We start from the raw sequence: 72089 nt of genomic DNA on the forward strand, positions 1-72089 counted from the left end.
ACTTCTCCCCTCCCACTGGCTGGCATGTAGATATTATACCAGTAACTGGTACAGATCTTTTAGACTGCAAGATGCAAACCTAATGTTGAGGTTGGAACAGGATCAAGATAAAAATAGCCTGAGTCCCTAAAACATGGAAATGGCATGCTAACCTTTTTTTTTTTTTCTTAAGAGTAGATTATTAGAAATAAGTTTGTCATCTAAAAAATAAGTGTTTTCATCATTGTCACAGCAACTAATCTTGCATCATAACTAGTATAGTATTGTTAAGAAATTGGATATTATTAATACGGTGATGACATGTGATTCTTCTGTCCACAAAAAAGAAAAACACTTCGAAATTTCAGGGAAAAAATGTTCAAGAATCATGGTACGATGATAACACAAAATAAAATATGGATTGATTTTTAATAATATATGGAATGTAACGATGGAAGAGCAGGATCTGTCAAAATTATTCCTATTTGTATCAAAAAGCACAGGGGGTTGCATTATGTCTGCTTCTCTATAGGTCCAGTCACAGTAGTTATTTTAGTAATACAGAAGGTATTCATGATTTTACGGCCTCCTTGTTTTTAACATCTAGACTTAACCTATAAACACAGCATGGGGCCAGTGTGTTATATTTTTATACAAAAGACACCTTGCCAAGCTAAATTAAAAAAAAAGGCTAGAAGGATTTGGAAAGTAAAAAATCTAGAATTTGAAAAGTAAAAAAGGATACTAGATATTGAGAAAAGTTTAAGGGTGAAAATTTCTTCATCTTACTGAAAAAGAAGCCAAAATATACTGTTTGCAGTTAATTTAACAAGAGAAAGAGGTATACATATTTTATGTAAAAGATTAAAGTAATTAATAGAAGAAATTAAGAATAAACCTACAGAGATGTTTAAGAAGGGGAAGTAGGGTTTAATTATTATTCTCTTTTTTTTCAAGTAAGGCGTTAATTGAAACTAAATTGACAAATCAAGAAATGGAGTTTATTTATATAATATAATGCGATACAGGGAATCAACAGATGAAGTAATAAATTGAGAATGTTAAAATGTGTTGCTTCAGGGCAGTGTCACTGGGATGAAGGTGACACAGACTTTTGTAATATTTCTTGTTTGTTGTATGCAACTTTTTATGTTGCAATAAAATAGTTTGTGTGGCAGTCATCTCATGTTTTTAGTTGTTCTACTTAGTAAGAGATCTCTGCCAAAATCAAGTGCTGTATTTACCTGGGATCTGTTCCTGATTTTGAAAAATTATAGTAACTCCCTTTCAATTGTACAGCAAAAGGAACTAAACCACTCAGAGCTTCTCTTTAGACTTTAGATCTTTACATGGCAGGTACAGAATTTCTTAAATTTAAATGTTGAGATAAATAGCTCAACTCTGTAAAATAAGCAGCAATGCCCTTGATATGCTTTCAATTTTGTGAGTGATATTAATTAAATATTAATTGATACCTGTATAGTCATCAATGGTAAAGGACAAGATATGTCTCTGTAACCAATATATAGCATTTGTAAAATGGTTAAACTTGGACAACTATATAACACTTAAGGTAAACAGTGTCCATTCTTTCTATTTTCTAGGGGATATTTTTTAGTGAGGCCTGAACTACTGTTATGATACACTTTTAAAACTTTTATTGGGGCGCACGCATGGCTCGGTAGGTAAAGTGACCGACTCTTGACTTAGGTTCTAGCTATGATCTCACACATTGTGAACTCAAGCCCAGGGTGGGTCTCCACACCGGGCCTGCTTGGGATTCTCTCTCTACCCCTTCCCAGTTCATGCGGGAGCGAGCTCTCGTCCTCTCAAAATAAATAAACAAACTTAAAAAAATAAAAATAAAACTTTTTATATAATATAATGTTTCTGAGGAAAAGCACATGTATATTACATGTATTTCAGTCACTCTTTCAAAGGGGTGTAATAAGGCATTTGTTGAATCTGCCAATAGCTAAAGAGTTCCATATGGAGAGAGTAATTAGAATAAGATTGAGATCCCTAAAGTCACAAGTAATTTCAATATATTATGGAAAGGGTTAAAGAAGAGTGTGTTATATACAAATACCCTGAAAAAATGCCATGGCAAATTATCGTGTACTGTAAACACTGAGGACTACAGAGTTTTATGTTAAAAAGCAGGGGTTCATTTTTCTGGTGGGGGTGGGAGGGTGGAGACTGTGAATGAATTTTAATCTCTTCTATTTGTTAACCTTTTAGTATAATGATGTTTCATGGAGCAAAAAATGAGAAGACTTTTAATAACTTTCAAAACTTCTGCAAAGTAGGTATTTTTCACAGCTCTAAGACCAAAAGTTAGAAAGAAAAGAAAAAAGATAATGTGCATGTGATACCAAGGATGGGAAGCAGGTGGTAACCAGTGTGAGCAAAGATACAGAAAAAGAAAAACAACACTTATCACCTGTAACCCTTGAAATTTTTAGTAGGATTTTCATTTATTTGCTCTGATTTCATAAAAAGTTTATTTCCAATAAGCAGGTATGTTGAAGACACATAAAACAGATAATTTCTAAATGGTTTCTTGGTGGATTAGAAAAAGCAAAAAGCAAATCAACATTTGCATTTCAAGCTTATAGAGAGGTGGAGAAAAATGTAAGATATAAAAGCATAGATAAAATTTTTAGGAATGTTTTGCTTTTGACACTAAAAAATAGGAAAACATTAAAGAAAAATTTCTGTCTCTTTAACAGGCAATAATTTTCTCTCTTGTTTTGAGATATATTATGAAAATGTACTTTCTTTATGCTAAGCAAGCCCTAAGGCAGCTGTAAATCTTGGTGCCAAAAGACCTTTCGCCCTTAGCAAACTTATCTTCAAGTTCCATATCCAAAGGATGGCAACATGTATCAAAGCTTTCAGCAACTTAAATTCTCCTTTGGCTGAATCTAATTTTTTTTTAAGTTTATTTATTTATTTGAGAGAGAGAGAGAGACAGAGAGAGACAACATGAGTGAGTGCTAGTAGGGGAGGGGCAGAGAGATTGGGAGAAAGAGAGAATCCCAAGCAGGCTCTACACTGTTATCACAGAGCCCGACATGGGGCTCAATCTCATGAACTGGGAGATCATGGCCTGAGCTGACTGAGCCACCCACGTGCCCCAGAATCTAATTTTTTAATGCCATTTTTACCTATCGTACATTTTCTAATTTTCCTGTTTTTATAAACTTTTATTGAAACATAGCCACACCTATTTGTTTATGTATTATCCACGGCTGATTTTCTGCTAAAATGACAGTTAAGTAGTTGCCATAGAGATGTATGACTAGCAAAGCCTAAAATATTCCATACTTGGCCTTTTACAAAAAAGTTTACCAAATCCTGTTTTAATAATAAGTATTTTTCCACTTAAATAAATTACAGTTTAAAAGTTATAAGACATATAGCTATTCCTAATTCAATATAACAAACATTTATGAAAAGTGTATCTCTATAATTGTTATAATATGTGCCTCTCCATATGAAGGCATTGAACTAAAAATAAAGAAGGAAATATGGATAAACTATCTTTTCTTTTTCTAAATGTAGCCATATGTGCAATCTTGTTTATCATATTATTTAAAGCAACTTTGATATCATATTTTGTTAGTTATAAAAACTGTATCTTAAAATTTTGTGTTCAATTTAAGAATTCAAACGTGCTTTCATTTGCTTTTTATGAAAGCCATTATTTATCCTTGCTGAGGTGTTGAGAATTCTTAAATTTTTACAAAAGGAAGTATTTTGTTCTCTAAATTTTATACTCTTCCTTCGTATAAATAACTACACTGTAAGGTACTATCGGGTGATTTTACAATTTCATTTTTCATGCAAAACATTACTTTTTGTTAAGAGATCCATTAGACAATGCCACAATCTGCATGTTTTTTGTGTGTAGGAACCGATACATAGAACAATAGATGATATACAGTAGATATTCATTTTTGCATATTAAATATCTAGCATAAAACCTTAAAATATATTGATAATACATAAATTTTATTAAAATAGCTTAGTTAAAAATAAAAGTGATTTCTTCTGGAAAGTCATTTTCTTTTTATAATATTTTGAGGAAAACAACAGAAAAAAATCTAAAAATCAGAAAGATAGCCATAGGATCTAAGCTTATAAAATTTCTGTTGAAAAGTCTATAATACCATTTTACAAATATCTGTTTATAAATCATGACTTCTTTCAATCAATGAATGTTGTAAGATCTGATTCAACATTAAAATCAAACATTGCTTATGAAGTGGAGACATACTTCACTAGCCACAGTTACAAATAGCAAAGAAATTAGAATCTTGGTTTGGATGTGATTATCTATCTCTCAGTAGATTAGCTCTCACTAATACTCAAATGGTGGATAACTGTGTTAATCAAGTAGTTAAGAATAAAACAGCCCAAACCTGTGAGAACTGTGTGCCTATTAGGAGACTTTTTATTTTTAGAAAATTCCTTATTTTGTACGATGGTTCTCAAATCTGTATAATTTTTTGTTTTCCTTCTGGGGACATTTTTGACGGTCACAACTTAGGTCTGGGGGCAAGTGATCCTAGGATATAAAAAGTAGAGGCAGGGATATTGCTAAGCATCCTACAATGCACAGATGATCCCACAGTAAATATTACCCATCCTTCCAAATGAGAAACACTGTTTTAGAAAATTTAATAATGGATTTTCTTATACTGAGCAAGTTTCTCTCAAAGCTCTGTTTATTAAAGACTTCAATACGTTTTAGAGCATAGAGTAGTAGCTGACAAGTCTTCTATTGGTACTTTGGTTGTAAAATAGCATTGTAACATTTAATCAATCCAGAATTTGAGTACCAAATGGTGTCAAACTGGTGCCTAATTAGCTTTCAGCAATTAGCATCTTTCCTTGACCCACTATGTTTATTATTAAGAATGAAAACAATTCATATGTAAAACATGGTTAAACATAAATTCAAGCCAATTTTAGAGCTGTTAATATATACTAAAAATGTGGCAAACATTTCAGCTTCAAATCCATTAAATGTATAAAGATATAGAATCTTAAACTCTCTTCTCACAAAATTCAATTCATCTCAACGAATCTGTTTAATCTTTAAAGTGAAAAAATGTTTTGCTGTGATATCATGGAGAATATGTTATGTACATAAAATGTAATTAAGGACATTTTGTTGAATTAAAGGAAAGGACCAAGGATTTATGTAAACACATTGAATAAACACTTTAAAAGTTGAGGAATAATTATTTGATTTTTGTTGAAATGCTTAAAATTTTTGTCATGTATATTTTCAGTAAAATTTAATTGTGTTGGTTTATTTTTCTAAATGAACTTTGTGTTTGAAAAGAAACTCTCATCTCTTCCTTTTTAAATACATATGGTGTATTTAAATACCATAAAAGCAGAAATTTTCACAGAGGAAAATTTTAACATGCTTGAGTTTCACAGTTTCTTGATTTTGCAGATAGATGCTCTTATTGGTTTTGGACATTATTAGTCATCTCTTCAAATATTTCTTCTTTCTAATTCTCTCTGTTTTCTCCTTGTGGAAATCTATTTTACCCATTGTAAAATTTTCAAGATTTTGTATGCTTTTTATACTCTATTATTTTATTTTAAATATATATTCTTCTCCTTTTTTTCCAATTTGAAAATTTTCCAGTGACCTGTCCTCCATTTTGGTAATCCTTATTCTACAAGACCCAATCTGTTTTTTTCAACCACTCGTTTTAGCATTTTTGATTCTCATACACATTCTAATTATCTGCTGAAATCGATCATTCTTCCTCTTATTTGTTCACTTCTTCTGACTTCATTTGCAAATTAATCATATTTATTTCAATAACATTATCTGTTATTGATCTGCCACATCCCTTAAAGCTGCCTACAGCACTCGAATTATATTCTTTTCACTCCTAGGACAACCCCGATTCAATTCCTTGAACCTAATCAATGAAAATAATCCCCACCTTATCAATTCCATCAAACGTCTCTTAATTGGAAGCATTTTTGCAGGATACCTAATTTCCTATAATATCCCCCCAACAACTATCCCACAAATAACTATACCCCATTATCTGAAACTAACTGCCCTCGCCGTGACTACCACAGGCTTTATCATGGCATTAGAACTCAACCTCGCGGCTAAAAACTTAAAATTGAAATACCCCTCAAACCTTTTTAAGTTCTCTAACATCCTAGGGTACTTTCCAATCGTAATACACCGCCTCCCATCAACAATAAGCCTAACTGTAAGCCAAAAATCCGCATCGATACTATTAGATATAATCTGACTAGAAAATGTATTACCAAAATCCATCTCTTATTTCCAGATAAAAATGTCAACTGTCGTATCTAATCAGAAAGGGCTAGTTAAACTCTACTTTCTATCTTTCATAATCACCTTAACCCTTCGCTTACTTTTACTTAATTTCCACGAGTAACTTCTATAATCACTAATACACCAATAAGCAAGGACCAACCAGTGACAACCACTAGTCAAGTTCCATAACTATATAGTGCTGCAATTCCCATGGCCTCTTCACTAAAAAACCCTGAATCACCTGTATCATAAATCACCCAATCACCTGCACCATTAAACTTAAATACAATCTCAACCTCATCTTCTTTTAAAATATAGCAAGCAGTTAACAATTCTGCTAACACTCCCGTAATAAACATCCCTAGCACAGCTTTATTAGACGTCCACGCCTCAGGATAAGACTCAGTAGCCATAGCGGTAGTATATCCAAACACTACAAGTATACCCCCAAATAAATTTAAAAAAACCATTAAACCTAAAAATGATCCCCCCAAATTTAACACAATACCACAACCAATACCACCAGCCACAATCAAACCAAACCCACCATAAATAGGAGAAGGCTTTGAAGAAAAACTTACAAAGCTCACCACAAAAATTGTACTTAAAATAAATACAATGTATGTTATCATTATTCTCACATGGAATTTAACCATGACCAATGATATGAAAAACCATCGTTGTATTTCAACTACAAGAACTTAATGACCAACATTCGAAAATCACACCCCCTCATTAAAATCATCAATCACTCATTCATCGATTTGCCCGCTCCATCCAATATCTCAGCATGATGAAACTTCGGCTCCCTACTAGGAGTCTGTCTAATCCTACAAATTCTCACCGGCCTCTTCCTAGCCATACATTACACATCAGACACAATAACCGCCTTCTTATCAGTTACCCATATCTGCCGTGACGTTAACTATGGCTGAATTATCCGATGTATACATGCTAACGGAGCTTCCATATTCTTTATCTGCCTATACATGCACGTAGGATGAGGAATATACTACGGCTCCTACACTTTCTCAGAAACATGAAACATTGGAATCGTACTACTATTTGCAGTCATAGCCACAGCCTTCATAGGATACATCCTACCATGAGGTCAAATGAGCAACCGTAATTACCAACCTCCTGTCAGCAATCCCATACATCGGAACCAACCTAGTAGAATGAATCTGAGGCGGCTTCTCAGTAGACAAAGCCACCCTAACACGATTCTTCGCCTTCCACTTTATCCTTCCATTCATCGTCTCAGCCCTATCAGCAGTACACCTCCTATTTCTCCATGAAACAGGATCTAATAACCCCTCAGGAATAACATCCGACTCAGATAAAATTCCATTCCACCCATACTACACAATCAAAGACATCCTGGGCCTCCTAGTATTAATCTTAACACTCATCCTACTGGTCCTATTTTCGCCAGATCTGCTAGGAGACCCAGACAACTACATCCCTGCCAACCCCCTAAACATCCCTCCCCACATCAAACCCGAATGATACTTCCTATTCGCATATGCAATTCTCTGATCCATCCCCAACAAACTAGGAGGAGTCCTAGCCCTAGTCCTTTCCATCCTAGTCCTAGCAATTATTCCCATCCTCCACACCTCTAAACAACGAGGAATAATATTCCGACCACTAAGCCAATGCTTATTCTGATTCCTGGTAGCAGACCTCCTAACCCTAACATGAATTGGCGGCCAACCTGTAGAACACCCCTTTATCACTATCAGCCAACTAGCTTCCATCCTATACTTCTCAACCCTCCTAATTCTAATACCCATCTCAGGCATTATTGAAAACTGTCTCCTTAACTTCCTTATCTATATCATGTCTAGAGATGCTTCTTGTGTCTATATTTCTGTCTTACTCATTAGTAATATTTTCTTGCCTCATGTCTATAATATTCTGGACATAGTGTATAAAACAACTGTTTAAGATCTAGATGTTCTATCTTGCACAAGAGATGGTTCTCTTTTTACTCTGTGAAGCAGATGGAATGAATGACTGATCAACTTAATCCAATTGGGTGTTGGTCACAGGGACCTTTCAGTTCCAGTAGTCTGAGCCTACTTTTAATTTTTCCCATTCCTTGTACTTGACCCTCTCTGGCTTTTGGTTGGTGGATATGATTTTCTGAAAGAGAAGGGCAGGTTGACTTCTGCCTTTTATATGTTCTTGGTAACACTTAAGACTCCAAAATCATAGAGCTTCAAAACCTGGCAAATGATTTAAGCATAGAATTGTGGTATTTCTTAAATAAACACAAACTACAGAGATCTTAGAATTACAGTAAAAAGAGCTGTTTTTCCTTAAACATTTGTGAAAGTAAGTTGCAGATCTGATGCCTCAAATAGATTACTATAAACTTTGTGTTTTAAAGAACATGTGCTTATATAATGTAATCACCTGTTATGATATGATCATCAAAGACAAAAAACTAACATGAACACGTTATTGCTATATAATCCACAAGTTTCTATCTAGTTTGACAACTGTAACAATAATGTCTTATTAACAAAGTCAGTCTGTCATAAACTTCTTAAGCTTATCTTGATTTTCATGAATTTGACACAGTTTATGCCCCACCCCCTCTCTCTTTTTGTAGATTATCCCCTAAGTAGTGCTTCTTAGTGGGTAGTTTCAGGTTATGCATCTTTGCGTGAATATCCTAGAAGTGATGTTGAAATCTTTTGAATGCATTCTATCAGATGGCACACAATTTCAAATTGTTTCATTAGTTCACTTAGATCACTAGATTACAGTAATGTCTGCTAGGATTTTTAATTATACAGTCACTATTTTTTTCTTTTTAAAACTAATTATTTTTATATAGAAATATTTTGAAACTGCATAAATATAAGTTTTTGCTTATAAAAGTTTCCACACATTTATTTTTATTCATTGTATCTTCGTGGACACATTGTTTTCTATATTTTTCAATGAATTGTAATTTGTTGCCTCAATTATTTATCTTGAAACTCAGATTGTTCTTAATTTGACTAGTGTTAGCTTCTGTGTCCGTTCAATGTATTCTGCTATTTCTGTTTTTTTCTTTCTTTCTTTCTTTCTTTCTAGCATATCCTTGCTGTCTGGTACAAAATGATGTTTCCAATATCATCTTGTATTTTTCTGGTACAAGGCTTAGAATCAGTCATTCCTCCAAGGAGCCTTGCTGTTTGCCTTATAGAAGCCAAGATGTAGGCAGTAGCTAGACTCAAAACTGCTGGCCTCTTGCTGCTTTTAGGCATTCTCAAGAGACAAAGCCAGGGCCATATATATCTGTGCATATGTATATGAACACATAAACTTAAATCAGTGTGTGTGCCTGATTTGCAAGTCCACACTAAAACCTCAATTCTACTATAATTGTATATCATATGTAGTTACTCTAAAATTTCATGTATGCATCAAATTCTACAATAAGTTATCAAAGATTTCGATTACTTTTATTTAGATAGAAAAATAAAAATTATAACAAACACTGATTTAAAGCATACAAATTCATTGTGGAGGTACCTAACTATTCATATCTATAACCATTTCTTTAAATACTCTTAAATACATGTTTATAAATTTGAATATTGTTCATTTTATTGCAGATTTAATTTGTATATTCTTGCTGACAAAGAATCAGTAAAGGATATGATGCTTGACTTATTCTGTAATGGGTTAGTGTAACAAGCCTCAAAAATTAAATACATACAATGATAAAATTGCAGCATCCATTGTTTTTTAATGTCTTCATCATTGGAGGCTTCCTGCACTTTGCTTGCTTAAGAGAACATACACGATTTTATATAACGTTTGCTTCATTTTACAAAGATCTGATGTACAATGAAGGAACTAAGTATTATTTTCTCCTACTTCTTTCCTGTGATTCTTTAAGAACAAACCCAATGTTTCCAAACTACAATTATATTCTAATTTGATTTAAATAAAGCAATCTGAATGCTGTTTTCATTTCTTCCCTTAGGGACCAAAAAAAAAAAAAAAAATTAAAAAGAAGTGTTCAGTGATGGTATCATTCCCAGTGCTATTGTGTTCAGTGCCCAGGTTTAACATTCTTTGTCTCATTACAATTTTATACTCCATGGTATTTTCAAACACCAGAGAGAGTATTGATAATTATCTTAATATTTTAAGAGTCTACTCAAAATGGTCCTTTTAAGAAAGAAAGTACTAAGCCATAATAGAAAGCCAAATGCTAAAATAAACTTGAAATTGTTTAACCACTCTTGAAATCTTAAAAGCTTACACATAACAATGGTACATCTCATGATTTTTCTGAAGTTGTAGTATTGTTGATTCATATATACCTAATTTCCAAGTATAGGTTAAATTTGCACTTTCATTCCCGCACATTTAGGCATTTTTCAGAATTATTAAAAGATCTTACTGCTGTCAGAATAAACATGCCAAAGTATTTTATTTTAAACATTTATTTGTCTCTACATTTATTTCTTAATTCACCTCTTCATTATTTCATTCCATGCTATTTACTGGCTATTTATTTTGCCTTAGGCATTATACTTTTGCTGGGAATATGAAGGCGAATAGAAGTTATTTATTCCTGAAAGTACCTCAGTTCAGGCTATAAATAATTAACTAATTTTATACAAAGTCCCCTTTCTGATCATCATTATTCACCGAGCAGGTACATATTTCATGTTAGTTTCATATTATACCTTTCACATTAATTTCCAATATTTCTACACAATAAGACTCCAGTAATGTTGGGAAAAGATCCTACTGTTCCCTCTTTATAGCATGCTCATCCTTGCTCTTTGGATTTTGCTCATTTGTTTCTTGACCCATTTTTTCATCTCCACCTGCATAAATCTTACCATTTCTTCAACAAAGCCCTCCTCAAATTTCATTTACTTTGGGATCAATGGTGATCTCTCTCATTTCATCTCACTCTCAATAACTCATAATTTAGCAATCAGTTATTCTCTAATCAGATGGACAACTAACATGTAATAACTTTGTGATCTTGCATTATTCCTGGCTTTTCTACTTTATCATTTATTTTCTACTCTGAGTTCCATGACTTGGATTTTCAGAGAATTTATTCTACTTTGTGACCTTGCCTGATAGTTAAGAAAAAGAATGTAGGCTTTAATGGAGGTTTTATGAGGATTTAAACAGAAGCTGGAATAAAGTTCAATGAAGTCTATGTAAATGTAATTATTCTTTTGTCTCCTCTATCTATAGACAGCAACTTCTGCAAAGAAACTGGGACTATTTGAAAATATTTACACCAACCTTAAACAGACAGCGTGAAAAGGTAGAACATTTTCAGAACATTTCAGGTAGAAATGTGTCAGAACATTTATGATTTAAAGAATCATATAACACACTGCACTCTAATGATAAGAATTCTGAAATTTATGGCTTGAGACTCTGGTAAATAGAAATTACTCAAAAAACCAACTGGGGTATGGGGCACTTGGGTGTTTCGGTTGGTTGAGCATCTGACTTTGATTTTGGGTCAGGTTTTCATCTTACAATTAATGGGTTTGAGTCCCGCGTTGGGCTCTGTGCTGAAGGTGCGGAGTCTGCTTGGGATTCTCTCTCTCCCTCTCTCTCTGCCCCTCCCCTGCTCTCTCTCTCTCTCTCTCTTTCAAAATAAATAAACTTAAAAAAAAAATTTGGGTAAATGGAGGATGCAGTAAGGAATTGCATACAAAATAAATTTACTTTTTTACTCCATATTTGATGTTTGAAAGAACTAGAGAATACTAAGTCACATGAATAGAAACTGAACTCAGTGTGCATATGGATGCTCTTAAATAGGACAGGCAGTTATCAAACTATTAATTCATTAAGAATATATTGAAAATATTCCAGAAAGAGATATATTGTATTCAATAAAAATATTGCAAGCTGAAGTAGCAAAAATTGACAGTACAATGTAAATTATGTTTTTTTATGTTCCATATTCTATCATAGATTCTGCAATGTGTGTGTGTGGGTGTGTGGGTGTGTGTGTGTGTGTGTGACAGATTGAGAGAGAGAGAGAGACAGAGAGAGAGATGGTGTTTGTATAATTTATTTCCCAAATGATATTTGATATCTCCGAGCCAAATTTTAGGATAAATTTAACTTCTGTTATTTGTGTAGCAATTGAAATAGAATTATCATGATCGCCTAAAAATGTGAGCATTCATTTATTTCTCATTTTCTCCTCATCCACTTGGAACTTCAGTGCAAACTAGATGTCATTTTAAAATGCATAATGTAAAGTTAAATTGCCAACCAATTCAGTATGATATTTGAGTACATATAGGGAAAATGTAATTAAGAAATAAGAAATTTTAAAAATACGTTTCCTATACTTCCAGTATCTAAGCTTAATTTTATACTTTTAACATAATATCTTATTGATGTGGTGTACAACTGGTATAAATTTTTAGCATGCATCCACCAATTTTCTTAGTTAAAAATAATCAAATATACAAGTGAATATTTTTGTTTTCACTACTTAGTTTGCGTTACTATGGATAAAGAAGTTAAAATAATACAGTGCTTAATGTCATTAGTTAAATGTGCCATTTCAACTCAAACTTAGTTAATAATCTTTGATTATGTAACCTTTAAGTATTTTCTAATTTAATCCTGGAGTTTAATATTTCATTTAAATATGCTCATAGTGTTTATAAGTTTCTCAAGCCTGGATGGACCCAAATTACTTGTGTTTCTTGGTTATAATTTGTAAATAATTTAAAAACTGACAAATATTTTCTTTTTTTATACATATGTTTTAAAGTTTATTTATTTATTTTGAGAGAGAGAAGGAGTGAGAGCATGAGTGGGGAGGGGCAGAGAGAGGGGAAGAGAGAGAATCTGAAGCAGACTCCGTGCTGTCAGCATGGTGCTCAACATGGGGCTTGATCTCAGGAACTATTAGATCATGACCCAAGCTGAAACCAAGAGTTGATTGCTTAACCAACTAAGCCAACCAGGCGCCCCTAAAACTGACAAATATTTTCAAAGTTCATATGACTAGAAGAAATAAAATGTAAAGTAAAACAAGAAAAAAAATCAAAACAAAACACAAGTATATTACTATTAAGTATTTGTTAAGAACACATTATTCCTAGAAGTACATGTTAAACCTTGTTTTCCAAACAAATAAAAGGAGGTATAATTACTTGTTACAGATTAATTGTATCTTTTACTGTTCTCTACTATATCATTAGTGAATCTACCATTAAAATACAAATTATATAAATAATATATAAGTATATACTTCAAAAGTACTAATAAAGTATATAAAGTATATTTTTCTATATCTCAGTTCTCACAAAAACTGGAGTGTTCCAATTTTCATATGTAAATACACTCTGTGGAAGTTATAATTTCAATTGTTTAAAATGGCAGAGAGTTTAAAGAATAGTACAACTCTAACTTGAAACCATAAAAGTCCTACAAGAGAACAGAGGCAGTAACTTCTTTGACATTGGCCATGGCAACTTTTTTCTAGCTATGTCTCCAGAAGCAGGGAAACAAAAGCAAAAGTAAATTCTTCAGACTTCATTAAAATAAAACGCTCTGCACAGTGAAGGAAACAAATAACAAAACTAAAAGTCAACCTACGAATGGGAGAAGATATTTGCAGATGACATATCTGATAAAAGGTCAGTATCCAAAATATATAAAGAACTTATAAAATTTGGTGCATTTGGGCGGCCCAGTCAGTTATGTGTCTGACTCTTGACTTTGGGTCAGGTCATGATCTCATGGCTTGTGGGTTCAAGCCCCACATCGGGCTCTGTGCTGACAGCACGGAGCCTGCTTGGTATTCCCTCTTTTTTTCCCTCTATCTCTCCCTCTCCCCTGCTGGCTCTCTCTCTGTGTCTCTCAAAATAAATAAACTTAAAAAAAAAAGAACTCATAAAACTCAACACTGCAAAAACAAATAATACAATTAAAAAATGGGCAGAAGATACGAATAGACATTTTTCCAGAGAAGACATATAGATGGCCAACAGACACATGAAAAGATACTCAACATCACTGGTATCAGGGAAATACAAATCAAAACCACATTGAGATGCTACCTCACATGGGTCAGAGCGGCTAAAATTAACAACTCAGGAAACAAAAGATATTGGGGAGGATGTGGAGAAAGGGCAACCGTTTTGCACTGCTGATGGGAATGGAAACTGGTGCAGCCACTCCGGAAAATAGTATGGAGGTTCCTGAAAAAGTTAAAAATAGAACTACCCTATGACCCAGTATTTACTCAAAGAATTAAAAAGTACTAATTCAAAGTGATACATGCACTCCAACGTTTATAGCAGCATTGTCTACCAAATTATGGAAACAGCTCAAGTGTCTATTGATGAGTAAAGATGTGGGGTATATACAAAGGAGTATTACTCAGCTATTAAAAATAATGGAGTCATGGCATTTGCAACGATGTGGGTGGAGCTAGAGTGTATTATACTAAGTGAAATAAGTCAGACAAAGAAAGACAAAAACCATATGATTTTACTCATATGTGGAGTTTAAGAAACAAAGCAAATGACTGAAGGGGAACAAAAAGAAAGAGGGAGGCAAACCAAGAAACAGACTTAACCATAGAGAACAAACTGGTGGTTACCTTAAGGGAGGTGGGTGGATGAAAGTGTGAAATAGGTGATGGGGATTAAGGAGTGCACTTGCTGTGATGAGCATCTGATGATGTATGGAAGTGTTGAGTCACTGTATTGTACACCTGAAATAATATTGTACTGTATGTCAATTAACTGGAATTTAAAGAAAAAAAATTAAAAATAGGAATAGTATACCTCTAGTAATGCTTTTGCTTAGGTTAATTAATTGCTACTATTTTATCACATTTTCATCTCTCCATATCTGTGAAAATATCTTTCCTTTTTTTTTCTTAAGCTATTTAAAGGAAATTAGTTATACCTAATCCTTCATAACTAAACACTTTGATATACATTTCCTCAGAAAAACAACATTTTTTTATATAACCACATTAATATTAAGATATTTAACACGAATATAATAAAATCATCAATTATATAAACCTTATTTCAAATTTCCACAAAATGTCTTATTTGTAAATTTTCTCTGAGGCTGCAAATAATATTCTTGCATGACAATAGTTTGTTTTGCTGTTTTCTCTCTAAATCTAGAACAGTTGCACATTTCTGTATTTTTCATGACCTTGAATTTTTGAAGAGTCCAAACCAGTTTTCCTGTTCAGTTTTGCATTTATCTGATTGTTTCCTCATGTCTATATTTAACACAGATTTCTTGGCAAGTGCATTGCACAGTTGCATTGTAGAAAATGGATTCTTGAATTAGGGGTTAAATGGAGGACTGTAGTGTTGCCTACATGTTAAAGTTCAAGAAGAAAACCTTGGATTACTGTATCCCATTAAAGGCCTCAGGTTGCTCTCATCTGCTGCTGGGAATAAGCCCTCTATTTTATACCCAGGCTTGGGCCTGATAGCTCAAAGTAAGGGAGAATATGTCCAAAATCAACTATTTTACACTTCGTAAGTCTGCATGTACAGTTAGAAATTTAGAAAACCAAAAGAGATGGTGCTGATTCGTGGAAAAAAGAATTGAATTTATATAAAAACTAATTACACTTAAAATGTTTATATTGCTGATAATTATTTTGATAAATAACATTAATATTTCAGATTGTATATTTCTAAAAGTGGTACTATTTTAACTCAAGTATTATAAACCCTAAAGGGAAATGAAAATTGTGTAATTATTGTAAATATACCAACGAACATTTTGAAATCATGTTTTTATTTAGGTCACAATATCACAATTTCAATAAAAAATACATTGTTTTCATAGTGCTTACAAATAAAATAACTTTAGACTTTCCCATCTTATAGAGATATTTTCTTCTTTTTACCTCTAAGGAAATAGAACAGACTATTTAAGTCTATGATTTGTAAGTCAAAGAATTATGAATTAATTCAAAAATGACTTTGCCTGAAATACCTTTGAAATAATATTACTAAAATCAAATGGTATATGGTTTAGATGAGTTGAACAGATCAGATATAATACTGCTTTATACTTCTAATAATTCCAGTCTATATAGTTGCCAAGTTCATTGTGATAAAACTTTTAAAATCACCTACAGTAATAAATCTAATAGATTTTAGGCTTAACAGGATTATTTTTTAATATAATATAATTCCTAAAACTGGAATCTTTCCACTAAAATCTATTAGCCTGTCTTATCCTAATATAATGTTCATTTCAGTAACACTTTGAACTTCTGAATAGTATTTATTTCACTAGATGATTTAGCTTATTCTTTCTATAAACCATGTTTCCTTGACAAGTCTTCGACCATACTAATGCACACTCAAGTGTATGAGTCAATGACCTAAGTATGTGTTTGTGAATGTATGTATGCACCAATTTTCACCAAATAAATGTTACAATAAATTTTATGTTTTCCCATACACACACATAAACCTGGTATAAATATTTAGCTTTTGGTATATATTGTATTCATGCAAAGGAAACCCCCTCCCACTGCCTTCCCCAAATATGTTAGAATCCTCATCCACAGTACCTCAGAATATGATCTTATTTACAGATCAGGCACTTACAGATGTGGTCAAGTTAAAGTGAGTTCACTAGGGTGAGTTCTAACCCACTATGACTGATGTCCTTATAAAAAGGGGAGACATGGATCCAGACACACATGAATATTAGAGGGAAGATAATGTGAAGAAACACATGGGAAAGACCATCTAAAAGCCAAGAAGACAAGCTTGGAACAGATCCTCCCCCAGCCTTCACAAAGAACCAATTCTGCCATGACCTTGATTTTGGACTTCTAGCCATCAGAGTCATGAGACAGCAAGTTTCTGTTCTTTAAGCCACTCTTTTGTGGCTTAAAGACCTAGCAAACTAACACAGAAACTTAAAAAGAAAAAAAAAAGCATTAATTTTTCCTTTCCTTTACAGTTGGATTCTTTTCTAGACTTTCCTTTTTTAAAAAAAAAAAGATTTTATTTTTAAATAATCTCTACACTTAATATGGGGCTTGAACTCACAACCCCGAGATCAAGAGTCCCCTGCTCCACTGACTGAACCAGCCAGGTGCCCCTAGACTTCAACCTACAATGAACACACAATAGCTATTTTCTAATAATTATAGCATGTATACTAAATCAATTTATTTATACTGTTTTATTACTCAGCAAGAACTTAAAAATAAATTAGACATAAAACATATGCTTTATGTGTAAAAATGGCATGAATTGCTTTATTTGGGAGAGAAAATTATTCCCTGAGGACATTATTTGTACTTAGGGAAGAATAGAATTTCCTCAATTCTTTCTTTTTTTTTTTTCTAGAATGTGTACTTTTTCAAATATGTGCTGTTTGTTAAGTCACTACAAAAACACAGTTAAGATCAACTTGCTAAGTAAAAATTAATGCAAGGTGAAAAATTAAGGACTTAGTTTTTTTTCTTCAATACTTTCAGACAGATTTTTCAGGAATAATTGCCTCTATGATAAAAAATATTTATTTCATAAGTAAAAGGTGATTATTATTATTCTAGAATAAACAGTTTTTCTAAGATATGGCATATACCTACAATCTTGAGTATGTAATGACTCATATATTTATATATCTCTTACATCTTACTGAATGATAAATCCAGCATGGTATCTGAACAGAGGCAGAGTTCACAGGGTCTACATACTTAGAATATTTTTGTAGTTCTCCATTTTTATTTGAAACTATGTTATATATTATAGTTTTAAAATATATTAATATAAATATTAAAATATATAAATAAATTAATATGCTTTAAAAGTGAAATACCATAGTGCTTTTGACTGCTCATTCATTGCTGGCATACTAGCCTGCCATAGTTGAATTAAAGTAATAGAATATTAAAGAAAAAAAAATTCTCTAAATATAATTGCACCAAAGTGAAATTATATCTTCTCAATTCTTAACTCTCAAAAAATTGTTGTCATAAATGACACTTTTACTATGTAATTATATATTTTTTAAGTTTATTTATTTATTTTTAGTAATCTCTACACCCAACCTGGGGCTCGAACTCACAACCCTGAGGACAAAAACTCACAACCCTAAGACTGAGACAGCCAGAGGCCCCTATAATATTCTATTTTTGCTGTCTTCTTGATTTAATAGAATGTGCAAGCATTTTCATAGCATGCATTCAATAATTTTTTCATATTCTAGTAACATTCAAAATTAAACTGTGCACATATATTATGACATTAAAATTCCTCCAAAGTAGGAAAAAAAGAAGTTACTCATTAGCTTTCTATTGAGGAATTTCATTTCTCATGGCTATACCTGTTCTGGTCTTACTCATAACAGACAATTTCAGGCTTTTATTTCTTTTGTGTTAAAAAGGATAGGAGAACAAAATTTAATGTAATGACAAAATCTATTATTTAATATGCTATTAATTAATGTTATTTAATATTTAATTGGAACAGAAGACAACATGCTAACAAAAGAATTAGAAAATAAGGATGTGTTTAATTTTATTGATAAAATCATAGTTACAGGTAATGGAGAAAACAAAAGATTGTAAAGACTATTGAGTGCAAATAAGAAAGATAAAAAGGGGGAAGGGTTTAAGTAACAATTTGAAGCCACTCTCTTCTTATATATTCCCTTAGTGTATTGGCTGAAACGCATTTCCATTTGAATATACAGTAAATTTCCAGTAATCCAAAATGGAGAGGAATTAGTTTTCTCTTTTTAAATAAAAATTGTGATTATTTTAGGCTTTACCATCAGAAGAAGACATACCAAGAAGGAAAAGAAAGTTAAGAATCAGAGTCTCATATGTCAAAGGTCTGTGTGAGTAGTAGGTTTTGCTGGTAGTTGTAGAATATTCTAGGTAAGGAAGGAGAGCTGGTTGCAATCAGAAAGCATTTTAATGTAACCATTTTTGGTAGATGGTAGTAATTTATTGTTTTCATTTATGATTCTAAACAATATTTGCTTTCATACCAAAATTTTATTTTTATAGTTTTGAATCCTTTTTCCTTAAAGAAGGTCTCCTCAAAATATATAAGATTCAAACTTTACTAATCTGGATCTGGCCCAGATTATTATATCTTTATATTTTAAAACATTTTGAATGAAAAATATTTTAATACAAAAATTACTCAGCTAACAAACAAAATTTAATTCTCTATTATTACTCATTACATATTTTAAACTTTCCATTACACTCAGTTATCACTGTGAATATAAATGTCTATAGAAAAATACTAAAAATATAGTGTATGAACATATTGGGATCTGTGATAAACCCACATAGTTAAGAACTTAAAAAATACTTACACACAACAACAAAAAAATTAATTCAGCTTTTCATAGGTTGGCATAAAATAAAACTGTGAGATTATTAAATACTAAATTATAACTGAAGGAAATTTATATATAATGGGGAAGCAGTAATAAGGAAAATGACTCTAATCATAGGAATCCTATTTAAACAAAATTTCACTGTAGCTTGTCACTGAAAGTGACATAACTACATATTTTAATTGGTATTACTAGCCTAAAAGTAAAACAATAATGATAGGTGTACAGTGCTCAAAATCCATCACTTGGACCTACTGGAACACATGTAAAATAAGAGCATAATAAATTTATAATTTTCCCAGTATATCAGCGCGTCAGACTCCTTAATGAGCAAGGAATTTTTCCTCTACTTTTGCATTTTCTATATTTAGGGAAGTATAAATTGCATAGGTAAGCAGATGCTGTGGTATACCTAACATCCTATATTTAACTACAGGCACTTCAGTCAATTGTAATTTCTTTTTATTCATAGTGCATATGCCAAATATAAATGTGCAACTCAGAGATCTGGCCAGTTGTTGGATAATTAAATATTCATCAGTGTGTATCCATGCGTGTGTGTACACATGTATGTGTGTAAATATGTCCACATGTGCATTGTGTATACTTTTTCATGTAGGCAGACAGACACATAGTGCATTATGGAATTTCTAGCTAACATTTAAAGGGAGAGCAGAATTGTGAGCACGTTACATTGTGTTTATTTTTAGTTTTCATTTGCAGAGGCAAATTGCTTTGATTATAGCAGCAATAAATTTCAGTATTGCTCTGTTTTATAATTCTTGTATTTTTTATTCCAAAAGTTTTGGCTCAGCAAGAAACTATGTGCAGCACTAGAATACAAAAGAAATATACGTGATTTACTCATTACTTAGAGATAAATTATCATCATATATTTTTTATATGGCAGCCGTTCCTTCCTTCTATCTTACTGGTAGAGCTTGAATTTGTTCCAGCATCTGCATTACACACATGTGATTCATGAGTAAATCCTCGTAATTCAAGTCGATCTTGGTAGTCCTATTCCCTTGAAGGTAAGAGGTTGATGGTGCATTATCAATTTCTGTCCAATGATATGTAATGGAGGTCTTCTGGAGGGCAGTGTGTCTTCTAAAAGAGGTCTTCTAGCGCCTAGAAACACACAAGGAGCATGCTGTCTTTTATTTCACCCCCAATATTGCCAGGTCTTGATGTGGCACTTGTCAATCACAAGGGGAAATAACTTGAAGATCAAGCCAATACATTGAACATGAGACTCTAGGAAGATGAAAAACATTTCTGATGATGGCGTGATGTTGACAAGAAGCCTATATAATAAACTAAGAATGTAAATATCTTAGAACTTCTTGTTATATGTGATAGTGGGTGTTGTCATTGTTTAAACCATTTTAATTTGTACTTTCTGTTACATGCTGATGAATGTCTCCTATTAAAATATCTCTTAAATACTCCCAATTGTGTTTCTGTGCAGGTGCATATAGTTCATATAATATGCCACATATTTTCTGTTTGTCTCTGGAGATTCATTCTCTACGCTTCTCCATTTTTTTAAATGACATACTGAATTATCCAGAAGAAATATTATTCAAAATACAAAAATGAAAAATGTCTTTGTGAATCAGAATAAACTCATATATAGTTTGCTTTATGAATTTTCTGAAACTAAGAATGATTGAAGAATTATTGAAAAAACCGGTTAGTGGATCAAGATTTTTTGAGTAATCTATCTTGTACTTTCTCCTTAGCTCTAAAGCAAGATACTCCACAATCAAAATCATATAATAAATGCATCTTTCGGAAGAATTTAATAAGAATTTCCAGAAGTTTGATTTCTTTTCCATTTTTCATGTTACTACTGGGTTAATATTCCCTTAATCACTCTAAATACATTATATTTATCTTTTTAACAAAATTTATATTCTTTCCTTCTTGGATATAACCTCAAGCATGCAATTCTCAATCTATATTCCCAAAACTTCTACAATTTGACTTCACTTAACCTAGTAAATCTACTTATAAACTAGTAGACTTTTTAGAGAAAGAACCCTAGACGCTAACTAAAATAATGAAGGGATTACTTCTATAGCGCCCATTGTCTAAAAATCATTCACATTTGTTTAAATGTATTCAGTAATAGGATATTATTTTGTTATTATTATGCTGTTTCTAATGGTTGATTCTATGAGAGCTATTTATTACTTTGCTAGACACCAGATTACTTGTAATTCGCATCCAGTGGTTTTGACCTTGCCTTTGGCATCATTCACAATATTCCAATTTTTCTCTTAAATGACAGCCCTTCACATATTAACAGACAAGTTTTATATTTCTTCTTAACCTCCCCTGGAAACCATCAGTATCATAACTAAAAATTAATGTATGGAAACAACTGGCAAATACAATCTTAAAAATACTTTCCACAAACATCACCTCATTTCCTATCATTCCTCATATAACATAATTTCTAGGCCTATGTGACTACTCTGTGTACAAAATGTAGAGTTTACATTTTTGATTTAAGTTTTCAAATACAAAGTTGAAGGAAGTATAATATAGTTGACAAATGGCACAGCCTAGCAATACCATGTCTCAGACTTGCTTTCGTATCAATCAGGTGACTTTCATTTCTGTTCCTTCATTTCTTTATGCTCATGAAGTTTATATACTCTACTAAACTAAAATCACTTTTTTCCCCTTTTCAATTAAGTTAATCCCATATATCTTTAAACCCTGAACTTAAGTCAAATTTCATCTGTTGATATTTTTAAAAATTTTATCTATTTATTTTTGAGAGAGGGAGAACACGAGTGGGGGAGAGGCAGAGAGAGAGACTCCCAAGCAGACTCCCAATGCAGAGCTCGACTGAAGGAACTATGAGATCATGACCTGAGCTGAGATCAAGTGTTGGATGCCTAACCGACTGAGCCATCTAGGTGCCCCTCATCTGTTAATTCCTCTTTATGAATAACCAGGAAAATCACTCTTTTCTGAAGATTCATTGTTCTTAAGCCTTATTACAGAATGTTAATTATCTGTGTTCAATGTTTCTTTCTCCTTTCTTCTCTCTCTGTCTCTGTCTCTCTCTCTTTATCTCTACTTCTGCATCTATCTCTTCCCCTTTGTTGGATGAATTTTGATAAAAGAGAGCATCTTCATGCTTCTTTTACCACCTTCATTTTGGCTGGTACAGTCCTAAGCCTCCTGTGTATGCCCAACATCAGTAATTACAGCAATAACTAAAAACTATTTGCATTTGTAGATCAAAGACAGTGTGATTCAGAAACAAGAAACTTGGAAGAAAAAAATATTTTTTCAAGGTCTTAGTCTATTAGCGCTAAAAATCTGACATTTAAGGAATTCATTTATTAAACAAAAAAGAATTACCTAATGCTTTGTAGCAAAGTAATTAAACTCCAGGGTCTCTACAAACTGTAAGGTAAGACCTTTCTTCCTGACCTAAATGTAGGGCAATCGATAAACATGATGGCTAGGGACAAAGATCACTAGACTTAAGTACCCTTTCCCATTTATGCCGTCATTTATGCAAAGAAACCTACTCTAATTTGCTAGATGGACCCGGTTAACTCTGTCTTTAAGTATAGCTGAAGAGCCAATTTCCCTAACCATGGGGGAAAATCAATTTATATTCATAGAACAGGATCAGCTAATAAAGTATTTTATGCGTGGTAGATGTCATGAGTTAAGTACTGTATTGCATGTACCTCATTAAGTGCCACCACCTCAAATGTCATTTAGGTAAGTAGTGATATTGGAGATCTTCCAAAATGTAAAATAGCTGCGTGTGGCTTATAAACTGAGTCTAGTAACTGCTAGCATCTTTGCTGAATCTGCAAAAATGCTGATGCATTTGATCTAACTTTAAAGAAAAGATGTTCTATATCTGTGTTTTAGGTGTATTTTGACTATACAGTGTGATGAGTTAAATGGGTGCTCTTGCTTTGATTTTTGAAATTTACTCCATTGTTTGCAAAATGCATACGTATGCTATTTTCAGAATTTCAGTCTCTAAGTCACTGATGAAAGTTTCATCTTCCCAGGAAGAATGAGAAGTATATAACAAAACTTCTTAATCATCCATATATTTTATATATCAAACAGAAGCTGCATGTTATGAATATGTTGTCTATATTTATATATATACATAAAATCAAGATTATTGTGAAGACAGATAATAACTTGAAATATTAAACTGTCATCTTTTTCCAGACCACATAGCCTGAGGCCAAAAAATAGACAACTTAGCATAGTGGGACATATATTATGAGATCAAATAAATCAGCTCTGTTCACATAGCTGAACGCAAATCATTCAAGTTAAAACTGAGAGAAATAATAATCACTCTTTATAATTTCGACGTGCAAAAGAAATTCTACAGAATCAAAATGAAAGAACCGAAGGAAATAAGCATTGAATTTATGTCATAGCAGCTTGAAATTAAAATATAAAATGAGCTAGACTTCCTGGTTCCAGGGAGATAAATGAAAGACTTCTTAGGTATTCGTAGGGAGGAGGGGATGGGGTTTGACCCTGGAGGTTAGAGCCAGAGACAAGAAGACTACATATAAAATGCTATAAGCGCTTTGTATGGACAGTGCCCTAAAAAATAAGTAATGATCTACCATTAAACCCCTGTTAGCTGTGAAGTGTAAACCCTCCATCAATAGTTTCCAGTAATTTGATTTTAAAATTTCTACCATAATAATGTCTGTCAATGTCCCAGAACCTGGATGAAACTCATCTGAACTGTCATAAGTTCATATACATTTTAATAACCCAGTCACTCAAATACTCACACTTGCCAGATTAAATTCTTAAGTACTCAACACACAAAAGAGTGAAAGCAGTGTAGAAGGTAAAGCTTTGGCATTAAAGTTGAGTAGAATTGCATGATGGGAAATCCCTCCTCCCTCAACAAAACATTCCCCTAATATACTGACATTTGAAACCTTCAACCTTAAAATGTTTATTTTCCAGTCATTTAAAAATATTATTTTTGATATTGAATAAAATGATAAAACATTGGAAAAAGGAAGTCTTGTGTTCTTTTTATCAACATCATGTTGGAGAGTTCACAAGAAAATTAGCATATTACCAATAGATTTAGTTCAGAATAAATTTTGTGAGTTTATACTTTTAACCTCACCCCTGTTTCCAAATACACTGCAATGACAGAGAAAAAGAAAACATATCAGTCTGGAAATTAAAATTTAACTTCCTTTAAAAAACAGCAACAAAGAAACAGGGCACCTGGGTGGCTCAGTTGGCTAAGTACCTTAGGTCATGATCTCCTGGTTGCGAGACCAAGCCCTGCATGGGGCTCTGCACTGGCAGTGCACTGAATCCCTGCTTGGGATTCTCTCTCTCCTCTCTCTGACCTTCCTCTGCTCATGTGTGTGCGCTCTCTCTCTCTCTCTCTCAAAATAAAAAAAAATAAACATTTAAAAAATAAAAAATAAATTAAAAACCCCAAAGATTGAGTGGAAGCTTAAAGTAAGTGGCCTACTGGATTTGTGGCTCAGAGATTGTTCTAATTTTATTTGCTAGTCAATAAGAACTTAAATTGGTCTGGAAGTGTTGTTTTAAGAAACCATGCATTCTTAAATTAAGATAATAAAAACTAAATTCAGATCTAGATGTGCTGTAGGAATACCAATGGACATTAATAATATGAAAACATTAAAACTTGGTAATGATAAAAGGCTTTTTAAAATGAACCCAACATACAGCAGTAAGAAACGTACCATTCATAGCTCTCAGTAGAAGAATTACTAAAGGATGTATATTAGCAAGAAGGAACATAAGCCTAGAGGAAAGGATTACAAAGCAAGAAAATGATAAGTATAGAAATAGACAAATAAATTGATAACCTTGCTAGCTTTAATCTATGGATTGAAGAAATATTTGTGAGAAGAGATTTTAAGCATCCTTGGCCAAGGATACCTGATATTATTGGGTCAGAACAAATTTACCAGTATTAAAGCAGAAGTAGTTGTATAGTGTTGACTATCTGTACTCCAAAAAAGAAATTTAATTGTACACAAGAATTTGTGGGGTTCCTGCATCCTCCTATATCCCCTCCCCAAATAGACCAAAAGCTACATGCCCAACCTGCCAATAATGGAGGTCATATTAGTCCATAATAGTGGATAGACATCCATTTCACTAGAGAAGAATAGATTGGACTATCATAAAACTGTAAACTTTCATGTTATTTGTAATTTGGTTTTGGAGATTCTACCAGAATTATGGTAGATTATTTGCTTACTTTCCTTGACTCCCATCCCCTAAATTTATCTGTGCTTCACATTTGTGTTATAGTCTTATCTTTCTTCAAAGAACTTGTGAAGAACAGACATTAAAACCCACAGTTACATTTGTTGAGGAAATGTGGTTGAGGCCATTGTACATTATGCCATTCGTTATCACTGATGCGTAGGTCCACAAAAGAAAAAAAATATATCTGAAATTATTCCAGGAAAGCTTAGTTTCCTCAGATTAATGTTCTTAATCTATGAGCAATGACAATAATGTTACTGCTTTTCTTAACATTATTCATTTAGACTTGCAATGAGTTAAAATTCAAATATGCAGCCTCCACCTCTATCTCTTCAGGTGTGTAACTTTTCATCTGTGTCTGTTCTTCTCTTCATTCGTTTTTATCTTTTTCTATGTACACTTTTCAAATAACTTGTGGCATAAAATTGGTGTACTGACTAGTTAATTGACTTTTTAATTCACTTAATCAAGAGAGGAGGAGCTGATTGAAATCCCCATCTTGGGATGGGAGTCTTGAGGAGAGAGGCTTAAGAAGTTAGGCATTAGTTGGGGCGCCTGGGTGGCTCAGTCGGTTAAGTGTCTGACTTCAGCTCTGGTCATGATCTCACAGTATGTGAGTTTGAGCTCTGTGCTCAAAGTCAGAGCCTGGAGCCTGCTTTGGATTCAGTGTCTCTCTCTCTCTGCCCCTCTCTGCTCATGCTCTGTCTCTCTCTGTCTCGAAAATAAATAACATTAAAAGATGAAAAAAAAGTTAGGCAACACTTTCAGGTGGTAGATTTTTCAGGTGTGTAAAGTAAGTTATTACTGCAGCCACTTTTGTATGAATCAAACCAAGGAGAACAGTGATATAGGCAAAAGTCTGAGGCATCTCTTTTTAAGTATTGTCAGATACAATATCCAAACTGCAACTTACATAAATATTTTTAATGAGGGTTCAATCCTAACTTACTTCTATTTACTTAAGTTTGGAAATTGTGTACCAAATTTTATTCCTGTTTCTTCCTTTCTATCTCCTTGTTCTTTACTTTGTCTCATGTCTTGTTCTGCTTCAATGCTTTATCAGGTCTGCAAGTACAAAAACATTGTGCTTCCCCACCAGGTTATTGTAATAACCCCCTAACATGTCTTCTGCTGGTGATCTCTTCCAGGTAAACTTCACACTGTTTGTTGTTTCCATAATCATCTTAAAAGACAGCTCCAAATCATTAATATGTGACTCAATGAGTTTATAAAACTCATCAGAATTCTTTCCTCTTTTAGTCAAGGCTCTTCATCATAAGGTTGCAAGTGTCTTTATGAGAGCATCTCCTTTCTCTCTTCTCCCCAACACATGATCTTTCTCTTCCTGGTGTATGATCCTTCTTTCTGTTTCCCAAATAAATTAAACCTGCTCCTGACCTGTCTTAAAACCTTTCATATTCTCTTTCTTCCCCTGGAAGGCCTTTCATTCAAAGACCAGCATGGTTCAGTCTTTCACATGGCTTCAGATATGCCTTTAAATGGTTTGTTCTTTGAAAGGTCTTCCCTAATCAACTTATACAAACCAGCACACTGCTCTGATACTCTCAAGTTTTACTGCCAGACTTTGTTTTTATATAAAACACTCGTCATTAACTGATGACTTATATATTCTTGCATTTGTTTATATTTGTGTCCATCCACTGGAATTTTATTTTGGTTCCCCATTGTGTTATCTGCCCATTGAAGAGTGTGTGATCTTCATAGATGCCCAATAAATAGATGTTATTAATATGATCATTTCTAGTCTTATCTCTTTCTGTCTTGATTTATGCTATTTATTTTCAGAAAAAAATCACAGATCCTGACTGTTGTCCTTCAAACAATGCACTTTCTTACTTCTATATCTTTGTCATATATTTTATTTAGGGGTGTCTCCTCTGGGCATCATGTTATTTAAATTATTTTAATTCTTCAAGATACAGTTCTTGATGAGATTTTTCCAAATTCTTCCCGCCATTGTGACCACATGTTCTCATAATACTCAAAAGGTATAAATCCCTACATGACATATTGTATCACATGTTGTTTTATAATTATTTCTGATCTTTCTTTATGCCTTTTACTAGATTCTACATTTCTTAGAAACAATTCCAAGCACTAAATTTGTTTATAATTCTTGGAACTTGTAAGGCAATAATAACACTAAAATGGATCTAAAATATTTGGGCAGTAAGTTAGAAAGAATGTAGCTATTTAATTTTCAATGTTTTTAAAGCACTACTAGAATGTATTAAATTGATATCTCAATGTTAAACAAAAGATTTCTCAAGAGTTGACTATTCAACAATTTATAAAGTGCATATTAATTTGCACTGGATCACAACCAGGCATTGTGGAAAAAAAAGGTACATGCACACACTCTTAAACCCATAAGCAGAGTGGAAGGCAGAAGAATGGCTGTCAAATGTGTCTAGAGACTAATTCCTGAAACTTCTGAATATGTTATACTGCATGGCAAAAGGGATTTTGCAGATGTAATTAAGGTTATGGGTCTTAGAACAGGGAGATTATCCTCTATTATTGGGGGATTGGCCCAATTTAATCCCATAAACTCTTAAAAGCAGAGCATTTTCTCTGGCTGGAAGTAGGAGATAGGAGGCAGAAGGAGAGGTCAGAAAGGATAGAAACATGATGAAAATTCAACCCCCCACACTGGCAGTGAAGATGAAAGTGGCAACGAGTCTGAGCACGCAGGCGGCATCCACAAGAGGAGAATCACCTTCAGCCAACAACCAAGAAAAAGAACCTCAGTCTGACAACCACATGACACGCATCTGCCAACAACCTGAATGTGTTCAGAAGCAGATTCATCCCCAGAGCCATCTGTTTGATTTGACAGGGACACCTGGGTGGCTCAGTCAATTGAGCGTTGGACTTTAGCTCTGGTCATGATCTCGCAGTTCGTGAGTTTGAACACTGCATCAGGCTCACTGCTGTCACACTGTAAGCGCAGAGCCTGCTTTGGATCCTCTGTCCTCCTCTGTCTGTCCCTTCCCCACTTGTGCTCTTCCAAAAATAAATAAATATTAAAAAAAAAACATGAAACAAAAATACAGCCCTACCAATACCTTGATGTCAACCTGGTAAGACTGAGCTAGAACCCAGCTGAGGTATGCTGTACTATGCCTTCCAGAGAAGGCATCTATCTATTAGTTGGGAAGAGAGCCAACTAGGTCCTCACATGGCCTCTTCTCTGTGCCTGCACACACACACACATACATGCACAGTGAGAGAGAGAGAGAGAGAGAGAGAGAGATCTCCACTCTTGCTATTCTCTGATGTCTCTTTCTCTTCTTATATAGACATCAACCCTATAAGGTTAGGACTCCATACTTATGACCTTATTTAACTTTATCTACCTCCCTAAAGGTCTTGTCCCCAAGTACAGTCACATTGGGGGGTGGGAATCTACCATAGTGAAAGGAGTCAATGATAACTCTAATATTTTTGGCCTAACAAATTAGAACAATTGAAATTTGATTAATTGAGATAGGAAAACCCTGAGAAGAGAAGTAATTGTTGTGAGAAAGTGAGTTGGCAACAATGTATTGAAATTAGGATATTGAGTAACCAGTGAGATTATGAGTGGCATACAATAGAGATAAATTTGGAAATTATCATGTGTAGAAGGTAATTAAAGCGTCTAGACGTGGTAGAATTATCAATGGAGTGAAATAGATAGAAATGGGAGATTTTGGCGAACTTCCTTGGAGCACTTGAGTTTTATGAGATTAAGGATGTGAAGAAGGGCCACGGAAAGAGACTGAGAAAGAATGGCCCAGTAATGAAGTCACAGTAAACAGAAAAATGTATGTAGTGTAAAACCAATTGAAGGAAGTATTTCAAGAGAAGGAAAACATCAACTGTGCCACATATTTTTTTCTTTTGTGCCTATGCATCTTGAAAAATGTTTCTAGATTATTCTTCATATATTTACAACATACTAATTATTAATGTACTCATAATAATTACAAAAGAATCCAAATACTTACTTATTATCAAAAACAGATCTATTTTTATTGTTGCCATAAATATTTTTCTTGATTGAAATTTTTCTAATTGTTATAAGACTTCCCTAAATTTTATTGACTACTTTACAAAAAGATCATGTGTCTGAAGAAAAAAAATTAAAGCCAGATATCCATTAAATATGCACTAAATATCTTGTCAATACTAATACTAATGTGTTATGCAGGATATTCTTTATTTTTAATACTGGATTTAACTTATTATTTGATTTTCAAATCCTGAAATGCTATTATATAGTTTGTCTTCCATAAGTCAAGGCAGTCAGCACTTGACATCTATGGTAATAATAGAATTGAGAAAAACTGGCTAATGACTATCTAGTATAGAATGACACTCTTTAATTTAGTATGTACTAAAAATGTGTCAATTATATTCCTTATTAATAACTCTGAAAGCACAACAACCAAATGTACAAACAGTTCAAGAACTCAGTATGATATGTGTATTAGATATCCTTTTAAAGACTTTTCAGAAGAGATGAATATAAATTCATAATTGAATCATTTGGTATATCATAATAAAAGAGCATGGTTTCAGAAATATTTACATGTTCCCATGAAAGATTTTTTCTATAAGTATTTTTTTCTATAAGTATCTATTTCTCCATTTATAAAGTTATTGTATGTTCAAAACAACTGATTATTCCCTATCGTATTTTCACTCTTTACGTGACTTTTTTCTTCTCCATACAAAAATGCAAAAAGTTTAGAAAACAGTTATCCATCACCCCCTTGTCATTGTTTGTCATTGTGTGAACATACACTTGCATATGGAAAAGAAAAAAATATTTTTATAGCTTCTATTTTTAGTTAGTGAAGAAGCCTCTCCTTTACTTCTCCAAGTTGACTCCTTTTAACTTGAATCAGGGAGCCACATGCCTTCCTCTCTGCTAATCACTAGAAAAAGAGTCACTTTTGTACACGTATCTCTGGAGGGTTGACCACACCTCACAAGTGAATATCTGCCCTGTGTTGTACAGGTCCTTATCAATGAGACTTGTTATTCTGAGGCCCTGGGTAGGCACTGTGATTAATTCTACATTAGGAGTTTTTACTTTCACAATGGCCACTCTCCTCCTCCTCCTCCTCCTCCTCCTCCTCTTCCTTCTCCTCCTCCTCCTTCGTCTACTTTTTTTTTTTTTTTTAAATTTAAGTAATCTCTGCACACAACCTGGGGTTCAAATATACAATCTGGAGATCAAGAGTCCCATGCTCTTCTGACTCAGCCAGCCAGGTGCCCCCAAAATTCTACTCTTTACATTAAGTTTAAAATACTGGAAGCACTATGTTTTTTTGTTTTCTTTCATTTTTTTGAAAGCCAAGTAAAGTATCCAAATGCAAATATTAATTTGTTAATTTTATTTTCAGATGTGCTGAGACTTACATAAGCACATTTTAATCCTTTCATTTTTTTAAATTGAATTTAAGAAGTTTTAGATTCATGGGGCACCTGGGTGGCTCAGTTGGTTAAGCCTCCAACTCGTGGTTTTGGCTCAGGTGTTGGTCTCCTGGTTTACGAGTTCGAGCCTTACCTGGGGGTCCATGCAAATAGTGTGGAGCCTGCTTGGGATTCTCTTTCTCCCTCTCTCTCTACCTCTAGCTCGTTCTCTCTCTCTTTCTCTCCCAAAATAAATAAATAAACTTAAAAAAAAGTTTTATATTCATTTTATAAACCTCTATAGAATAATTTTCTCACATCTTAATGCCATTATCCAGAAGGAAACTTCAATATACAACCACTCAAGTTATTTAACTAACTCGAACATTTAATAACACAGGCAGACCATCTCTTAATGATATATGGATGAGTATGGCATTATCAATAGCCTCTCCAGTTTAATCATAGAAAAAGAAGAATAGATAATTATGCTATTTTTATCATCTCAGTACAAATACATGTCCATATGTATACTTGATCTAAGAAGAGACAAGAACAGAAGGTAGAAATTTTCTTCTCAAAAAGAATGACATTTATTCTTGCTATATGCTAATTCTAAAAAGGTATTTGGCCAATCAGAGTGATTATTCTATTACTATTGATTCCAAATTAGTTTTTATTTTTGTCTTCAAAGTGATATTTAATTTAGTAGGAAACACTTTAAATAGAACAAATATAGTATTTGGGAATAGATGAAATATTAAGTTTCCAAAGAAAAAATCATGTGCCCTAAATTTTTGAAGGTGATTTTATTTTTGTACACACACATACACACACATGTGCAAACAAGCATGCATGCTGTGTCATAATCACAAGGAGAACTTAGAGTATTTAACCTTTGGGGTCAATGTCATGCCTTGATATTTCAGTTTTGAAAAGTGAAGTCACTTTTCTTTCATTAATTACAGAGGTTAGGGTACTTTAAAAATAGTGTTTCTCTTTTTGTTCAGGCATCTGAATTTTCTAAAGCAACATGTAATCAAACATTTCAAAAATCCTATGAGACACAGATTTGGCAATTTAGTTAATGACAATGAAAACACAGAAATCCTATTCTATGTTATTCCCTTTTAAGAATATATCTAAGAAAAACTCACTGCATGTGCATAGATAAAATAATCATTGCCATTTGTAGACATTAAAAAAATGGAAAGAAACTAATTAAATATCAATAATGGAATTGTTAGGGGCACCTGGGTGGCTCAGTCGGTTAAGTGTTTGACTTCAGCTCAAGTCATGATCTCACCATCTGCGAGTTTGAGCCCCACGTCAGGCTCTGTGCTAACAGCTCAGAGCCTGGAGCTTGCTTTGGATCCTATGTCTCCCTCTCTCTCTGCCCCTCCCCTGCTCACTCTCTCTTTCTCTCTCTCTGTCTGTCTCAAAAATAAACATTTAAAAAATTTTAAAAAATAATGGAATTGTTAGATATTAAGGTACACACACATGTGGATCTATTTATAAAAATCAAGGAAAGCAGGCACGTGGGTGGCTCAGCTGGTTGAGTGCCCTGCTCTTGGTTTGGGCTCAGGTCATGATCCCAGGGTCCTGGGATCAGGCCTTGCATCGGACTCTGTGCTGAGCATGGAGCCTGCTGAAGAGTCTCTCTCTTTCTCTGCCCCCTCTAACTTTGCTCCTCTCTCCGACTTGCATGCACACTCTCTGTATAAAATAATATGAAAGTAAAGTAAAAAATCAATGAAAACATGTTCATAGCTGATATATAAAAATGGACTAGAATATTGCACAACGATGTGTGCTAAGAATAATGCTATAGAATAAAAAGGAAAGTGAGAAAGAAAATTATGTTTTTATACTACTTGAAAATTTTCATCATTGACATTCACTTTGTTGATACATTTTGAGATCTGTTTTAGTGATACTTCAAAGACAAAACATGAAAAATGGTACTTTCCCCTCCTGTTTATATTAATTTTCCTTTTTTAAAAAACTGATCTTCCATTGATTTGCCCCTCTTCCATTCTGTTTAGAATTTTGGAAGATTTTTTGTTTGTTTGTTTTTTATGCATTGATAATTTGTATTTCACCCAGCTGATAGGTGAATGACTGTGACAGAGAGGCCCTTTTCCCTCACTTGTCTCATGTTCTTTGTAGCTGCTTTGGTATGTATGACAATCTAATTAATAATTCCGAAGGCATTGTCTCTGAGCTCAGGCTCCAGCCCTGTTCCTTTCTTACAGCTTTGATCTGGAGTATATCTCAGGTGATGACATATTCTGGCATTAAGTTTATTCTAAAGCTTAAAATATACTTGATCATGAAGAGATCACACTTCAGTATCATTGATGCTTGTGATTAAGTGAAGATACAAGTGTTTTTTTTTTATGAAATTGGAAAATGGAATAGAAAAAAAGCACAACTTTTAAAACCCTTGCTATATAGAGTACAAAATAAATTAGATCTTTCTGGTCAAATAAAGTTGTACATTTTAACTTTTACCATCACCTTCTGAAGTAGCAGTTTGGATTCTGACAGCTATAGGTCACAGCTAGAGTTCATCTTTAACTCCATGAACTTGGGCATATGGTGTACTTGGCTCATTATAATTAGTGTATTAGTAACTTATTAGGTTATTTTGAAAATTATTACATTATTTAACCTTTGTTTTTATGATACACAAAATGGAATCACTTAATTGAAAGTATTATTTTACCACAACGAGAGTGAGTTTTTTAGTACAAGAGAAGTTGTGTCAAACTAGTGAAATTGTTCAAATGTTTTCTTTCAAAAAGTGATAATTTCACACAGTGGGGTTTCAGTAAGCTTTTTATAAATTCTTAATAAACTGCGAGAAATATAATGTAAAGCATGACATTAAAAAACAAATAAAAGCTCTTAAATTCCTTTTATATATATAAGTTGCAATTCAAACCATTAAGCTTGGTGCTGTGGAGTGGAGCTATGCACTGGTAAACTCAAACTATCAAGTTGGTTGAGGAAAATCTAACTTGTATAGAATATAAGCTCATTTTGTATAGAATATAAGCTCATTTTGTATAGAATATAAGCTCATTAATGAACCACAAGCAGTAGCAAGACATTTCAAACAGGTGAAAGTGATATACAGTAGACATACATACATTTTTTTGTGAGGAGTTGGAAGAATAAGAACATGGCAACAATAACATAGTTTACAGCAAGTGTTTTTATTTTCCTTGCCCAGATAGAACATGTTGATTCTGTTTGCTGTTTCTTTTGGAATTCTATTATTTTTACTAAGAGAAGCCGAAGTTTACCTTTAATATAAATAGCTGTCACACTTTTAGGCATCCCTACTGTGCCTTATAACTGGCACATATAAATGCAGTGTCTTAGATGTATTCCTACTAATGTATTTTTGTTTTTGTTTACATTTTGTCACAGCAGAGAAACTTCCAAGTGGATTTGTTATGGGGAATATTTGTGCATTATCAGTTGTGGGTAACTTTGTGATATTTTTGGCTCAATGATTATGAAATATACTAACTTTAATCTAGATTGATGACTGCTATTTATGTTAAGTAATAAAATGTGTTTATATACAAAATTTTTCATTACTATTGGAATGTAACAGCACCAGGTGGTAGCTATACATTTCTTAAAAATTTCTTATACATTTCTTAAAAAAGGATCTGACCACAAATGGTGCCAGAAAAACTGGATATCTGCATGCAAAGGAATGAAACTAAATAAACATTTACCTCATACCATACACAAAATTCATTCAAAATGTATCATAGACTTAAATGTGGGAGCTAAAACTATAAAATTCTTAGAAGAAAATATAAAAGTAGAGCTTTGGCGTAGGATAAGACAATGGTTTCTTAGAAATTACACCAAAAACACAAGGGAAAAGAAAAAGAGATCAATTAGACCTCATTAAAGTTAAAGCTTTTATTCTACAAAGGACACCATCAAGAAACTGAAAAGACAGCTCACAGAATGGGAGAAAATATTTGCAAATTATATATCTGGTAAAGGACTCGTATTCCAGAATATATAATGAGCAGCTCAAAACTAAAAAAAAAAAAAAAAAAAAAAAAAAGAGATAAAAAATTTGAAAAATGGGCACAATATTTGAATATACACATCAACAAAGAAGATATGCAAATTGAAAACAAGCACATGGAAAACATTTTCAGCATCATTAGTCTTATAGAAATTAAAATCTAAACCCTGAGAGACCCCTTTGTATCCACTAAGAGGGCAAAAATTAAAAAGATAGAAAACAACAAGTGTTGGTGTGCCTGGGTGGCTCAGTCTGTTAAATGTCGAACTCGTGATTTCGGCTCAGGCAATGGTCTTGTAGTTTATGACTCCAAGCCCCATATCAGGCTCTGTGCTGACAGAGACCCTGTGGACCCTGCTTGGGATTCTCTCTCCCCCTCTCTCTCTGCCCCTCCCCAACTCTCTGTGTCTCTCAAAATAAATAAATAGATTTTTCAAAAAATTAAGAAAAGAAAAGGAAAGAGAAAAGAAAAGAATGTGAGAACAAAGTGGAAAATTGGAAACCTAATACATTGTGGGGGAAATTGTAAAATAGTGCAGCCACTCTGGAAAACAGTTGGGCAGTTTCACAAAATGCTAAATATAGAGTTACCAGATGATTTGACAATTTCACTTATATATATAGATCCTCTCAAATTGAAAACATATGTCCACACAAAAAGTTTTACATGGATGTTTATAGCTGCACCATTCAAAATAGCCAAAAAGTGGGAACAACTCAACTGTCCATAAACTGATAAGTGGATAGGCAAGATATCACATACCAATACAATTATTATTTAATTATGAAAAGAAATGAATTACTGATATATTCTACAACTTGAAAACATTTTGCTGATTGAAAGAAGCCAGTCACACAAGTGTGCATATGGTTATCATTCCATTTATATGAAATGTCCAGAATAGGCCAACCCATAGAGTCAGAAAGTAGATTAGTGATTGTCTGGGGGATGGATAGAGGTAAGAATGCTGAGTTACTACTAATGAGTAGGAAATTTCTTTTGGAGGCTGTGAAAATGTTCTAAAATTAGCCAGTGAGATGATTGCACAATTTTGTGAACATACTGAATACCATCATGTATACTTTAAAAGAGTGAATTTACGGTATGTAAATTATATCTCAGCAAAGACATTATTTAAAAAATATTTTAAAAAATTATTAAAAATTTCTTTCAAATGTTGACAAATATAATCTAGACCACAGGTCAGAAAACTTTTTGTAATGGGCCAGAGGATAAATATTTTAGGCTTTGTCAGCTACCTATAGTCTATGTCACATATTTTTCTTTTTTATGTATTTATTTTTTGCACAAAACCTTAACAATGGAAAACGATTCTTACCTAAAATAGTCTCTAGTACAGATTTGACCTATTGAGCTGTAGTTTTCCTACTCTTGGTCTAGACCATTAGTTCTCAAATTCGTTTTCAAATCACCTAGAAACTTAAAAGTGTAAGTGCCTGAACTCTATCTAGATGTTCTGAAGCAAAATGTAAAGAAATAGACCTTGGGAACCTTTATATTTAACAGCATTCCTATAGGTTCTTAAGGACACGTGTACATAAAAAGACTAGAAATATCTAACCTATTTATTATAATAACTATATTCCTGATGGCTGAAATTACCTATCAGTGCAGCTCATGTTTCTATCCCAGAAGAGTGACACAACTAATATTAGAATTAGTTGCTGCCCACGTTCCATAACAGAAAATAATTACTCTTTACATCAAAAGATATCAGTATATTTGTCTTTAATATTTTTATTTATTATAGTGAAGACCACATTTTCCTGAAAATTTTCTTTGCAATTATATTAGCATTTCTCAAAGTGTGTATTAGAGCTAGTCCTATGAGGTGTTGCAAATAAGTTTAGAAAATGTTAAATATGACATCTTCAATGGAAAATGTGCCATATCCATTAACAAATTAGAATATTTTAGTTCTTTTGTATAAAGAAATCTACTTCACTGTAACACAGTGTTTCCTACACGTTTTCCCCCTCACTCTTCAGCATCTCCCTCTTTTTTTTTTTTTTAGATACTTGTGTCAGAATCTGATACTTTGAAAACTCTTATTAGTTACTTTATTAGGGATACTCTATCCTGAGCTATCATTAGCAGCTATAAATACTATTAAGACAAAATCTGTCAAATTAGTATTCATGCAGGTATCTGCTGAAAAACAAGAAAAGACTAATAGGGAAAAGGCACATTTATAAAAATAAAAAATATGAATATTAATCTTCTAAGATAGAGCCAGTTCATTTATATCTCAACAGGAATCTATGAATTTGAGAGAAAACTAACTATTTTCTGCATCATTGAACAAGGAAATTTTCTTCATCAAGAAAATAATATGAAACTGAAATCTTAGTATATCTCATCTTTTTAAAACAAAACTCAATCAGTAAAATTCTCTCAGGGATCATTCTCTATAAAGAGTGTTGCTGCTTGGATACTTCCAGTTTCAGATAAAAATAATAGAGAAATTATATTTAAATTTAGAAATATGCAAGCCATGAAACAATCTATGGACACTGCTATAAAACTGAAATAAATGTCTTAGAATATTCAGAGGCAATATTTAAATCTCCAGAACAGCTCTAAAGTAATAAGAAACATATTTCAACACTTATTTTAAGACATGAAAAACAGAGAAAAGTCTCTGTCATTTTTATGTAGTGCAATTATTTCACTGAATAGTCTCACATTGGGAAAATAATGGCAAAAGTTTTTTGTTTTTGAGATTTATTAATTGAAATAACAAATATTTCAAATCAGATGCTTTGTGAAACATAATTCACTAGAGTTAAATTACTATTTAATAATGTCATTAATGTAAACTTACATGGAAAGTTAACATGAAATAAACATAGAGGACCATATAGAAATAGAAACTCGACTGACATATGTTTTATTTTTTTTTTAATTTTTTTAAGTTTATTTATTTATTCTGAGAGAGAGACACAGACAGCATGAGCAGGGTAGGGGCAGAGAGAGAAGAAGAGAGAGAATCCGAAGAAGGCTCGTGCTGTCAGTACAGAGCTGGATGTGGGGATTGAACTCACAAGCCATGAGATCATGACCCGAATCAAAGCCAAGAGTCAGATGCTCAACTGACTTAGCCACCAGGCACCCCAATGACATATATTTTAGAATTACTAGTCATTTTTAAAATTAATACAGAAATAGTAGTGAAATAGATATTATATATTCTTAGAACATTTAGATTGTAATTATCCCTTTTTGCAAAGTTATTGAAAACCTGAATCTTCATAACTGATTTGCATTACGCATTTAAAGAACGATACAGGATAAAGAAGTTTCTAAATGAAATTTCTTCTCCTCTATTTGCTAGTTTTCACAGGCATCTATTGATTCTTTGAGAGTTAGATTAAAACATTTACAGGGCCATATCTCAGTTTTTGTTTTCACGTTCCTATGGTAAGTAGCATGTAATTTACTCCATAAATATGATTTAAGTAGTTTTTGACAATATGGAAGACTAACATGGGCTTCTGGCTTTTCCTCCTTTACCTGCATCTAAAAAATCAAAAGTATAAAGAAATGAAAAAGAATTGAAAACCTTCTTATGACTTTCTCATGGCTAGTTAGTACAAATGGCACTGGGCTGGTGGTAGGGTGGGTTCCAAAGACTCTAGGGAAGAGAAGGGTTGAGATCCAGGGAGCAAGTATAGATTGTAAAAATATTTGCCTGTCCTAAGCCTAGTTTAAGGGAGAAATAAGCAAAAACAGAGCTCTAGGGACCTGGGCCCTGCCAGGGGTGAAGTGTGCAAAGAGGTTTAGTAATGCCTGATAGAATCTAAGCCTACCTTCCCCTATTTCTTACTTCAAGATTAGAGTATTATATTTAAAGTAGAAAGTTTTGGAAAGAGAAAGTTTCTTAGTCAGACCTACCAGTAGAGAGCCTGAATGACAAAGCTTTCTAATGCCTGGGAACAAGGAAAGAGCATGAAGCCCAGATTGATGTCAGAAGCTCTATACTATGAATTTCTTGTTCTATGGCCTCTATACCCCACATTCGGTAGGGAAGGAAGAACCATAGATATAGTCTGGATTTTAGCTTCTGCCCTTGAGCACATATTACCAGTAAATAACTCCATGATAATATAACACTTTAAGCTGTATATACTGGCTACCTACAATAAATTTAAAAAAAAAGGAACCAAGAATAAAAGTAAAGTAGTCATGATTTAAAATATTCAGATATAAATAATATGGAGCACAAAATACTAAATATGAAAAGTATGAATTATATTACAAATATAATAGATAAAATAACAGAATAATTAACCCAAAAGACAGAGGACATTTCATCTGACCATACTTGTATTAATTTTAAAATTAATTAAGAAATTACGCATTAAAAATTAAAATTCATTATTAGAATATGTAGAAACCAGACTAGTTCACAGTCAAAAAACAAATCTATGTTTATGGTGTGTGAAGAATGACTGACAAAAACATAAGGGTATTTTCAGGTGATAGAAAAGCTCTATCAAGTAAATGTACATTTACTATATTTACATTTTACCTCATAAAATACAAGTATTAAAAAAACTCAAATAATTCCATACCAGAATTGATAAAGAGGTCATTAGAGATTCAAAGGTAAAAGTAAAGACATTACCCAAATTGCTTCCAAGGCACAAGGAGAGGGAAATATAAATGGGAGCTCATAAGGAATGACAGACGGAGAGTCTAACATATGTCTAATTGGACTTACAGAAGGAAGAATGAGAGAATGGGAAGGAGGTGACACTAGAAAAAAAAATATTTCAGAGCAGATGAAAACCTTCAATTCAAATAACAAGAATATAAATCCCAACTAAAGTAATCCAAGGTATCTATACAAAGGTGTAATTTGACTATGAAAGAATATAGAAAGGTGTTAAAGAGAAAAAAAAAATTATGTTTAAAGGTAAGTTATACTAACTTCTAGAAATAAAAACTAAAATCCAGGAAACAATGGAATTTTATCTTCTGTGGTGAAAGTGCATAAATTCCTAGCATGAATTCTTTATTCAATACAAACATATGTTAATAACGTTAGAAAAAAATAGGCATTTTTACCAAAGTAGCATTTGCTCTCAGCAAATTCTCACTAAATGTAAATAAATTAATTAGTGAATTAAATGAGAAAATAAAATAAAACAAGGAATGTTATTTCAGTTGGGAAGTCAGTTGAAGAACTAAAGGAAACAAGTTATACAGGTACCATAAATAGTCACTTTGTAAATTGGCAATAATAGTCATTTTGATGTTTAAGAAATTTAAGCTAAAATTAAAATATACAGTAATAGTACATGCAAGTACAAGAGGGGAATGAAATTTAAGTGTTTTGCTTTGTATTTGCTAATCAAAAAGTGAGTAGAGATACTAGCTGACCCATAATCACTGATCCACAAATGACCATCAGTGACCCATAGTCACTGATCCACAAATATCAAAATAAGAAAGCTCTGAAAACACATATTAAAAAAATGGTATTAACTCATTTGGTGCCAAATCCTGAGCTGAACTGAAAAGAAATTTAATAACAATTTTCATTTCTCTAATTGCCAATTCTAGTTGAATTACTATTAGTTTCACAACATATTAATAGATTTTACTTTATTTTACAATTATTACCTCACTCAAGAGAGATTAGAGTCTATCTGAATTTAGCTGATGTTCACCAGCACTGTTTTTGTTTCATTTATTAAACTGGGTGCCTCATCCAATTCTGGGCTTGGGTATAGGATTGGGATCAGCATAAACAGACAAACAATGCTGGAGGAAAGAAAAAACAATAAAGCTTTTGATAATCAAAATTAAGATCTGGAGGATGATCAACCACATGCCTACACAGAATATTTGAGCTCTGGAGATGCTCGAGAGGCCAGAGACCTAGACTGAGTTACAGTTTTTTTAAAAGGAGATTAAAATTCCCTGCATTGTCACTGTGCTCAAGGAACAAAGCATATAACTAGTCTTTGCTTACAGATGTATCTTGAAGATTTATTTCTCACTGGGGTAGGAGAACAGAAACACAAACTAGGGAACTGTTTAAGAATAATGATGAATATTCTGCAGTCTTTTAAGGGTGAAGCCACAAAAACCTGACAAAGTCTCAATCAAAAGCCTAAGAGCCCATGTTCAACAGACAGGAATGAAGCAGAGAGATTCCAAGTATCTTCAAATTTCCATCTAGATGTGTTCATGTTTGGATTCAAATGATATCCTTGTGCTATCTGTATAACAGAGGAGTGAGAGAATCTTTCCTGGTAAAAAAAGAAAAAAACACGTTCTGGATTCTCTACAGTGACTTTATTTTTCTTAAGGATTTTTAAAGTTTATTTATTTATTTTTGAGAGAGAGAGAGAGAGAGAGAGAGGTAAAGAGAGAGAAAGCACGAGTGGAAGAGGGGCAGAAAGAGAGGGAGAGAGAATCCTAAGCAGGCTCTGTGCTGTTGGACAGGGCCTGATGCTGGGCTTGATCTCACAAACCATGAGATCACGACCTGAGCCAAATCAAGGGTCGGATGCTTAACCCACTGAGCCACCCAGGTGCCCCTATTGTAACTTTAAGTTTACAGTTTAGCATCCATAAAAACTACTAGACATTCAAATAGACCAAAATGACAAATATTGTAGAGAAAATTTACAGTAAGAGCAAATGTGAAAATGGTTAAGAGTTTTGAGTTAGCAAAAAAATGGATAAAACTGTGCCTTATACAGTGAAAAAGATATATGAAATTAAGGTGAAAATAGATAAAAAGAAGAATTTTACAAGAAATTTGGCAACTTTAGAATAAGCATCTTTAGCCACATTCTATAATGGAAGAATTCAATATTAGAAATTAGCTAAAGATCAGAAAAAAATTAAAGATCAAAAAAATATAAAATGAACTTTAGGTTTTGGTGGAGTTGGAACTTCTGGAACACTTATCCATTGTGGTGGGAATATAAACTAGCACTACCTGGCATATTCTAACTGTCTCCTATCTCATGACCTAGAAATTCAACTTTAACACAAGATATATAACTTAGTATTGGAAGAGTTCCAAATATGCTCATAGACATGCATTGTTTATAAAGGCATAAAACTAAAAACAGGTTATAAGTCATGAAATGGAAATCACAAAAATAAAAGAGATAAATGCATTGTTATATGCTCATTCAACAAATTTGAACAGGTTGAATGGATGAATGGAATGAGAAAGCTTAGCATATATCTTACGTTAAAAGCCTTTCAAGCAGAAGGAATAGCTAAAGTAAAGGTAAAAAATGTGCACTTGATATATTGAGGATCTACAAAGTAGCCAGAGAATTACAGCAGAGTAGGAGGGGTGAAAAGGTAGAAGGGCAGGTCAAAGAGGTAATGAAGAAGAGAAAGTTCATATAAATCTATGTGGTTATTCTCAGAAGGGATTCCACTGCATAGTTTTGAGCAATAGTGTGGAATTATCTGATTTAAGTTTTAGCAGGATTATTTCAAGACAAAGTTATAGTAGGATAATTTACAAGCATGTAAATATGTTTCCGATGAAATTATTTCTATAGCAATGCAACAATTTTGGTAGGAGATAATAGAAACAACGCAGAGTAGAGGCCTACAACGGTGACATTGAAAAGATGGTCAAATTATGAATGAAGTTGATTAACAAATATGCAATATGAAGACTTCAAATGGATCAAGATATTTAGGCGTATTATCATCCTATTTTCTGAACAAATAAACTCTTGAAGGGTCAAGGACTGAGCACTTGTACATTTCCTGCACACATATCAATCTGCTGTGCATTTTTTTTTTGATCAGGTGAATCACACCAAAACAACAAAGTAGGGACCCCAGCTCCTTCCATTAAATGATTCTGCCCTCTTTACACATGGTCTGAGGATTGTCTCTACACCAGCCACCAGAACACAATAGGTCATAGCAGATTTTTTTTTAAATTTTTTTTTTAACATTTATTTATTATTGAGACAGAGAGAGACAGAGCATGAACAGGGGAGGGGCAGAGAGAGGGAGACACAGAATCTGAAACAGGCTCCAGGCTCTGAGCTGTCAGCACAGAGCCGGACGCGGGGCTCGAACTCACGGACCGCGAGATCGTGACCTGAGCCGAAGTCGGACACTCAACCGACCAAGCCACCCAGGCGCCCTGGTCATAGCAGATTTTGAGTGGTATTTATTTTCAGTCAAGGACGTACTGTGATATACATCACTTTTACACATATTCTCATGGCTAGAATTAGTAACATGTTCTCATCTAACACAGCAGAAATTGGGAAAAAATATCAAAAAAAAAAAAAAAAAGGAATGAGCTTTGTTTGTCACCTTGTTACTGACTGAATAAAAGTGTAACTTACTGAGAAGAATGCAGATGGAACTCGTCTTTTGTGGGAAGAAATTGGGAATTCCACTTTAGATATGTGAAGCTGTGGAAACATTTCAATATTTTGGTTGCCTGAGTGGAGATATTGATAAGGTACATGCATGTGTGAATCTGTACGTCAAGGAGCAACATAGCCAGCTCATTAAATTGGGGCATAGCTGGAACACAAATGATACTTTAAATCACCTACAGACTGAGCAGAAGAGACAGGAACTGAGGATGACATCCTGATATGCTTTCATGTTTCAATCTAAGAAAATGAGGGTAAATCAACAAACAAGTCTGTGATAAGGAGAGGTTGGTGAGGTCATGCCAACTCCCCCCCTTCTTTTAATTTTGTCAGTGAAATGAAAAGCACTGTCATGTGTTGAGATTCAGATTCAAGGAGGAAGCATCAGAAGAGAGGAGTCTGAATAGAAAACAAAAAAGGAAGTGGACTTGTGGAAATACAATAGGATTGGTAGGCATCAGTAAGGGCATAATTGATGTTAGAGTTTCTAGATTTAAAGTAAGACTAGGGGCACCTGGGTGGCTCAGTTGGTTAAGCCTCTGACTTCACCTCAGGTCATGATCTTGTGGCTCATGAGTTCAAGCCCTGCATCAGGCTCTGTGCTGACAGCTCAGAGCCTGGAGCCAGCTTCAGATTCTGTGTCTCCCTCTCTCTCTGCCCCTCCCCTGCTTGTGCTCTGTCTCTCTGTCCTTCAAAAATAAATACACATTAAAACATTTTCTTAAAAAATAAAGTAAGACTATTGAAGGTTTCATATTTGCTTTACCACCCACATTTGGCTGTCCTACTGTAGACATGAATTGGGCTTTTGCAGACTTGCATCATGAAGATAGTGCTTTGTGGTAAATGAGGTTTTTATAATGTAAGTAAGGTTTCATAATGATGAAATATGGGGTGTAAGTAGTAAGAAGACAATTTAGATGTTGAAGGGTCGTAACTTAAGTAGGGGATAGGATGTTGAAAGAATGAATGTAGAGGACAATAAAAGGATGATAGGATTGATAAAGTGTGGGTGCCATCCTTACGCAGGGCCATGCTAATCTTCTCTGTATCATTCCAATTTTAGTATATGTGCTGCTGAAGTGAGCACAGGATGAGAAGGTTTAAAACTTTATTGCTATACATAAATGATGATGAGTAAATAAAAAATTATACTTTCTTCATGATGAAATTATTTAACATTATGATATTTTATTTCTTTCCACATTGATCAATAGATTAAATGTAATCCTTATTACAGTAATAGGAAGATTTTACTGAGGACCTCAACAATTTACCCGAGAAATTTTATAGATGTGTAAAGTTCATGAATAATGATTATCACAAAATAATAGTAAAAACAATATAGTCCTGTCGGTGACATTAACAATGAACCAGTATTGAAAGTTCAGTACTAGATAAATGTACATATAAGAAATTTTAACATGGTAAAAGTGATACCACATGTCAGTGGGAAACAGATGAATTTTTACTAAATCATTTGGGAAGAAAAGTTATCATTTAGGACAAAAATTATTTACAGAAAACTAGGGCTAAACATTTATGCTATGTTATATACAAAACATACACCCCACTGACTGTCAAAATGTGAAGGAAAAAACTGTTAGTGTAATCAAAGAAAATTCAGACAATTAATTATTACGTAAGGATAGAGATTCATGTATTAAACAAATCCACAAAGAATATATCATAAGTAAAATCATGAACTTGACTACATACATACAAAATAGGAATTTCTGTTCAAAGACAGCTTTCTTGAGTAAGAGTACGGTAACAGTATGAGAAAACATTTGTGCCATATAAATCTGAAAATGAATTAATCTTTGTAATATAAAAGTTGTCCTCCATATACCCAAAGTAAATATTACAAAATTAGGAATATTAAATAAACAGGAAATCCACTAGTGGGAAAATCTGTAGAGCTGGTAAGTCCATTGCTATTTTAGGAAATGAATGTTTCATATAATGCTTGCAAGTCTCTAGAACAATATAGCCATTCTGGAGGTCAATCTCAGAAGAATGTAATGAACTAAGGCAAATATTCACTCTAGGATTAACTCATCCTGCACATATATGAATGGAAATGCTTGCCCTCGTCCACAAGGAACATTTGTGGAGATTTTCCTTTTATGTAGTTTTGTGACATTGATTATTGGAAATAATGTGCATCCCCGCAGTGGGAGGAAGCAGGTAAAATGTGATTAATGCATACAAAGCAACACTCTTAGCAATTATAAGCGGTTAATTTATAAAAAGTGCAACATGGTTGGAGTACATAATTGCACATACATTACATAATGCTATGTAACATAATGCTTAGTGAAAACATGAAAAATGTTTTCCAACATATAAAGTAAAACTTAAAATCCTATATATTTAAAATGATACAGACATATTGTAAAATATTTATCAAACACATTGAAGTGTATACTTCGGAGAAGAGAGAAACAGTAATGTGATCAACAGGAAATTAATGAAAGAAAACTGGTAGAGCATACTTGCACAGTCAATGGTAGTATAACATTAATGTACATGTTTGACATCTAAATAAAGAAACCTATGATACATACATAATTTTTACTAATTTTGGCTTCAGTTTCTAGACAAAACTGTACTTTCTGTCTTTGCCTTATGTGTAGAATATTGTATTTCTGGAGAACTTTACAAGGATTTATGTACATTTGAACTAAAATTGTAGATTTTCTGAAGAGCACTAGATTAGTAAGAACATAATTTACAAGTTTTCTTGTTATGCAAGTAAGTTATTTTTCTTGCCTCATAGCTACATTACAAGTCTTGTTTGGCTTCTTTGTAACTTTGAAACAATATGAATAAAATTTCAATACTATTTTGAAAGAATTTCAAATGTCTTCTTTTTTTAGCTTCTAGTTTATTATAGAAAATGTATTTTAAAAATAAAGCACTTGCGGGACACCTGGGAGGCTCAGTCGGTTGAGCATCCGGCTCTTGATTTTGGCTCAGGTCATGATTGCAGGGTCCTGGGATGGACCCCCACATTGGGCTCTGTGCTGACAGTGTGGAGTCTGCTTGGGATTCTCTCTCTCTCTCTGTCGCTCTCTGCCCCTCTCCTCTGCACACACACACACACACACACACTCTCTCTCTCTCTCCCTCTCTCTCTCTGAAAATGAAATAAATCTAAAAAAAACAAGTACTTTCCCTTTGATGTTTCGTTTAACAATGAGAGTCTGAGGCAGAAAGTGCAAGAAGCATATCCCGTGATTTCATATTTAATTCAAATTCTTTTTAATCCTTAGTCTTGTAACAGTTCCCTGAAAAAACAGTGGATTTAGTATGAATTCAACAAATCAGTATCTTTGCGAACGCTAGTTTCTATTGCACTCCTAATAGTTTTAAATTGTTCCTACCAATAGAAATATGAGTTTAATTAAGCATAAACTATATTTTCTTCTCTAGAATTAATAAAATTTAACTATATTTATATTGGTGGATTTCATTGTAAAGTTAATATTTAGAAATATTCCACTATGTGTTTTTCACTTAGTTTGACCCTGAATAATGCAAGCTAACTAGCACTTTTCTTTTCCACTTTCAAATTGCTTTTTCTCTTGTCTAGAACTTGAATTTAGAAATGGCAGAATCTCAATAGAGGTAGAGGGTAATTTCCCACAAGACCTGGCTAATTTATAGCTTTCAACACACCAATGACCCCTACAATTTGGCAGTTGCTTCATTAATTCCTCTACACCTGCTCCATTTATCTTGAAAAAAAAAAAAAAAAGACAGATAGAAGACACAATCCTCTTTCACTGCAGCTATTTGCGAAGAAAAGTCCTTCATGTCTTTCTGAAGTAAATTGTAACCTGCATTATGGAGAACAAAACGACGGTAGCGTCAGATGAATGTTCCCAGTTTGTCACTGGGATGAAGAAGGAAAGTTTGAACAGCCACATATTTTTGGAAGAAGTTTTTTTCTGCTCTTTGAAATGTTATGGTCATTCAAAGACTTCAGTTTTCACCAGGATCTGCCATCTGAGTCATAAAATTTTAGAATTAAAAAAATAAAAATAAAAATAGCCTGAGATATTTTTAAAAATAATATGTTCTTATAATTCATGATAAATTATATAGGCTCTCTCTCTCTCTCTCTCTCTCTCTCTATCATTTATCATCTCTCATCTGTATGATCTATGTATCAAATGAAAAAGACCATTTTAAGCTACCTATATTTAATACATTTATAAGAACAAGCATTTTATTTCCATAGAATATAAATGGTAATGTGAGCACTTCTAGCAGCATGGAAAATGTACTTTCATCAACAAGGAGTTTCATTAATTAAAAATAAAACATTTTAGTGTCAAACTTAGGAAAGCATCTATTTAACTGGTTGACTAACCAAGCACTTTTTTCCTTTCTTTTTTTGCAGTTTTTTCTATCATTATGAATTTCATAAAAACAAATATAATTTGTATTTCTGTTCCTCTTTTAAGGTAAATGGTTTGAATTATTGGTGTCTAGCAGGTGGCGACATTTTAAAAAATAATATAATTCATAAAATATACTAAGGAAAGCTTTTGAGAATTTGCATTATTAACATATATTAAAGGTAGATATACACTTGAATTAGATATGGGTTCCCTCTTCAGTATTTCTATTATAAATTATTGAGGGTTGGTGATCACTGCAAAGACTGGATGTTTAATTCTTTGGTAAGATTCCCATGCCACTATTGCCGGGAGAAGGGTTTAACTTACACAGAACTACTTCTATTCTTGTGTTACCTGTATGTATCAAATATGGAGCTCACAAATTCAGACCATTGTTATCAACAGAGGCTGAAGAAGAACAGAATAGTAAATCATATCACCTCTATAGTCGTCAAAATGGGAACAACTGAAAATCATGCTACACGTGATACAGCCTTGCGGTGTTTATATAGTCAGTCATATTATTTAGTTATAAGAATTATAACATAAAACATAATGTTTCAGATGCCGCAAATATTTATGGCATATGTGACTTAAAAAATAACCCATCAACAAGTATTAGTAAATAACATAAGAAAATATTTAAACATAGCATATATAGGCATGTCTAGATACTGCATTACTCTCTCTTTACTTTTTATTAATTCAAACTTACTTCCTAATTCAAATTAAAATATACTTCTAACTGTGGTGGACATCAACAGAAATGGAAATCTGAGAATTCTGCTTCTTTCATATGCAAAGTATAATAAGACATTGATACAACTGTTGGCAAGATGGTGTAACACTTTGTGATTTAGATAAATCATTTTACTATTTAGGAAATTGGGAATTATATAAATGAAAACCAGTTGTTGGAAGAATTGTCTTTTTTTTATGTGGGACTGGGATCCTTCTTTAGAAATAATTACAACTGGGTTTATAATTATTTATAAAATAATGAACATTTAATGTAGTTATTTCAAAATGCCATTTACTACTTAAGGTCATTTCTATTAAAATGTTCATAAAATTATTTTTGGCTACAAGAAAGTATACACTTAGGCTAATAAATTTCATTTTTTTCTATTTGGAAGTCACTTTAAATATAACAATTGTACAAAGAAAAGTAAAATTTAAAGCAAATAAACAACTCCTCCAGGAATATTGAGCTACTAGTGGACCAGAATCATGATTAAAATGCATAATCTAGAACAATGACTAGAATCTCAGTGTATTAATTACCTATTACTGTGTAGCAAATTATCCCCATACTTAATGGTTGATATCTGGAAGGCAAAACTTCATTTCTTCCATTTGAGAATTGTCTCAATATTTCTTGACACTTAACAGTTCTATATGTAATTAGTTCTATATGTAATATATAATTCTATATGTAATATGTAGTTCTGTATGTAATTAGTTCTATATGTAATATGTAGTTCTATATGTAATTAGTTCTATATGTAATATGTAATTCTTTTTTTTTTTTAAGAGTATCTAATTTCTTCTCACCACATTTTGTTTGACCTGTTCATGCCTCTGTGTGTGTGTGTGTGTGTGTGTGTGTGTGTGTGTGTCTATGAGTGCTTGTGTTCCTTGTGTATTTTGAAATTTTTATGTGACAGTTCATTGTCTGTTAGGATCTTCTAAAGGGATGTTTGCCTATAAGATGGTATAAACTTTGTCAATGAGTTGGCTTTTTATTGTTCACAGTTCTTAGCTAGTCTCACATTAACAGCTAAGTTCTAGGCTCTGAATCACATAAAAGGTTCATTTCTGGGCTTATACAAACAAGAGACCAAGATCTGGTCTTGGGTTTTACCTAAAGTTATTGGACACTTCATTTCCAAATTTAAACATTGGAGAGTAATTATCTCTGCCAAGTTAGAAACAAGTCCACAGACTCTGTTTATTAGGATTATGAAGTTGGACCACAATAGTTTTCTATAATATTTTATATTATAAGTTATAATATTTTAGGCTCAACTCTTCAGGGGCTTTCCTTTTATAGACCACAAAGATGTTTGTTTCTTGTACTAACCTGTATCTGTCTGCCTATCTGTTATCTATTTGTCATCTGTCATCTATCTTATCTATCTACCTATCATCTATCAATCACCAACAGATTGATCAGTCGTCTCACTTTTTAAGGTATTTCCCTCCTAGACGATAGAGATCTTCTTTTAAGAAAAGAAGATTTGTAGAAGGATTTTTAATAAAGAAGTCACTTGAGGTAAGTAAACATTCACTATTCTGAAAAAATATTTGTGGGTTTACATGGACTAGGTATGGGGATTAACATACTAGAAAATCTCTTGCCTATCCTGCTATGTCCAACAGCATGGATGGACCTTGAGTATATTATGCTAAGTGTAATAAGCAGATATATAAAGGCAAGTACTATATAATATCATTTATATATAGAATATAAAAGGCTGAACTTATAGAAACCAAAGACTAGAATGCTGGTTACCAGGAGCTAGGGGATTGGGAAAATGAGGAGATATTGGTTAAAGGGTATAAACTTCCAATTATAAAATGAGTCAGTTTGGGGGATCTAGCATTTAGCATCATAGTTACAGTTAACAATACTGTATTAAACACTTGAAAGTTTCTTCTTTTAAAAGTTTATTTATTTTTGAGAGAGAGAGACAGAGAGAGAGAGTGCAAGTGGGACAGGGGCAGAGAGAGGGAGACAGAGAATCCCAAGCAGGCTCCGCATTATCAGTGCAGAGCCTGACCTGGGGCTGGAACACATGAACTCTGAGATCATGACCTGAGCCAAAACCAAGAGTTGGACACTTAACCACCTGAGCCACCTGGGCTCCCCTATACTTGAAAGTTTCTCAGAGAGTAAACCTTAAGTGTTCTCTCTATAGAAAATAAATGGTAATTATGTGAGATGATGTAACTATATTAAAACTACTATGGTAATCATTAGGCATGATGTAAGTATATCAAATCAACACATTGTACACCTTAAAGTTACACAATATTGTAAGTCAATTATATTTCAATAAAGCTGAGAAAAAAGAAAATTTCTGTCCTTAAGGGTTTTTTTTCAGGTTTATTTTTCCAGAACTAAATAGTGGTTTTCCAATACATTTTGGGATAATAAAATTTGTTAAATAGAATAAAAATTACTATACCCACAGGTGACTAAACTAGGATATTTTGAACAACTGATTAAAAATTGACTTTTCTGGTTTGTATTTTCTTTATTTCATACAATGGAGATTAGTTAATGGACATACTAATCATGAGTTTGACAAAAGCCATTTCAGATAGTTTGGATAAGCCATCATCAGATTTTTTTTTTCTTAGAAAATTCAACAATTTTTCAAGGCACTAATATAATCGTTACCTTAAAAATTCTCTCAAATGTATTTGTTGCATTCTGAGTCATATTGAATTACTAGTATCATCTAAACATTCTTCAATTTATACAATTAAATTATGGGACTATATGTTACTCATTATAAATAGTTTAATGATAAAAATGATAGAAAAAGAAGGTTGAGTACATTATACATTAAAGTGCCTCATGGATGGCTGCCAACATACTCACATTCCGTTTCTATAAAGTATAGTGCAATAATTTAATGAAATCTATAAATGTTACAAAATAATTTTCATGAGAAAATATATCTAATATGCTGATATCTAAATTAGCTGTGATAAGATAGAAAATTCTAATTTAAGAAATGCTTAGCAAGTTCATGAGCTTGAATAAATTCATTTTGAATCTAAAAATATAGAATGTAATGTTAAAATGGTATGATGTTATCTAAGAGGTTATTCCTCAGGAGTAGGAAACATTTTTCTATCCTTTTTACTCACAATTTTAAACTTACATAGCATTATAAAATGCCTACTAAAATATAAACTTACATACCAACATGGAAAACATTTTCAATTTATAAAATGATAAAAGAGTTAATTTATTTAATACAAATTTAAAAATAAAATTTGGGTTAGAAAAAAAATGGCAATAATCAAAATAAAAACTAGAAAAAAACAGAAACCATTTTTTTCATGCTAAAAAAGAGAGACAGGGATAATTGCCTCTATGTTCATCAGAGATATTGACTTCTGGTTCTCTTCTTGAGAGAGGAAGACATTTTAATCAAAGCAAAATATTTGGCTGAAAACTGCTTAATTTTTTTTCTTGTGCTCTTAAAGTAATCTACTTAGGGAGGTTGCTCCCAAAGTTATTCTCTTTGCTTATTTGTTTTTTAAATATATAAAATCCACAGTACAGACATATTTGAAAACTTGTTTTTTTTTTTTTTTAATTTTTGATGCTCACTAGAAAGATCACACAGAAAATTATTTTCCAAAGCCAATGTAAGCAATATACTCTATGGCAATATTCTTATATATTTTTGTACGTAGACACAGAATGGAGAGAAACAAATGTTTGGTTTTTTTTTTTAAATCTGTAGGAAACTAATCAATAACTTTGTATATCTTTCTCTTTTAATTAAGTCCCAATTATCATTGCAAAACTGAAATAGAAATGCTCCACTGGTTTTATTCACAGGCATGTATAATGCATATATAGCTTAATGACTAAAACAGAAGTCATGGAATTAAGGGAATAACTACACTAGTTTTTGAAAGGTACTAACTATACATTTAGTTCAATTGGAGATACTAATTTTAATTGAATTTAGCAAACATACATTTTCAAAATGAATTATTTGATATGAATGTAAAATGAATTGGTTAATATGAACACAGAAATAAACAATATCCTTAATTATTAATATTTGTTATTTTGTGCAATCGGTTTTTATAGGAGTGTTCAATAGTAGTATTATTCCATGAAAGCTTTGTTTAAATCCTCTTGTATTTGATAGTTGTGGTTAGTTGATGTTATCTATTAAATTCCTAAGGATCCTTCAGACCAACAATCAGCAAAATCTGGGCAGGGAAAATGCTCTGGACCATGTACTCTCTGGTCTCCTCCTATAATATCACATTACTTCTCTGATTTCCTTCTTTGACTTACTGCTCTGACCAATAACGTCTGGAAAGTATAATCATAGTTTATAAGCTCACCTCATAGAAGAAAGTTAATTTATATTGAGGTATTTGGACTGCAGTTCAGATTAAGTGCAATGGTAATGCAACTACATGTTACACACACACACACACACACACACACACACAAAAGGTAATAAGAGTGTAAGAAATAAAGAGATGCTGATTAAAGCAATTTATAATATACTCAGTCTATTTGGTATATGAAAAGCTATATTGCTATATAAGAAACAAAATGTGTGTCCTAAATGCTTTACAGGTATTTCTTGTTGAATATTTACTCAGCAGTTAGTGTCTGTGGAATTATGATCTTCCACTTACCTATGAGGAAACTGACAGGTGAACAATTACCTACTGTCAGAACTAGTAAAAAAAGAGCATAGGTGCAAATTTAATCCATATGATTGCCAACTCCCTGTTATTAACTACCATATTAAAGGGTATCATATAATCATGTAATTGGAGTTCAAGATTAAAAGAAGATAGTGCATCTGACAGAAAATGAATAACGGAAGAGATAAAGTCTAAGAATATTTGGAAACTGATGACACAATAAATAACTGATTTTAGTTTTTTTTAAACCAAATTGAATAAATACAGAGAAAAACCACCCCAAGGCACATAATACTAAACCTAATGAAAACAAATCTTATAAGAGAGCCAGAAAATAAAATCATATTATTTTCAAAAGACATGAGGAAACTGATGATTGATTACTCAAATACAGAACCAAGCAGAAGAGAGGGGGGGCAGTGTCATCAAACTGCTGGAAAAAAATAACTACCCACACAAAGCCCCATATGAGCAAAAACCAATCTTTCAGAGATGAAGCAAACTTAGAAATATTGCCCAACCCCAAATGGCATTATCAGCAAGTCTGCAGTTAAAAAAAAACAGAGATGAAAGGAAAATTATATCAGATGGAAGCATGGAAATATAGAGAGCAATGAGTATAAAGTGAGAGAGTGGGTATGCAGAAAATATAAATTGTCATAGACTATATAAAATAAGATTTTGTAGAGGTTAAAATATGAGTAAAAATAAAAACTACATAAAATAACATGCAGGTTTAGGGCAAAGTGGAGTTAAAGTGTTCTAAGATCATGCACTTTTCAATAAATGGTAGATGTACTAATTAATATTAGACTTTAGCAACTAAATGGGACATGTCATAATTTCTAGATAACCACTAAATAATCTAGAAAGAATGTGTTAACATGTCATAGTAGGAAAAATGAATAGTAAAAACAAGTAATCCCAAAGAAAGCAAAGGAGCAAAAAAATAACATAAAACAAGTAGAATAATATAACACAAAAATTAAGTTGTATATTAAAAATATATATCACAACAATATTTCATTGGAATAATACCACTAAGATACACACATTCAATATAAGTAATCAGTAATTTTGAAAATAATAGAATGGGAAGAGTTATGCTATGAAACACTGTTTTAGGCTAAATAATTCCCTTTCTCAAAATGTCTGTGTTCTAATCCCTGGAACATGTAAATATTCCCTTATATTGCAAAAAAAAGACTTTGCAGATGTGATTAAGTTAAACATTTTGAGATGGGAAGATTATCATGAATTTTCTGGGTTGCCCTGATATAATGAAAGGATATTTATTTAAAGGAGTCAGAAGGATCAGATGGGCAATAGAGGATGAGATGATAGAAGCAAATGGTTATAGTGACATTAAGAAAGGGCCATAAGTCAAGGGATCCAGGGGCCACAAAGATTTTAAAATGGCAAGAAAGCAGTAATCCTCTTACACTCTTCCATCAACACCTTGATTTTAACTCAGTGAAACTGGTTTTGGACATCCAAACTGCAGAACAAAAAGAAGAATAAATTTGATTGCTTTAAGGCACTGAGTGTATGGATTTGTTAAAGCAGGAATAGAAAACTAATACATTATCCCAAGGGAGGTGGGAGTTATGCAATAACAGAAGGCAGGATAGAATTTAGGATAGAAGAATTAGCAGATATGCAGATGGGCATTTCTTTAAAATGAAGAAGTGAATCCATCAGGGAGATACACAACTTCAAGTCTGCATCCATCTAACACATAGCTTCCAAATATGCGAAGCAAAATGGACATAGATAAGAAGAAATATACAAACTGGGTGTTGTAGGTAGACTGTTTCTGTCACTGATAGACAAAGAAACAAAATTCATTAACTATTTTAAACATGAAATATGAACATGATTGACAGAATCGACTTAATTGATATATATTAAGCATTGCTCACAGGACAATGATCAAAAGATTAGCAGAACAAACTCAGTGTCACTAATTACTAGTGTTAATATTAGGTTTATTTCATTATTCAATAATGTAAAGGTCACTTAACAATTTTAATTCAATCAGTAAGATTTACTATGTGATCAGAATAATAGATAAAAATAATGTAAAAATAGAATTTAAAAGTAACTAAAGATAATATTCTGAAATATCGGATATAAATCATAGTTTGTAAAATTCAGCATCCATTCAGAAAAGAAGAAAAAAGAACCTCATGAACCAAGAAATAGAAGGAAATTAGAAATTTCCTTAACTAGTATGGAGAAACCATACAAAATCCTACAAAAGCATCATGTTTAATTATGAATTATTGACAATATTACTCAAATGTTGGAAGCAAAAACAAAAAAAATGTGTGATTATCACTTTCACTCAATATTGTACCCTAGATTTTACCAAGTACATTAAGGCAAGAAAAAAATATACATGAGGATTAGAAAAGTTGTGCTAAAACTGCTGAGATTTAAGACAACATAATTGTGAATGTCTAACTACAAAAAAATTGAAATATTTGATTTAACAAGGTTAATAAGCATAAAATTAAGATAGATGAATCAATCCTACTCTTATATACCACTAAAAATTGAATTAGAATATTAAAATGATATGTGAAATAGCGTAAAAATCAGTGGTACAAATCTAACAGAAATTGTGCAATATATCTAATAAGAAGATATAAAAATACTCAAAAAATTAAAGGAGGCCTAAATAATGGACAACATAAAATATTTATGAGTGCAGGACACTCAATTTTGTAAAAATATTTTTCCAAATATATATATAAATTTAATTTAATCCCATTCAAAGCCATAGCTGCTATTTTGTGGAAAAATACTAGCTGATACAAGTAAAAACATAAAAATGAAAAGAGACAAAATATCCAAGAAAATTTTGAAGTAGAAGGAGAAAGAAGATTTACACTATGAGACAATAATGTATTTAGATATAGCTATTACAAAAATGTAATATCAGTTCAAGTATAGACTAATAAAATAATGGAACAGAATAGAGTTCAGAAATAGAACCACACATGCATGGTTTGTAAGAAGATTGGCACTGTAGTAGGGAGAGAAAGAGGCAAGCAAATATCCCAATTAGAAAAAAAAAGAATAGTGAGTCTAAATTAAATAAATATTAAAGTATAAAAAATTAAAATACTAAATTTCTAGAAGAAAGCATAGAATATTCTAAACCAAGAGAAATAAAACAAGACACAAATATCTGCTACCATAAAGGAAAGTGATAAATATAACTACATTAAATGTAATAATGCATGCTCATCATTTTTTAAGAGGATGAAAGGCTATCCATAAGGTATACATACACAAGGTATACATCTTTCCAATATTCAAAATATATAACAATCTTAAAATCAATAAGAAAAACAGATAAATAGAAAAGTGAGTAAAAATCTCGAGTGGAAACTGCATCTCAAAAAACAGTTATCTAAAGGGTTGTCAATAAAAATATGAAAATATCTCAATCTCATTAGTCACTAAGGAAATGCAAAAAAAAAAAAAAAAAACCAAACCAAAACAAACCAAACCCTCTGTGAGAGACAACTTTATATCTACCAGAATGATTATATGTGAAATGATTGACAATGCTAAGTGTTGGCAAGGATGTGGGGATGGAAGGGGAACATTCATGAAATACTAGCAGAAATCTTAATGTTCATAAATTACATTGAGAAACTATTTGATAATATCCATTAAAAGTGGATCATACCATGTCAATCAGCCATTTTAGTCCTGTGTATAGACTTCATAGTCATGCACAGAAATGATTTGAGCAACTTTATTCATAATAGAATAATAGACAAAAATTGGAAACATGTGAATGCTTATTAACAGGACAATGGGTTCTATTCATATAGTAGAATACTACACAACAATGAGAGTGAACAATAAACCTTCTACAATCTATGGCATAGACAAATAGTACAAATTGCTAAGTAAAAGGAGCCAAAGAGATAAATGTAAACAATGTATGATTCCATTTGTAGAAAATTATAAAGCAAGTGATGTTAATTCATGGCATTATGTCAATAGTGCAGTGAAATTGATGGGGCATATCCTGGGAGGGAGAGTAGCATGACTTTGGGATATTGGTAATGTTCTATTTCTTGACTTTGATGTTGTATGGCAGTGTTCACTTTGTGTGAATTCATTGCATTGTAAACTTAAAATGTATGTACCTTTTAGCATGTGTATTTTATATCACTAAAAAATCACCAAACAAATCTGCCACTGAGGTTGTTTTTTAATATTTTTTTTTTAAAAATTTTAATGTTTATTTATTTTTGAGAGAAAGAGAGACAGAACATGAGTGGGGGAGGGGCAGAGAGAGAGGGAGACAGAATCTGAAGCAGGTTCCAGGCTCTGAGCTGTTAGCACAGAGCCTGACGTGGGGCTTGAACCCACGAACAGGGAGATCATGACCTGAGCTGAAATCAGAGGCTTAACCCACTGAGCCACCCAGGTGCCCCTAGTTTTGCAAATTTTAATAGGGTTCTGTCATTTGCTCCATATAGTTTTCACCGTTTTACAAGGACAAATAATTTTTGTTGTATATATTTAGTTAAATTACATTATCATTATCTAAGGGCCCTATTCATCTTTAATAGTACATACGGGTTTAAGTCAATTTCATGTGATGTTAATAATGATATTAGCTTCTAATTGTTTCATGTTTGCCTGGTATACTGGTAAGTATATCTTTAATGTTTACTTTCAATCTTCCTGCATCCTTACGTATTATGTGTACCTCTTATAAATATATTATTATTAGATTTTGATTTAAGCCCAATCTGGCAGCCTCTGTTTTTTCACGGGATAATTAAGGCCATTTACATTTTTATGATTAGTGGTATATTTGAAAGTATTTAAACAATTTTATTTTTGACTTTCCTTATATGTCTTTGTAGCAGATGATGTTGAAAACTTGGCCAGATTTCCTTAGATCTTTTTAGCATTATGTCTTTTTTTAGATTTGGCCACAGCCCGCTTCTGCAGCCCGTGGCTGGAAAGGTTTTCTCAGGTTACTGGGACATATTTTGCTTCCTGGGGCAGAACTTGGAGAACTTGGGAGTTCACATTCCCCTAGGGCAGCTCTTTACCAAAGCCTGATGGTGCAGGAATATAAAAGCCCTGTCCTTAGGTTTGGACATATCTGAAGATAACTTACACAACAGAGCAGTCATGAAGGATTAGATTGAAGATAACCTTTGCAAGACTGTTTGAAATCATATCCTTGCTTAATTACATCCCCTTCCTTTTGTCTTGATTCAAAGAAGAAGAAGGAGAAGGAGAAGGAAAAGGAGAAGAAGAGAAGGAGAAGAAAAAGGAGAAGAAGAAAAGGAGAAGGAGAAGAGAAGGAGAGGGAGTAGAAGAAGAAGAAGGAGAAGGAAAAGAAAAGAAGGAGGGAAAATAAACCACTTACCCAGGATCTGCTTTTGTGGAACCAGGCATAGGATAGTCATTTATGTCCTTTTCTTATTTCTTCCTCTTCTACCTTCGTTTTGATTGACTGGAGGTGATTTTTGTTTGTTTTTGTTGCTTGTCTAGTTTTGTTTTCTTTTTCCTGGTTTGGAAATTACATATATTCTTGTTTACTAATGGCTACCTAAAATTTTAAATTGAGGGTGCCTGTGTGGCTTAGTTGGTTAAGTGGCTAACTTCAGCTCAGGTCATGATCTCACAGTTCATGGGTTCAAGCCCAGTTTCAGGCTCTGTGCTGATAGCTCGGAGCCTGGAACCTGCTTCAGATTCTGTGTCTCCCTCTCTCTCTCTGCCCCTCCCCTGCTTGTGGTCTCTCTCTCTTTCAAAAATAAATATTTAGAAAAAATAAAATAAAATAAAATAAAATATTAAATTGAATGTTTAATTTGACAAAATCTAAAATTAAAACATGTCTGTAGCTGTTTCTCAAATAATAAGAATAAACAAAAACAAAAAAAAAATGCCTTTTAAAAATCTAATACCAAGCACCATGCTACCAACTTCATGTTAGTGTTTTCCAGGTTTTATGTACATTTTCTTTTCCCCTCCTCTGTTTGACAATGATTATTACTATTCATAATAATACTTTTGAAAAATAATAAAAATTTTGAGGGGCATCTGCATGGCTCAGTCAGTTAAGTGTCAGACTCTTGATTTTGTCTCAGGTCATGATCTGGCAGTTTGTGGGATCGAGTCCCACATTAAGCTCATGCTGACAGCACAGAGCCTGCTTGGGATTCTCTCACTCCTTTCTCTCTTTGTTCCTCCCCATGCTCTTTTTCTCTCTCAAAATAAATACATATTTTCAAAAATTTTTAAAAAATTCAAAATAAACATTTTGAAAAAATCAAAAAGTAGTGTTTAAAACAGTCAACGTTCATTTGGAGTCATACCCACCTTTTTCAGTTTCTTTCCTCAATAGTGTTTGTTGTTTAATCTTGGACTATGCTGTTGAAATAATGTTCTTTCTTATAAAAAGCATTCTTTAAAAATCGCTTTTGAGTGACATTTTGTGGATATTAGCTCTGTAATCTCCCTTTGTTGGATGATCCACAGTAGGTTTCAAGATCTCGGTTTTAGGTGTCTGAGTTTCATTACACAAGTTCGTGTGAAAGCCACGCCACCTTTCCAGGGCACCAAGCCATTGATACTTAATATACTTGATCACAGAGATGAGCAAACAATATCAGAGCCAGTAAGGTACCAATATCTGCTTACCATTTTACTAACTTACCGTTTTGTTTTGTTTTGTTTTGCTTTGCTTTGTTTTACTTTGCTTTGTTTTGTTTTGAAGATATTTTTCTGTGATGTTTGTAAGGTGCGTATGAGATCATAGGTGCATTTTTGTGATGGACTACGTGTATATGGGTGCATAATTCAGTGGCCTCGCTGTGCGGCCAAGGTTAAGGGGCAGATAAGTGGCAGCCAAGGAAGAGACCAGTGTATGATGCAAGGTCCCTAAGAAGATAGCATGTATAACAGGCTCAAGTAGGGCAGTGATTATGTACTCACAGTGAGAAAGGAGAAAGACTGCATAAGATCCAGCCCCTTGCAATGCATCAATTCCCCTGGCCAGTGGACACATGCCCATGTGGGTGGTGTAGCTATGCACACCCTGGTCCAGGCTGCAGTAGAAGTACCTCAGCCCCTCTCCCGTGGGGTCTGAAATAAAGAAAGCTGGGTGTGTGCCTCAGGGCTATTAGCAGAACAGAAGATTTTCCCTGAGTCTGAAACAGGCAAAGATATTCCTGTACGAGATGATAGTTCCAGTACAGGCTGCAAAGGCTCCCTTTCTCCTGGCAAGGAACTGTTCCTAAGCCCATTCTTAGTCATCCAGGCAGCAGAAAGACTGCGTGGAGAACGACATTCTCAACAATACGGATTCGATTGTCCACATTAGCGATATGATTCTGAAGAAGTCTCACTTGTAGTATTCATTATTTTGGCAAATTTACCAAACTCTGCATTCTCACCATCAATCATAACTTTCTCATAATATCAAAAATGTGACTATATTTATAAGAAAGAAAATCAAATCAATAAATTTTAAGAGAAAATTCTGTGGAATAAAAATGCCATTAAAAATAAGAAGCAATTCTCACTAGCACAGAAATACTTGCATGCATATGACTAACCCATTCTCTCCACAGAGAGGTAGTATCTTGCTGAGTACATATGGATGTAAGCAAATTGAATTAGATTGTTTTTGCAGTTAATGTCAAGAGGTAAAATTATACAAATGCATGTATCCCTTTAATAGCATTGGACCAGCTAATGAGACAAAGTTGCTTCAGTCCATAGGTCAGAACCTTCCTTTCAAACTTCCTCTTATTTGCTTCAATGTTTCTCTTCTTCCATGATTTTTTGATTGGATGAGTCCTCCTCTCCATGGAACGTTTATTTTTTATGTGTGTTAACTACTTCAAGCAGATAAGAATCCAGGCCAGTTGCCTGAGACTTGTTTCATTTTAAAACATGTATGTATTTAATGTGACATACTTGTAATGATTTAAAAGTTTAACTCTCAGAAGATATTCTTTTTAAAAATTATTTTCTAATTCCAAAGAATCTTATGAAGGATTACATTCTTGGGGAGCCTGGGTAGCTCAGTTGATTAAGCAGCCAAGTCTGGATTTCGGCTCAGGTCATGATCTCATGGTTGGTGAGCTCGAGCTTCGTCTTGGACTATGCCCTGACAGGGCAGAGCCTGCTTGGGAATCTCTCCGTCTCTCTCTCTGCTCCTCCCCCATGTGTGCTCGTTCTCTCTCTCTTTCTCTCTCTCTCTCAAAATAAACAAACCTTAAAAAAAATCACATTCTTGCCAAAAGAAATGTTCACATTTCTTATTGTGTGTAGGTGCTGAAGGATAGGTTACTTGGACTAATTTAATGCTTGCTATCTACTGCAGCAATATTATTTCACAGTATTTTTTTAATCGTTACTATTTTGTTTATTATTTTCATTTTAGAAATTAAAGAACACTCCTAAAAGGACAGAAGTGTTATATGATCAGATCAATATGTGAGCTTTAATATAAGTCATGCATGTGAAACACTAAATAAGATGTAGATTTCATAAATTTCAAAGAACATTTTAAGCCTCTATTATAGCAGCATTGCTATTCAGAGGTATGAACAGTGGAATTTGCTTTCTTATTTAGTAATAAACTATGAATTACTGAAAAGTATCACACTGGCAATGAGTTCACCATCACTTTTATAGAAGATATTTTTGGGGTGCCTGGGTGGCTCAGCTGGTTGAAGCTTCTGATCCTGCTTTCTGCTCAGATCATGATTCTAGAGTCACGGGATAGAGCCCTACATTGGGCCCTGTGCTGCGGATGGAGCCTGCTTATGATTCTCTCTCTTTCACTTTGCCCTTCTCCCAAACTGGCATGCATACTCTCTCTCTTTCTCTTTCTAAAAGAAAAAAAGAAAAAATAGAAGACATTTTTACATGGAACATGACATTGTCTCCAGACACCAGAAAGAAATATGATTCCTCTTTCTATATCACTATGTTTTATAAGACATATGACATTAAGGAATAAAATAAATGTCCTTAGGGTCATAACATATAGTTTCAGGATAATATTTACCCAGCTAAACAGGAGGATTGGGTAAACAAGGATAAAACTTCTGCGTCATTTGAAAAAATTAATTCCAGCCTTTAATTACAATTTATACTGCACTTTGGGAAACTTTGAGTTAAAGCGTTGCAATTTTTCTTCTTTAACAAGAGAGGTGACCTCAGCCTTCACTAAGTGCTTAGTGGAAGCATTTAGCACAGCAAAATTGCAAGAGCATCCCAAGAGAAAATGAATTGCCATTGATACCAATGCCCTTTATAGAAAAGGAACTTCAAAACACATTTTACCTTAGTAAAAGAATGGAGATAGAACTGATTAACTCCAAGCTAATCAAAAGAGTTGGCCAAAACACTAAGTGGGTATACTCAAAGCTTTTTTTTAAACAAAAGTAATCAAGAATCTGTATCATGCTAATGACTTTCATCATAAGGTTCTGAAATCTCTGTATACTTAGTCAAAGGTGTTATTTCAAGATATAGGTTGTCCTTAACCTGTATTGTATTTTGTACTTGCCTTTCACAATGATACCCATGGATAGTTCTAAAGGTTTTATTCAAAAGATTTCAACTTTAGAAGTTCAGAGTGTACACAGTACTTTAAGTTAAAAAAAATCGCAGAGTAGAAAAATAACAAAGATTGTATGAACATCAACATCTGCATGTTTGCATTTATTTATTCATATATCAATAGGTGTGATTTTACATATAATCACATGCAAAAATAAATAGTAGTCAATATTACACCAAGAAATAAGTGGAAAATATTTAGAGATATAAAACCTTTTGAATACCAAGTGAAGAGCATTATTATCTTCAATATGGATCTCTAAAATTCCAGTGGAACTTTTTTTTCCTGATATACTATTTTGTTAATGGTTATCTCATGATAAGTGTCATGAGAGTAAACTTGATCCATATTGTCCTTTCAATAGAGAACCTCACAGAAATGATATATGCATCCAAATTAAAGTTCCTATTTTCCAAATGAGAATATTAAAAATACATATAAGTACGTTGTTTAAAATAACAAAAAAATAATATGAGCACTTGGTGATGCTAAATAGCTCAAATCCTTTGCTATCCTCTAGATTATAAGAAAAAAAATGAAGCTAAAGTTCAAGATGAATCTTTATTTAAATGCCTTTGCTGCTTAGCTATGTATCTTAGCTATTATACCCTTGTTATAAGTAATAGAAATCAACTTGAAATAATTTCAGTAACATTCCAGTTTCACGAAGGAATCTGGTTGAATCTCATGGAAACCAGGAGGTAGTATACAGTAGGGTCTCAAAAAGGTATCGAAACCAAGGCCTGGGAAGCCATCAAGGTATATTTCCAAGTTTCTGAGTCACCCTTAAGATTTTACACATTTTCTGTTCTTCTCCATGCATGTGCTTTGAACTGTAGTTTATTTCCACCTCTCTTAGAGGAAAATCAGAAGTGTCTGACCCTCTTAGTCCTAGTTTCAAAATTGTGAGAAACTTCATTGTATTGGCCCAGAGTGGAGAATATGTATCCTACTTTTCAGCTTTACTCTGTATTATTTCTTTTCTTCTGTTTGTTTAGAGTTAAATTGCTCTTCTTTCTCTAATTATCTCAAAATAGAAGCTTAGATTTTCTATTTCAGATCCTTATCATTCCTAGTATATGGATTACATACTGTAAATTTCCCTCGAAGCACTGTTTCACTGCATCCCACAATTTTTGGTGAGTTGTGTTTTGGTTTTTGATAAGTTCAAAATATTATTTAACTTCTCTTGAAATTTTTTTCTATTTGTTATTTAAAAGTGTGTTCTTTAATCTCCAAATATTTGGGGATTTTTTCTAGCTATCCTTCTGTAATTGATTTCTAGTTTAATTTCATTTGGTCTAAGAACACACTTTGCATGCTTCCATTCTTTTAAATTTCTTAAGGTATGTTTTATAGCTGAGAATGTGGTCTAGGTGTGTGTTCAATGTGAGGTTAAGAAGAATGTGTATTCTGCTGTTGGATGAAGTAGTGTATCAGCATCAATTAGATGAAATTGATTGATAATGCTGTTCAGGTCAACTATATCCTCACTGATTTTCTACCTCTTTAATTTATCAATTATTGAGAGAGGTGGTGAAACCTCAGACAATAATAATGGATTTGCCAATTTCTCCTTGCAGTTTTATCAGTTTTCGTCTCACAAATTTTGACATTCTGTTGTTAGATACATACACTTTTAGGATTTTTATGTATTCTTAAAGAGTTGACCACTTTATTATGATGTAATGTCTCTCTTTATCACTGATAATGTTTCTAATTTTTAAAGTCTGCTTTATCTGACATAAATATGGCTTTCTTTGGTTTAGTGTTAACATGACACTTACTTTTCCATCTTTTTATGTTTAGCCTACATAAGCCTTAAATTTTAAGTGGTTTCTCTGCAGACAACATATAATCAGGTCATGATTTTTTTTTGTCCACTTCTGTCAGTATGTTTTAATTGACATATTTAGACCATTTATATTTTAAGTGATCATTGATACAATTGCATTAAAAGCTATCTTGTTGAAACAAATTTTCTATTAGTTACATTTTCTCTCTTCCCCTCTCTTTCAAGGTCTTCTTTGGTTTTAATTGGGCATGTTATATGATTCTATTTTAACTCCTTTCTTTGAATATCAAGTGTGCTTAAAAAATACTTTTAATGGGGTGCCTGGGTGGCTCAGTCAGTCAAGCGTCCAACTTCAGCTCAGGTCATGATCTCCCAGTTCATGGGTTGAAGCTCCACATTGGGCTCTGTACTGACAGCTCAAGAGCCTGAAGTCTGCTTCACATTCTGTTTCTCTCTCTCCCCCTCTTCCTCTTGCACTCTCTCTTGCTCTCAAAAATAAATAAATAAACATTAAAAAAATAATTTTAGTGGTTGTTCCAGAGTCTGCAGTATATATTTTTAACTAGTCTAAGTCCACCTTCAAATAATACTATGCCAAGTCATGTCTAAGCAGGTATCTTACAACAGAGAATTCTCACATCTTTCCTCTTGTCCACTAGGCCATTATACCATTCATTTTACTCATGCATGTTTTATAAACACCCATTACATGGTTACTGCTATTCCTTGAAATGAACAGCTGTCTTATAGATCAACAAATAATAAATAAAGGTACAAAGGTCATTTTACTTTCTTTTATTCCTTCTCTAGTGGTTCCCTTTCTCTGTGTAAATACAAACTCCTTACGTCTACCATTTTAATCTTCCTAAAGATCTTTATTTTATATTACTTTAGTGCCGTCTGCTGGATTATCTCAGTTTTTGTCTGAAAGTGTTTTTTTTTGTTTGTTTGTTTCTCTTCCATTTTGAAAAGAAAATTTTGTTTTTCTGTTGTTAACGTATTCCACCATCCACCCTTCCCCCCTCCTCTTGGCCCCCACTCTGTTTTTGGATTTTTAAAAACATTTTCTATCTTTGGTTTCTTACAGTTTGAATATGATATATATTGGTCTAATTTTTTGGTATATATCCCACTTGGTATTCTCTGAGCTACTTAGATCTGTGATTTGATTATTTCATTAATTTTAGATAATTCTCAGCCATTATTACTTCAAATATTACTTCCCTTATGTTCTTTTCCTTCTAGGATCCTACATGCATATAAAATTTTTGAATTTCCCCTGGGATATTAAATATTCTGGTTTTGGTTTTTATATTATTTGTTGTTGCATTTGAGCAGTTGAACAGTGTTATTGACCTATTTTCAAGTTTCCTTATTCCTTTCTTTCCCATGCTTAGTCTACTGATAAATCCATCAAAAGTATTCTATAATTTTGTTTCAGAGTTTTCAGTTTCTGACATTTCCTTTTAATTCTCTCTTAGGTTTTCTATCTCTCTGCTTGTATTACCCATCTATTATCACTTGCTGTCTACTTTATAGACTTTAACATATTAACCACAGGTATTTTAAATTCCATGTCTGAGAATTCCAAGCTCTATGTCATACTTGAGTCTGATTCTGATGCTTACTTTGTCCCTCTAGACTATGGTTTTCTGTTTTGTTTTGTTTTTTCTTTTTTCCTAGAATTTTCTTGTTGAAAGCTAGGCATGATGTAATGGGCAATTGGAATCTGAGGTAACTAGGATTTTAGAATGAGATCTGCTAATCCGTTTGAATGTTGGATCATGTTTGATATCTGCTGTAGCTGTAGGTACCAGGCATTTTAGTATCCTTTGTGGCATTATTTTTGTTCTCCTTCTATTTTGGTTACCAAAGAAGAGTCTGTGTCTCGCATCTCTTTCAGCTGTAATCCACTATTATTATTCTGGAAAACTACTGGTATCATACTAAGGTTTGAATGAAGGGAAACCTTCTATAATCTTAAAATTAAATTTCAATTTTGTCGTTGGCCTGTGTCCTTGGACTACAAACTTCATCAATATTTCTTGATTCCTCCACATCTTAGATAACACAGAAAGGCTACATGAGGATGCAGTGGGAGAAATGTTTATCTTGCAGGTGAGATAACACTCTGGTAAGGTCAGCTCCCCTTTAGAGTAAGCCTTTATCATGGACAATGCCCTGATCATATTTCACAAGGTTGATTCTTCCCCTCCCTCTGCCAAGGCCATGAGAGATTATACTTAGTTCTTGCCAATGAGAACCTGGAGGCTTCATATGGGTAAAACCTAAGAAAATGTGGGGACCCTGCATAGACTGTGGGCTGCAGGAATTTCTCCCTCTATATCTAGCCCACACTCAGACTCCAGCACTTTGTCAAAATTATCATTTTAGTGTTCCTACCAGTTGATGGCTCCAGCAGCTGTGCTCCGGGTAGTAGCTCTTGACTTTAACTCTATGGATTCATCCATCTACAGGTTTCAGGGTTTTGATTTGTTCTGTAATGCCAGTCCTTGGATGGGTTCAATAAAAAGTCATTGAGTTTTAATTTGCTTTGCTTTTTTTTTTTTTTTTTTTTGTATTGTAAGGAAGAGAGTGGTGATTTCTCTGCACCTTCTGTATATTCTCTGTATCTGCTCTCCTTTCTCTTCTTTATTATCAGTATTTCTACTCAGCTATATTTACAGTCCACTCTCAGCAGATCTGTTCAGTCTTCTTGGGAAAGAGTTTTTGTTGGGTACTTTGAGATTTTAGCCACACCTCACCCAAAGTACTCTCCAAATTTTTCACAGTAACTTTGACATAATTTACAGATGGAACCTGTGTATTCTTTTCCTCAGTTTTGGCTGTCTTTATCAGATTCATGTGCTGAATTTCCATTTCGTTTTTTGGGAAGTAACGAGTAAGTACCTGTGGGGAACTTCTGGATTCTCTGGCTTAAGTATAAGATCAGCTGACTAACTCTTTCCTTCCCTCTGCACTCTCCTATGCTACTGCTCATCTTGAACCAGGGACTTGCTGGTGTCAGTATCTTGTCCCCACATATTCATATTCTGGATGAGGAGATATAAAGATGACTTATCTTTAGATTTTATTGACAATGTTATCATGACTGTAGTTTTTGCTTGTTGGTTTGATTTTAGATTGGCTATATGGAATTTTTGTTAATGTTCATGAGGATATTTGATAAGATTAAAAACGAATTCCACCACAATCATCTAGTCATATGCAAAATATAATTATTTATTTATTTTAATATTTTATTTTATTTTTGTAAAATGAAAATTTAATATATTAATTTTGTTGGGAACCGCTAACTCCTGTGAATATATTAGGAATAAACCCTTTTATTTTCAAATAATTTTTGACTTACAGAAAAATTGAAAAAAAATAGTATAGAGTTTACTTATACCTTTCACCTAGCCTTCTCTATATTTAACATAAACACAATTATTAGATTTTAAAAGATCATTGATAGCAGTGATATTAACTATATTAACTAATATAAGACCTTATTTAAATTTCAATCTTTTCCCCCTAACGTCCTTCTGTTTCTGGAGCCCACACTGCATTTAATTATTGTGTCTCCTCAGTTTCTTCCAATCTGAACTAGTTTCTCAGTCTTTCTACGACTTTGATTAATCCTCATTCTTTTGAAAAGTACTAGTAATCATTTTTACTTCAGAATGTCTCCCAATTTTAATTTTTCTGATGTTTTCTCATGATTAGATTGAGGTTATGCAGTTTTGATAAGAATACCCCATAATGATGTGGTGTCCTCAGTTCATCTTGTCAGATGAACTATTTGATGTTAATAAGTCTTATTACTAATAATGTCATCCTTGATCACTTGGTCTTCTGAGTTTCTTCACTGAACATCAATGTTCTTCTTTTTGCAATTCATAAATATCATGACACTATACTTTGAAGCTATAAGATATTCTCAAGTTTGTCCCTAAACTTTGGTCCATTGATTTTAACATCCACTAGAGGAGTGTGTCTGCAACAATTATTATTACAGTGACCATTGTTTTTAATGATTAAGATTTTTAGTTCTAATTAAGTTAGTTTTTTGTCTTTTGCTGTAAAGTTCATTTTGAGTTGTTTAAGTAAAAATACTATGTCTGCTTCAGTCATTTACAGCTTAAGGAATTTTTAATTTCCTTTATTTTTTGCATATTTTGCTGTTTTGATCTCCTTAAAAATTCCTTTCTTGAACACTTAAGTATACTGCAACTAATATCAAATAATTTATTAAGTAATAATAAATAATAATAAGTAATTTTATATCATAAAAATATACAAAGCAAACAAAAAACTGATGGTGACAATAGCAATAGGAAGCAAATAATTTTATGGACAAGATTTTGTATGATAATCTCGAAAAAAAATAAATAACAAACATCTGGGTCAAATTCAAGGTGAACAGTCTCAGAAAGAAGCCATAGATTTCAGCTAATCCCCTCAGAACTGGTTACCAACAATAAAATACTTTTTGAACTCCAATAGCTTGCTGTTTTCATTTTGACATGACTACAGAATAAATTCTACTAGATTCTTTGAGAACTCAAAATATCAGATCATTTAATCCTTTTGGGTAAATTATTTTTTTCTACTTTGAAAGCCTTCTCACATACATACGCGAAAATCTCACATAAAACTGGTAATCTATTGACTGTGCTTGCACAGACTCTCAACATTTTTTTTGACAGACTCTCGACATTTTTTTTTTGAGAGTACAGACATTCAAAATGTTTACTTGTAAATCCTAAAATACACTTACTAATCTGGAAAAAATCACCGTGTTTACCATAAGGCTATGCCTAATCCTGCTATGTTACTACATAGCCTCAGGTGTACACAGAAACATCCATATGTAAGAAACAGTTTTGAGTAAATATTTGTAGAAAGTAGAAACTAGATTTTTTAAATGCCAAATCTTTTTGATAAAAAATGCTTTATATGCTATTCATTTTTAAATTGCATCGTCCATTCTTCTGGTTAATTAAAACGATCAATATCTGATGAACTCTAAAGTTTCTGTCAAGTTCAGTATGGTGATACCCTGGCATGGCAGTACTCAGGAGTAATTGTATTGTCAGCAATATAACATTGCCTTCAGGCATATGCTGAGTATTCATGAATGCTTGTTCTAAGCTTCATGTCACAAAGCTACAACAATTTTTAAACCATTTTCATTTTGAAATAATTGTAGATTTGGAAGAATTTGCAATAATGGTAGAGAAGTCCCTTCACCCAGTTTTCAACTGATACATTTTACACAACTATAGAACATCAAAACCAGGAAATTGATGTTGGTATAATCCACATAATTTATTCAGACATTTTATTATTTGTATGTTTGCATTGCATTTGCGTGTGCTTCTATGAAATTTTATTACATGAGTAAATAAATATAACTATCACAACCAAAATACAGAACTGTTGAATTGCCATAAATATCTTCTGTTATCTTTTCATAATTATATCCACTCTTTCCCCCTGTTCTGTCTCTAAACTCTAGCAACTATTAATATGGACTCTGCTTGAATAAATTTGCCACTTCAGGAATATTAGGTAGGCCTGGGCCACAGAGACAATGCTTGGACAGCCATTTCCCTGGGGCACCATTTCCAAGGTCATGAGCCATGCCAGCTATAAGCCCTCCAATAAAGCCAGCCAGAGTCACCTGCCTCAAAGCCCAGAAGAAAAACCAGTGAAAAAGTAAAGAGTCAAAGCTTGAGATGGGCCTTTTTAAAGGACCCTTTTAAAGGACCAGCCATCATATTGAAAAGACTCATTTTATGTAAGTTATCATTCTGGGAAGGCAACGGTGCAGGGTTGGCTACTCCAGCCCTCTTTTCAGTCACTCACTGCACCTGTTCTCCATCCTGTTCATGAACACCACCACATACCTGCCTCTGTTAAGGCAGGAGCTGCCACCCCCCCGTGTGGAATAACTGCAGTGAAGGCTTAGGAATAATCACTTTGCCCTTCTAGCTGCATCTTCTGGGTCATTCTCACCTCTTCTTTAGATTGATTTGCAATGGGAAAGGCCCTCTCCCCCTCCTCTTCCAAGAAAGGAAACAAAAGCCACATTCACCTTAGAGTGTCGAGAAAGGTAGGGTGGGGTAAGGAATGTTATAGAAATATATTACCAAAGTATATATATTTTGGGATTGCCATTTTTTACTCAGCATAATTCTTTAGAGATCCATCCAAGTTGTGTGGACTCATAGTTTCCTTTTGTTGCCAAGCAGTGTCACATAATATGGCATAATATGGATGTACAGTTTATTCAACCATTTATTTGATGAAAACCATCTGGAGAGATAACTTTGGTGTTCTTCTGAATAATTTTATGTGAACATTTAGGTACAGCTTTTGTGTGAACACACAGTTTCATTTCTCTGAGTTAAATTCCAGGAGAGCAGTTGCTGAGTTGTATGGTAGTGTCATGCTTAGATTTTTAAGAAACTACCAATTCTCAATTCTAAAATAAAGCTATGTTTTCCATGTGTTTGTTTTTTAAATATGGTTAAACACTGGTAAGTTCCCTTTATTATTTATTTATAGATCAACATGGGGAGAAATGGATTTTTTACTCTGTCTTCTAATCCATGAACATGGTGTATCATATCACTACAATTATTTAGATTTTCTTTGATTTATTTCATTAGCATTTTGTAGTTTTGTCCCGTACATCTTTGTTATATTTATACACAAGGATTTAATCTTTTGAGTAATTGTATCTCCTTTTGTGTTTTCCATATTATTACTAGTGGATAGAAATACAACTTATTTATATATGCTGATCTTACCTTAGTTACTTTGTTATATTTATACACAAGGATTTAATCTTTTGAGTAATTGTAACTCCTTTTGTGATTTCCACATTATTACTAGTGTATAGAAATACAGCTTATTTATATATGCTG

General features: G+C 33.0%; 1 protein-coding gene and 1 non-coding gene across 2 annotated transcripts; both read right to left on the reverse strand.

Moving 5' to 3' along the window:
- Positions 1-5918: 5918 nt before the first annotated feature.
- LOC125921742 (NADH-ubiquinone oxidoreductase chain 6-like) lies at positions 5919-7025 on the reverse strand. Its single transcript, XM_049629336.1, is given in 1 exon segment — positions 5919-7025. A coding segment is annotated over 1 exon segment (552 nt). The 5' UTR covers positions 6967-7025; the 3' UTR covers positions 5919-6414.
- A 37850-nt stretch (positions 7026-44875) lies between these two features.
- On the reverse strand, positions 44876-44982 carry LOC125922170 (U6 spliceosomal RNA). The gene has a single exon (XR_007457607.1). It is a non-coding gene; the product is annotated as a U6 spliceosomal RNA (small nuclear RNA).
- Positions 44983-72089: the final 27107 nt, after the last annotated feature.

Source organism: Panthera uncia, chromosome C2 (assembly GCF_023721935.1).
Source record: "Panthera uncia isolate 11264 chromosome C2, Puncia_PCG_1.0, whole genome shotgun sequence".
NCBI lineage: Eukaryota > Metazoa > Chordata > Mammalia > Carnivora > Felidae > Panthera > Panthera uncia.